General features: G+C 43.8%; 1 protein-coding gene across 1 annotated transcript; it reads right to left on the bottom strand.

The window, feature by feature from the left end:
• Nucleotides 1–22,159: 22,159 nt before the first annotated feature.
• Nucleotides 22,160–62,055, bottom strand: LOC134077624 (complement C1q tumor necrosis factor-related protein 1-like). The gene is given in 6 exon segments (XM_062533325.1): nt 22,160–22,270; nt 59,452–59,574; nt 59,975–59,998; nt 60,000–60,125; nt 60,789–60,855; nt 62,033–62,055. Coding segments are annotated over 6 exon segments (474 nt in total).
• Nucleotides 62,056–72,089: the final 10,034 nt, after the last annotated feature.

Here is a 72,089-nt window from a genome sequence, read left to right as displayed (position 1 = left end):
TACATTAACATATAAACCCATCATGTATGGTATCAAATTAAAGCTCTTCTCATGCAGGAATCAGCTTTGACCATCAAAAAGATGAAAAAAAAAATAGTTCAGGTCCCTTCAGAGAACAAAATACCATTTGCAAAGTGACCTTTAAGGTCAGATTACGTTCCTTTTTGCCGCATAATAGCTGACGCTAAATCATGTCATATTTTGGTATTAAATTGAATAAATGATGGAACTGCCATTTAGCCTAATACAGTGATTCTTAACCACAGGGCCGCGGCCCAGACTTACGGTGATTCTTAACCAGAGGGCCGCAAGACATGTTCAGTGTTGCACCTGTTGGCCGCAAGGGCCGCGGTACTGGGTAGATTATCAAATGAAGACATCAGAGATATGTAATGCATGAGACTTAATTCCATTCACCTTGTGGGTATATCCGTATCGAGGATATACTGCAAATGCTGCTAGCTACGTTAGCACATTGTCGTTATACCTATGCACTCACAAGAATCCTTACAAAACTGCTGGGATTTTGACACTACACATTTCACTAAAGGGGAGACTTGCCCAACGTGTTAGAATGAATGGATGGCCAGAAGTTCATCGCCAGAAAGCTACCATTAAGTGAATCCAGCCATGTCTAAAAACAAATACCGTTAACGTAACGTAATGAAATTGCACTTGTGAAATGTCTACCAATAAATACAAAAACGTGCGCTTTTTGGATGTGAATGATGAATATTAAATGGGCCCCGGGCCACTTTCTACTATAACAAATTGGGCCTCAAGGTTGAAAAGGTTAAGAACCCCTGGCCTAATACATACAGGAATACAATCATTCAATAGTAATTCATTTTATTGTGAATATTATAGCAAGTCTGATGTACCCTTGTTAGTTAGCATGTTAGTTATAATTTCCCTTGAATCTGTCACTGAATTTGACAGCAATGTTGTGAGGTACTTCCCAGGTAGTTAAGCACATTAATTATGACTGTCCTTGCCCCCCCCCCCCCCCCCCCAGAATTACAGAAAACAATATTTTTCATCCTATCATTTTTTTAATGCTTGAAGACACCAAACGGGGTAAAGACAGCTGTCTTCTCTCTATCCTGGTCACCCATAGCCACTTGAAAGTAACCCATGTCAGGTCCAAAGTGGGGAACAGCTGTGCCTTGCCCAGTGCATGAAGCGCCTCCTCTATCCGTGGAAGTGGGTATGCATCTTTGCACATGACCATGTTCAGCTTTCTGTAGTCACAGCAAAAGCGCTCACTCCCGTCTTTTTTTCGCACAATGACCACTGGCGATGCCCAGGGGCTGCTACTCTCTTTGCCCCACTATGTCCTGTACATGTCGCTTGAACTTTTGATCGGGTGGGTGTCACCAGTTTATATGTTATGTCATGTGTCACTGTAGTTGTGTAGCCATAGTCATTGTCGTGGCTTGAGAAGACATCCCCGTAGCTTTTCAACAGTGCACTAAGCTTTACATGCTGTGCCGTGTTAAGCTCTCCTGCAGCTACCTGTACTGGAAGAGGCATACATTGGTGTCCATCTTCGGTAGCCTGAACACTGTTCAACATGCAATACCCCATCCATTTCATCAAACCCCACCACCTCTTTTGGACAGATCCTCTGTGACTTGGACACCACAGCTACCCTGGCCCTGGATAGTAGTTTTATGGCCTTCTCACAGGTATTCATAACCCCGACAGGGACTTTTCCACCTGCTGCCTTTCCGAGTATGTTGGCAACCAGAAGCCCCTTCTGGATGCTGATCTTTGGAGTGGCTTCCACCAGGAATGGCATTCCACTGTTGGAGGCACCAGCCTTCAATCACCTTCTTACTGTGTGGTGGGATGGTGATCACTTCTCTGCCAGCCACCTTGACAAACCCAATTTTGCCATCTGAATCCAAGAATTCCACCTCATTCTTTACCCTAGCCAACACACGACGGACACTTGCCTCTGGTGGAGCAGCCTTTTCATCCTCATTGCATCCACACCCAGCAGAGAGGTCACTAGATCTTTGATGATGTTCATCCCCATAATGCCAGGGAGCCCATTTTTACATCTTTACAACATCCAGATGGGTGTCTCTCAGTATGAAGATGCACCGCCACTAAAGAGTGGTTCCAAAACACTCAACATCTGCTTCAAGACAACCAAGGACCGGCATGTTCAGTCCATAGGCTCCACCCAATGGGTGGACTTTAGCTGTTCCTCCCCAAAGTGTTCTCTAAAGTGAGACTCTTTGATGGTGGTGACCTCAAACCCGGTGTCCCAAAGGCAGCTTGTCTTCACTCCAGAGATCATCAGGTCAACCGTCCAGCAGTGACCAAATGCATTTTGTTTCAGAAACTGGTCGACTTCAGTGTCAACACAGTCTGCCAGCCCACTCCTGATCATTGATTAACCAGGGGGCCTTGGTTCGCTCTCTGGTGGAGTATTCTGTGCACTGTCTGCCTCTCCTGGAGCATGTCTTTGCCGGGTGACTTGGCCATGACTGTTGACTGGTGTGACCGGACTCTCCACATGTGTAGCAGATGTACTGCCCTTCCTGGTCTCTTAATGGCTCTCTCTTTGGGTCACGAGGTGGTCGTCTGCTTCAGGGATCCATTGCAAAGGTGATGAGCAGTGTGCAAATAAAAATTCGACTTTCAGTGGAGGATACTGATGACAGCGAGGGAGAAATGTCTGATTGAATGAATGTTCTTTGGAGGAGACATTTGATGTTTGTGATGTGTACAAAGCCAGCCTGGCAACAATGTTCTTGCTATAGTTGCTTTCAGAAATCTGTGATAAAGTACTACTTTGTTGTCTATTTGATTAATTGGTGAGGGTTGATACAATTTGTTGCTCAGCCTACCATTTCAGACTTGTGACCGTACCAGATTTTACAGTTATTATGTTCTCTGGAGAGATCATTTTTAGTATTTTTTAAATTGACATCATTGATTTGTGTTTGAGAAGAGCTTTCATTTGATACCATACATGATGGGTTTTATACAGTAATGTGAGTCTAGTTCTTTTTTTATTATGTCATTAAAACTTTTTTTTTTCATCTTTTTGATGGTCAAAGCTGATTCCTGCATGAGAAGAGCTTTAATTTGATACCATACATGATGGGTTTACATGTTAATGTATATTTAGACGACTTTCTATGATCAAAAAGGGGTGTGGCAGATGATGTCATTTTAAGGAAAATGCTCAAGGGTGCCGGAGCGGCACCCGTCAGATTCTGAGTCTACACCCCCTAAACTATCAGATTATGCAAAAAAATTGCATTAGTACCTTATGTCACACCTATCCTGGGGTTCTACCTGACTAGTAGCCTATGGCTCTGCTACTGCCTAATTCTCCTGTGATTTCAGTTAGCATAATAATGTTAATGTCACATTACGAATTTTTAAGTCGTATATATTTCAGGCAGAGCCCAAAAGAAAAGCACAGGTTTAATAGATGGTTAATGAAAATAGGTCTTCTTAGAAAATCAATGAAGTGTCCTTCCTGCAATCATCTGATGAAGCTGAAGAACCCATATGGAAAAAAGGATTCGATATGGTAAGCACCCGAGTAGAACCCTTATCGGCCTTCTGTTGATACAAAATTAGCCCACATTGAACATTTAAATATTTCCTGTGGGATGATTTATCGATCATTCACCAATCATTCAATCTGTCAATATATTTTACATACATAAATCATATATGGGAGTATTATTAATTTGTATGTAATTTAATCATCAGGATATGTCGAGATTCATGTCACAGAGGAACAACAGTATCCAAATCTATCCGAAGTGGCTCAATGTTTGAGAACTCTCATCTTGATCTGCAAACATGGATGCACTTCATCTACAGGTGAGTACTTTTAGACTATAAAACAGATTATTGTGTTAGATTAGTAGGCCTAGTTCGAAAGATGATGCGATCAGATCTGTTGTTGCTAATAGCCTATGCGGATCTAATGACTATGTTAACCTTTCATCTGTCTTGCTTCGAGATCAATCCTTTATTATATCAAGTTGTTTACCGTTATGTATGTTCATTTTGAATTGTATTATGTGTGCAACGTTATTAACAAAGTTAGTGGTAAAGAAAATTAGCATCAATGTTAGTAACCAAGTAGCAGTACATTCATTCCTTATCCTCTGCTGCCATCTTGTGGGCGTTATTTAATTAGACAGTTCTCCTTTTTAGCAGCAAGGGCTACTTCGTAGTCCTGACACCAGGGTGCGAGTTAGGGGGGAGCAGGGGGAGCCATGGCTCCCCTAGTGGCCACCTGAGCTCCCCTGGAAACATGGTTTGTGAAATTTTGGGGGAGCTCTAAAATATTAATGATTACCAAATAAATTATATTTTGACCATGGTTTTCCCTCAAAGGTGTAAAATCAGATAAATAAAATTGTATTTTGAGTTCATGATTCATGAAAAAAGTGCCTGCTTTCGCGCTTGAAACGTGGGGACGCTGCCCGCAGCTCCACCCACTACCCACTCACACAAGCTTGTTCACACTAGCACTGTAGTCGAATGTCTAAAAGAAAAAAATGCGTCTCTCCAGGCAGGGAGAGGGTTGTGTTGTGCCCTGTATTGTAAAGGCTTTGCCATAATTTGTTCATGGTTGCAGCCGCTGGCTGCTCTTATTTCGTGTGTTTGGCTCTGTGTACAGGATATCCCATGTGGTTGTGAAACAATGTAAGTTGTTGAGTAGCCTAATTCTAAGTTGATTCAATTAAACAGTCAGAAGACACATTATTGGTGGTCCGTGGATTATTTACTATCAAGTTCACTGAAGTTTGCGTAGCCCATTCGGGAAATCTGTTGACGTGATCCATCAGGGTGTTTCGTCTAAATATGGCTATATAGCTGTTAGACCTATCGCACCCGTGTGCAACGAATTTTCTCTTTATAATAGGCCTATGCCTATGCTGTTGTAGGATCGGCATTTAAACGTTGCCCCCCCCCCCCCCCCCCCCCCCCCAAAAAAAAACCCCGCCCCGCCCCCCGGCTCCCCCGGAGACCGTGGTATAACTCGCACACTGCCTGACACCATATTTTATTTCCTTTATAGAAACCACACACACATACATACACACATACATGGAGGAACATTTGACCACAACATCCGTTACATTGAAAATGTTGGGATGTTTTTTAGCCTCACTTCCATGCATTACTCTACAATGACATAACCCAAATAGTAGATGGTTGTAGATGGTTAATGAGGTCACCCATTCACAATACTGTCAATACAATATGTATTTTAATTATTTTGGAACTGCAACTCTTGTAATACAACAACTTCTAATGCAAATTGTTTTCAGTGATCGTATGGAGGTTAATGTCAATATATTACACACTGCTTTAAATATTAATCTAATTTTGCTGATCTACTACAGATTTTCCCAAGGGCTTCGTTTGAGACAAGTGGACATGCTGCAGGAAGGGATAACTAGGAGTTCTGCATCTCTGACTAAACTTGCAGACAAACTGCAAGGGGTTTGCAAGTCTGCCATGAAGAGAATGAGACAACGAGACCAACAGACTGTTGGAAGAAGAGGAGAAATTGTTCTTATTGATGAAAGCAAGTTTGGGCATAAACGAAAGGTATTGCTATCATTTAGCTTGTAAGTTTAACCTGTATAGGCTATACTACAGTATGTATTGTATGTAAAATATGTAAATGTTAACCCAATGCACTTGTCTGCATTGTGTGCTCAACAAATTTTGGCATTATGGAGTCAGTGTCAATTCATTAGTCTGGCACGAATGACTGGTTAGGATTTAGGATCAACAGCTTAAAATATAAGCATCTGGAATTTGTTATTTTCTCTCCTTTATGGTGACAGTAATGTATTTTCTGAATATGTGAATTGCAGTACAACAGAGGGCGAACAAGCAACAGAGCTTCCTGGGTGTTTGGGATGCTTGCCATTAAGGATAATAGGAGGAAGCCAATTTTGAAGATTGTACGTCGCCGGTCAGCTGATCATCTCATGCCCCATATCAAGAGACATGTTCGCTGTGGAAGCTTGATCATTTCAGATGGCTGGAGGTCATACCGCCATCTTCGAGATGAGGGTTACGATCACCTCACCGTCAACCACAAGGAATGTTTTGTTGACCCCATTACTGGTGCACACACGCAAAATGTTGAGAGACTTTGGGGTGTGTGCAAGTCAACAATATGGAGACTGAGAGGAAACCGCACAGAAAATCTATTGCGAGATCACTTGGATGTGATTGAATGGACATACTGGCGTGGAAATCGTCATAGAAATGGACCACTCGGAATGCTCTTACATGACCTTAAGAAGCAATATCCTGTGTGAAATTAAGTACTCCATGCAATATGTGTTTGTACATAGATATAGATAGAGCAATGGACAAGGAAATTAACATATACCATTTACTTCCCTGTACATAACTCTAGGTCTACGTAGGTTGTACCAAATGGTTCTTGGCTGTAAAGAAAGTGTGTGTGTGTGTGTGTGTATGTGTGTGTGTGTGTGTGTGTGTGTGTGTGTGACATGTATGTAGTACTCAGAACTCAGAAAACATTTTGAGTTTTACTAAAAAAAATTCTAGGCTAGGTTGTGTGTGTTTGTGTTGTTTACAGATTAAAAATGCCTAATGCCAGATTAGGGAAGAAATGTACCTTTAACATTGTTATCAGCGGTGTCAGCTACCCCTTAATTTTTTGCTTCACTTCTTGTTCATAAACTGTAAATCACTGTACATCACTGTAAAGACAGTATTTGTGTGTGTGTGTGTGTGTGAAAGAGAGAGAGAGTGAAATGTATGTGCGTGAGTGTGTGTGTTGTTCACAGATTCAATACACCTTAAGCTATATTAAGACATAGGTTTACCTTTAACATTCTTTTGTTATCCTCTGACGTGTCAGGTGCCTCTTTATTTTTTGTATAAGTAAAAGTTCTTGGAAAATGTCAACAGTGTGTTAAAAAAATTGAATAAAGAACTGCTTTGGACTATTGGTGTTTTATTGTTTAATACTACTTTGTAAACTACTCATTAATTAAGTATGAAAAGCACTCCACTTTAGAACAGGGAGCATATTCTCACTTATACTGGATTAATTCATATGTAATTAGGCAGTAACAGTTGTAGGTCTGCATTGCATTCCACAAGAACAGACCATGCTATATTTAAGCAATATAGCACGAGTGGGAGTGGGTTGTTGCTGGATATTCCCACGGGTGTTGTTCGGCCGTAGCCTCGAGGCCGGAGGCCGAGTGGCGCAGGCAACAACACCCGTGGGAATATCCAGCAACAACCCACGACCACGAGTGCTATATTGCTTTTATACAACAATTCTACCACTTGTTTTTTTGCGCCAATTTCCCATTATAATGTAAACGTTTTAAATCGCTAAAACTGTCTTGTTTGTAGAACTACTTCTCTCCGCCACAAATTTCTATTACTTGCAGGACAAACTGCCGTTACTAGTTCTAAATGGATGGTTGCTATGGCCAAAGGCCAGTCGTTAGTTCTAAAAGCACGTTGCTATGGCCAAAAGCCAGTCGTTAGTTCTATCTCTCCCGTTGTCAAGCAATGTAGGCTAATAAACGTTAGCTCGCATTGCGTCTGGTTAGGACATGCTTTTAGCTTTGAAACATCACTATTTTACTTAGCCTACATGCCATCCAACTAGCTAATATCCACCTCCGTCATATTCAATGTTCTGAGCGTCTGTATTTCAGCTTGGATGCAACGTGACAGTTCGTTTTACACTTCACAATTTGACATTGTATCGCGGAGTGATTTATTATTAGCTGTGAAAAGTCCGAGTGGATTATCGTGGGATATTTCAACTCATGGAACGTCTCTCGGCCAATCAGAAACAAAGAAACAGCTTCATAGAACCCAATTGTTGTATAATATACAACAATTGGGTTCTAAGAAGCTGTTTCTTTGTTTCTGATTGGCCGAGAGACGTTCCATGAGTTGAAATATCCCACGATAATCCACTCGGACTTTTCACAGCTAATAATAAATCACTCCGCGATACAATGTCAAGTTGTGAAGTGTAAAACGAACTGTCACGTTGCATCCCCGCTGAAATACAGACGCTCAGAACGTAGAATATGACGGAGGTGGATATTAGCTAGTTGGATGGCATGTAGGCTAAGTAAAATAGTGATGTTTCAAAGCTAAAAGCATGTCCTAACCAGACGCAATGCGAGCTAACGTTTATTAGGCTACATTGCTTGACAACGGGAGAGATAGAACTAACGACTGGCTTTTGGCCATAGCAACGTGCTTTTAGAACTAACGACTGGCCTTTGGCCATAGCAACCATCCATTTAGAACTAGTAACGGCAGTTTGTCCTGCAAGTAATAGAAATTTGTGGCGGAGAGAAGTAGTTCTACAAACAAGACAGTTTTAGCGATTTAAACGTATAGATTATAATGGGAAATTAGCGCAAAAAACAAGTGGTAGAATTGTTGTATAAAAGCAATATAGCACTCGTGGTCGTGGGTTGTTGCTGGATATTCCCACGGGTGTTGTTGCCTGCGCCACTCGGCCTCCGGCCTCGAGGCTACGGCCGAACAACACCCGTGGGAATATCCAGCAACAACCCACTCCCACTCGTGCTATATTGCTTAAGTAAACTACTCATCAATTAAGTATGAAAAGCACTCCACTTTAGAACAGGGAGCATATTCTCACTTGCACTGGATACATTCATATGTAATTAGGCAGTATTAACAGTTGTAGGTCTGCATTGCATTCCACAAGAACAGACCATGTTATTTGGGTGTTGTTAATGGAGAATGGCTGTTCTTTTGCAACTGCTACATAATAAGACCAGAACTATGCATTGCCTGTTATGATGATAATTTGTGTCCTATTGCCTCTTAATTAACCAGTAATAATCAGTAGTTATGAAGTAATATCTGCTTAAATCTCAATTACTGGTCTGTTAAGGGTGGAATATGGTCATGCCTTGTAAATGATTAATTAACGAGTGATAGCTGCTTATTAAGGGATAATACCTTACTAACAGTCATGTTAGTTACTGGCTAATTAATGATGAATATGGGTGTGTTAATTTAAAGTGTTACCAACTATTTTGTTACAAAATACAAATACTGGCTTAGAAAATGTAACAAAATAAATGCAAAATACTGTGAAAAATGTATTTAATTAAAATACAAGTAATTAGTCATTAGAAAATACAAAAATACCCCCACAATAATCATGGTATACCAACTTTTAAAATAAACTACAAGAAATCCTATTTTTTTTTTTATTGGCTGACAGAGATTTAAATTCTTTACTTTGGGCTGAAGTAGCCTGGTCCTACCATACTCTCGTACATTCATAATGTACAGAGAGTCTGGCCACTTTCCATTGCCAAGCATGAATTTCCTTGAATGCGGATACTTTATTGTTTAAAACAATTGGATCTGCTCAGAGCCACTCAGATCTGCCATAACCAATCGCTATACGTTTGGTCGCGAGGAGACATGCTCAAACTAGCGACCTCAACGTCATCGTTCTCAGCTACTCCCTCTGTTCGCTGATTGGACCTGCACATTTTTGTTTTGAGAAAACCTGTAAATATACCGCAGGCCCAGACTACGTAGTTAAGTGAAATGCAAACTGAACGGAAGTACGTAGGAAGGCGGAGCCAGGCTACCTATGAAGTAGATCTAGTAAAAATTTTTAATCAGCATCCCATATCAATATAAACGATGATTGAACTGACAACAAGCAGGCTTTGCAACAGTGGAATCAACTGTGATGAAGCAAACTATCCCCATGATTTTCCGTGTTCAATGAAAGTTGTACGACAGATTGAACAGGTTAGCCTTTTTAAATTGAACAGCATTTCCCTTTTTGTTCTATAAATGCATGCCTTTGCCTTCATACATGACTGGCAACACCGGGGACAAATAAAGTAACATCCTCTAAGGTGTCTCAATAAACAGAATTAATTAACTGGGTGGTGAAAACTCGAGACTGTTTCGCATCGGGGAGGTTTTTGCCTCAGTTTCCTCCATTATTTCTGCAGATCAGGATGCCTTGGTTGATCCCTTACATAAATCCTCATGTCAAAGGTTATGGTCATGGGGTTCATGTCATGTTCTCCCTCAGTGTCTTATCTGTATCGTTTTCAATCTTGTTGCACTTGACACACCTGACAATTCAAGCTCCTGAAGTCAACTTTCAGACATGATCTTAGGAGATGATGATGACAACAGAAAAGACACATCTAATGCTTTTAAGTTGTCTATATGGTGACATGAAATCAAGGCTGGTTCTAGCCTGCTACATCTGGGTGGGCTGGAATAAAATAGCAAAGCAGTCAAATTGGATCAAAATGGAAATAAACACATACACATGTTGAGATGGGTGCTCAGGCCTATGTGTTTCAGAGCTAGACAATAATGAGGTTGAATTTACAGAATGTTTCAAAGTACAGAGTGTGCTTAAAGATTGTAGCGGTGTGGTCTTCATCAATTTAAAGCTTTTTAAAGTATTACACAGTTATGTACCAGCCAGCTATCATTCCACTCAATGCCATCTCATCTACATCCAAGCTGGGCTTGAGCCCAAGAGACATCACCGGTCACCCTCCCTATTCTTACTGAGTAACTCCTAGGCAACAAGAAACCAAAGTACAAAAAACAAAGTACAAAACCAGCTTCACCAAGATTCTGACCTTTGGCTCCCAGACTATGATAAGCATAGCATATTGTCATGATTATAGGTAAGAGGCTATATTTAACTGAGTGAAGAATTTTTGGCTAATTTGAGGGAGAAAATGACCGATTTTTGTTAAGTATTTAAGTATTTGAAATACTCTAAATACAGTACAATCCCTCAAAATATTTTGTTACGTACAAATAACATTTGATTTTTTCCAATCTTGCAAAATACAATTTACAAAATACTCTAAAGTAATTAAATACGGTCCGTGTATGCTTCGTTCATTTGATATTCAATTGAGAATCAAAAATCAAAAAATACAAAAATGACTTGTTATTTCATTATGTGTTTATGAATGTGATACGAAGAAGCAATTAACACTTCATTTTTCAGACTTTCGATTTCGTGGTCAGATCAAAAGTAGAACATTTGGAAAAAATGACTTAGGGACAAAATTGATTTTGATATTTATTTTTCCGATTGCTGTGACCCCGGAAATTATTTATTGACTTCCAATTGCCAGCTGCTGCTTCTGTCAGACCAGTCCGAATATAACTTTACCATACACAATTTAACCTAAAGACTATGGTTAGGCTATAGGCTATTTAAACGTCCCCTCAGCTGACAATCTAGGTTTTTCTAATTTGAATTGTTTGCTCTGCTTGTGAATGAAGTTGTGGTCCACTTTTTGCTAAAATAGCCCATAGCCTATATTTCACATGTCTTTCGTCCGAGTGGTTGTAGTGTAGTGATGGCACAGAAAACTCCTGCAGCTGTTGTGAGCAACGCGAGCATGCGCAAAGAAACCAGTAGTTGGGGAAAAGCAGACATAAACATAACACCGGGGCAATGCTACTGCGGACTTAAACTGCCACCTCGTGGCGATAAGTTGTAATACAACTCAATGTGCATGAATTAAGTGGCCACTTCTAGGGAATTCCAATGTGCAAAAGAACCGCACTCACTAGTTCGTTATCTTTTTATTCTTTATTGTAGCACCATGCCTAAAAAAACAACGCGTTTCGGCGTCAAGCCGTCAGTGTGTCAACCCACTGTAGCCTACTTCCATGCAATAACATGACCTGATAGCCTAGGCTACTACAGACTAATCATTAGGCTACTTCTATAATCATGGAGCAACGATTTGGGCGAATGCAATGTTCAAGAAAACAGGCACGAGAAGGGAGATGATTTTCTGAAGATTCAACAATGACACTGAGTTGCGCAAAGTCGCGCAGATTCTGGTTTGCCAGACAATATTTTCTCTCGCTAAAATTGCCAAAAGTCGCTAAAGCTAGCAACAAATAAGTCACTAAATTGGCAACACTGAGTACTGAAAGACCAAGAAAGTGACTTTGAATTGACTTCCAGGTCACAGCAATCGGAAAAAAATAAATATCAAAATCAGTTAGCCCTGAGTCCGTTTTTTAAATGTTCTACTTTTGATCTGACCACGAAATCAAAAGTCTGACAAACAAAGCGTTATTTTCTACTTCGTATCACATTCATAAACAAATAATGAAATAACAAGTCATTTTTTTGACTTTTTGATTTTTGGTTCTCAATTGAATATCAAATGAACGAAGCATACACGGACCAAATACGTATTTAAAATACATATAATTGAAATACTGCCCATGTCTGGGTACGGGTCCACTTATTGTGTGTGTACGGATCTGCAATACGGTTCCGCCTCTTGTGTGTGGTACGGGTCCGCTTATTGTGTGTGGTATGGATCTGCAATACGGTTCCAATATTATGACTTTAGGCAGACATTCACAACATTCCCAACTGGTCACCAATATAAAAACTTTGCAGAAGAATTAAGGATACTGCTTATCACAATTGTATGACTTTATGAACTCCATGGTTTAGATATAAAATAACCTAGACATTCTCTGATCATTTTAATTATATTTTGTGTAGGCTACTTTGTAGAGGTTTGCTCCCCAGCATGCATTGCAAGTCAGTTGCTTTGTTTACAGGCTATATTAGTTTTGAATTTTGAAACAATGTGCTTGGGACATTTTAGCTTGTAGTCCTAGACTAACCTACTCCGCTGATGTTTTGAACAATACAATTACCATTGACCTAGTAGGCCTAATTTATTAGGGGAAAAAGACACCGTAGTCGTGAAAGTATTAGACCTAACCCGGTACAAATATCCAGCTAACTATTGACAAAGGTAATCTTCCGGACGTGATCATCACACTATAAGTCACAACTTCAGGTAAAACAAATAATTAACTACGTGATGGTAAATGTAACTCTAAATGAGTGATGTTGGAGAAGTCCTAACTAGAAATGATGAAAAGATTTATGATTTTAAAATGCACATCTGGGTATTAGACTTGCGGGGGGTATGGGGGTCCTCCCCCAGAATTTTTTTAATTTTTAAGATGCAATTTCCTGTATTATAGTCCATTTATAGCATGACCTGCTGGACATTGGCAAATCCTACATTTCTTCCAATTCATGTACATTTTAAGTGTCACTAACATTTTAGATCATGTCTACGTCGAGTTGCTAAAATTGATGCCAGTTCAGAGTAACATTATCACTTAAATATACTAAATATCTCTCAGATCTGAAATAGTGAACCAGACATCAATTTTAATGCATTCAACGATGACTTGTTATAATTACCAATCTAGGCAAGTTAAATGGAACCAACAAAAAAAGTTTTTTTTTTTGCTTTCACTCTGGAATTCTACCACCATACAGTAGCCTAGAACAGAAACTTTAATTGCCACACAACAATGTTGGTGGGATACTTTGTAGCTCAGTCTCAGTCTTACGTTCTACCTACACGTTCTACAAAAGCGTATTCTTTGTGCCTAGGCTACCTGCACAGCGGAATAATAATTATAAAGATAAACAGATGCTCAGACGTCTCTTCAGCCACCTCGTGACATTGTCTATTTGCAGAACCGCACACTACAAAACTATTCTTTCGTGTGAGTGAGGATGCATTCATACATCACTCTCAATAAGATGACCTAAAAAGTTTGACAACATTGTGTTAGCTCGCCATGAGCCGCTACGGTAGCCTATCCTTTCCAATTACATTATGGCAAGTTTGTTCAGAAACAGCTGGAGTGAACACCTAGCTCTTGCTAGCAGGCTAGGTACCTTCACTTTAGCAAACAAGGGAGACTGGGCGTTTCAGGTTTGAGTATAAATGTACTCTTTCTAATTCATCAACTTTTTGTCCTCTTAATAAAGCCGACGTCCCTTAGATCAAACTTTGCTTGTCGCTTGGCCATGATCAGGGCTGCCAAGTGTCACGCTTTGAGCGTGACAGTGTTTGTGAGTGTGTAATGGGACACACGAAGCAGAAGTCACTGTTTCAAATCAGCACGGGATTTAATGGCGTCCTGCACACATGAGTACATCAACTGAAGTGCCCAACTAATGGTTACGCGAGCCACACCAATCTCCCCTTTTTTAAATAAAAGTTTCTTTTAAACTTTACTTGTACTTAAGTAAACATTTCAACATTACAGAATGGAGATCCTGTATTAAACATAACCTAAATGTTCCCCATTTCACTGATGGGCTACTATGCCTGGCCATCAAGGCAACATTAACATGTCACTGGTGAATACATTTTGTTTGTGCCAGCCATAACGAATGGCTCAAGGAGCGAGTCAGACACTGGCAGAGGTGTCTTAAGTCGGCGTGCCATGAGCCGCTGCGCTGGACTGCTATCCATGCCTACAGTAGGCGTGTTTCTCCAAAGCAGGATTGCTCTCCACGGGTCATCACCTGCTCGCTTAGCACGCTTACAGATGTTTTTTGCAATCTTCACTGCCGATTTGGCCTTGCCGTTCGCCTTTGGGTGACGCGGGGAAGAAGTAACGTGCTCAAAACCCCAGTCTCGGGCAAACTGACGGAAAAGGCCACTATCAAACTGTGAGCCACAGTCTGTGATTACGCGATCAGGTTGTCCATACCTGGCAAATTGGGCCTTGCATCTTCTGATGGTAGTTTCAGCAGACAGGTCAAGAAGATGTCCTATTTCCCAGAAGTCTGAGTAGTGGTCCACGATGAGTAAGAAATCTTTCCCTGCAAAGTTAAACAGATCCATGCTTACAATCTGCCAGGGGCGCTTTGGGAGGGGATGTGACATCATTGTCTCTTTTTGCTGGTCATGTGCGTACTCATTGCATATGGCACACTGGCCTTCAAGGTCCTTGATCTCCCCTTGCATGTTAGGCCAGAAGAGTGTTTGGCGCGCCTGTCTGTAACAGGCCTCTGCTCCTATTTGGCTCCAGTGAATACGTCTCAGCATTTCAGGACGAAGCTGCTTAGGGATGATGACCCAGTCACTTTTGAAGAGGACCCCATTCTGCACGCTTACTTCGTCCCTGAAGGCCCAGTATTCTCTGATGGCAATAGGAGTCTGTCCTCTCTGGTCTGGCCAGCCCCCCAATACAACTGACATGAGGGCCTGAAGGTGTTCGTCAGTCTCTGTATACTGTTTGATCTGGGCCAAGCGCTGACTGGTGACATCGAGGTAATCAGCTTGATTCACCTGTTCAGCTTCCAACTGCTCCTGCTGTCCTATCAGGCATACAGAATGCCGTATGTAGGGCAGGTCTTGAAGTCGCTTTGGGGCACTGAGGAGCGGCTTGTTAAAGATGGCAATGAGCGGTTTGTGGTCAGTTTCTGCTATCACATCACATCTTCCATAGAGGTAGTAATGAAAACGCTGACAGGCAAAGACTATGCTAATGTAGGGGAGTGGGATATATGACCAATGTAAAACTATTATTATGAGGTGCCTTTGGGTTTATATATTTTTAAGGCGAGACACTACAGGTGAATAGGGGAAAAATTTAAACTTAAAGATATCTTCATGAAACTTTACCAGTTGAATACTCACATAAATAGGAGAAAAAAATGTATTGCAAGTTTTCTTTAATTTAATGTTTAAATATGCTAATTAGGCTATATCTCATTAAACGTGCCCAAAGGAGTGCAATGATTTCCGACCAGTGGCTTTGACGTCCATTCTGATGAAATCACTGGAACGAATCATTTGTCCCTTGCTCTCCAGGTCAGTACAGGGCAAACTGGACCAATATCAGTTTGCCTACAAGTGTGGCCGCAATACCGAAGATGCCGTTGCTACTCTCACACACCTTGTTCTAAAACATCTTGACTCACCAAACAAACCATATGCCAGAGCACTGTTTATCGACTACTCCTCTGCTTTCAACACCATCAGACCGGATTTACTTCTCTCAAAAATGCAGCAGTTGGACATTAATCCATACCTCATCCATTGGTACCACTCTTTCCTAATCGGTAGGCAACAGCTGGTCAGAGTAAACAACACAGTCTCCCCTCTGGTCACAACAAGCAGCGGAGCACCACAAGGATGTGTGAGCTCACCACTGCTCTTTACAATATACACCAACGACTGCACCATCAATACCCCTGGACAGTATCTCATCAAATTTTCTGACGATACGGTACTGGTGGCGCTGATGACAGAGGAGATGCAGCCTGACCTCTACTATGAGAGTGCGAGGAGAGTGGTCCAATGGGCTGAACAGAATGCCCTCACTCTGAATGCCATGAAAACAGAGGAGGTCATTTTTGGCACAGTTCAACACACACCCGCACCAGTTACAATTCAGGACAGACCCATAACACAGTCAGCATCCTTCAAATATCTAGGGGTATATGTGGATAGTGTCTTCTCTTGGTCACAGCATGTAGACTTCATTTGCAATAAAGTTCAACAGAGAATATACTTTCTGAGAAGATTAAGATCTTTTGGAGCCAGCAATGACATCCTACATCAATTCTTCACATCTACAATACAAAGCGTATGGGGGGGGGGGCAGTTTGGTTCTGTGGCCTCTCAGTCCAGTTAAAGAACAGGGTACTTAAACTTTTGAACATTTGCTCAAAGTTGGTGGGCCACACTTTGGAGGGGAATTTCTTGGACAGCTGCACTAAACACACTCTCAGGATGGCTGACAAGATTGCTCTGGACCCCTCACACGTGTTACATCAGGAGTATGAGCTCCTCCCATCTGGAAGACGTTTTAGAATGCCTAGCTGCCGGAGAAACAAATACAAAAACTCTTTTCTCCCTCATTCTATATCACTGCTCAACCATAGAAAAATAAAATAGGCCAGACCCCAGAGACATTAATGGATTAACTCATTGGACTGTAAATCGCCCTGACTGTCTAAGGACTCTCTAATTGTATGTTTGTATGTGCTGTTTTTCAATGTGTGCTGTTTTTTAATGGCTTCTTGTATGGATTGTGGAAAGGTGAAATGCAAGACAAATTTCTGTGCAAACAGACATTAAAGTTTTATCTTATCTTATCTTATCTTATCTTAAATATGCGCTAATTTGCATATATTTTGATGCGAAGGATCTGACCATTGGAAAAAGCCAGGTTGAAAATTATTTTTTTGTTGTGTTAATATATCAAATAAAAAAACATTTACAGAGGGGATTATGAATATCTTCCTTTGTTTTTCAGAAAATCAGAAAATACTGCCAATTGGCTTAAAAAGTGGATTTTCGCCCTATTTTTAGGCATAAAAAGTCATGTAAATCATGCCAAGAATACTATATCAACAAATCCCTCTGTAAATATCTTCCAAATATAGTTAGGAATAAGACTGGAAAGTTTGGTGTATGTAGGTGCTGCAGAAGTGGAGATCCTTTGCATGGCGTGTGGGGAAAAACTCGTTTTGAGAAAACAGCCTTGAAACACAGCCAATGAAATGCGTTCTCAGCTTAGACTCGTCTTTGAACTTTCGCGATTGGTTGCTAATACAAAGGAAATGCCCATATTTGGATTGCATAGCGTCATGCAGGAGAAATAGGGCTTTCAAACGAAGTCACACACGATATGATTTGGATCACGTTCGCGGGAGTACATGACACTTTAGCATGGGAACTTTTGAGAAAATGTGGAGAAATACATAGGCGCGAGCACACAAAAGTTCGTGAAATAAACACCTAAATGTGCAAATCGGACTTTGTTGTTGTAGTAGGGTGGTAGAATACATGCTAAGGTAGCAAACTAGCACAAAATCTCGAAATTGACTGATGCTAAAAAATCCAATGTTTTCACCTGCCGTGTCTCGCCTTAAAGAATAAAGTGTAATTGCCATTAATTAGACTAAATAGCTGCATCTTTCTAGAACAAGAGCTTCCTCGCGTCGCATCAGCGTCTTGGATCACTCATAGCCCTTTTAAACAAACAGCGGATGGCAGGCGGGTGCGGTTCTGAAAAAAACATAAAAAACGTAGGTGCGGATGGATGGCGGACGGATGATGAGTTGTATGATGCGGTTGCGGATAGAATAATAGTCCATCCGCGCATCTCTAGTGGACGCACATCGACCACGGGAACCGAAGAGACCTCACCTTATAGCAACGCTCTCAATCTCACATGTACAGGAAAGTAACCCGCCTTTGCATGTGTGTATGTGTGTGCACGTAGTGGCCTGTTGGTAAAGTGGTTATTTTGGCTAAGCACCTTCCCTCCTGTCCTCGCCAGTCGAGGACAAACTCCACTGCCTTCCTGAGCCGAGCGACCAACCTAACCGGAACTTCGCAACGTACACGAGCAACCAGATCGGAAAAGACCTTATATCAACGGGCTGGACTTCACATCTGAGACGAGTGATCAACCTGAAACTTCTCAACGCACGCTAACCACGAGAACTGAAAGGACCTTATATCAACGCTCTCAACACACACGTTACAGGAAAGTAGCCCTGCCTTCTCTGTGTGCGTGTGTGTTTCATTTGTGTTTGCGAAGTTGTGTATTAGCGACTAAGCACTGTCCCTCCTTTCTAGCTAGCCGGAACGAGCTCGGCCTCTTCCCCGAGACGAGCGGCCCAGGCAGCGGAGCCACCACCGACAACGTTCCCCGACGTTCACGGTCAATTACGGACTTAAAGAGACAGCGTTGTGACGGATCGCTTGCTCCGGACTATTCCCAAGGACAGCACGTCAAGGCCGGGTTGGGCCATCAGTAGTACTGGATAATAATACACTGCTTTTAAACTTAGCTAAAAAATCATTGTGTTTGCAACCTATAGCCTAGCTAAATTGTGATTGCCACCTGCTGATACAAAGTTAGCCACACCAGGCTACCACAGACTGTTTTGGATTTAGTTCACGTGTGTGACTGTGTGCAGTGTTATATTTTATGTGTGCTGTGCCTTTGAGTATTTCCACATTAGCATGTCATAGTGTAGATTCAAGTGGGTGGTAGCCAAATCCATATCGGTGGGTTGTCGTCATAATCTTGCTGCTCTAGGTGTTAATTACACATAATTACTGTTAGTTGCCAGTAGAGGGGGATATTTTCTTATGCTTTAATATCAGGGCTCTAATGGTGTCTATATACCTCGTGGGGTCATTAAGTAGTGTTCGTACAGCCTAGTGACATTTATCTTGCTCTTTTTGATCACTATGTTTGCTGTGCTTTCATATGAGTAGTTTATTGAGTGCTTTTGGTACTATTGTGTGAATACTGTATGGACACTTACTACTTCCCTTACTGGGTATGTTGGGCAACCCCTAGTGGCGCCACACGTGTAGACTGAGCTCAACGCCTAGAACACACCCCCTCTAGTCAGGCTCCCCCTTAGTAAACTCCGCCTCTCCAACACCTTGTAAAGGTGTAATTGCCCCTCTCCCCTGTATCAAAGTGCTATATAATGTGCCTGACCCGAGCCATTTATTGTATGATATTTTAAAGTGATTGTTTAATAAAATTGTATTTTTATACCACGTCATTGTGTTGTGGTGTGTTTCGAGGGAATACTAGCCGTTAACCTGCTCCCGTTACACTAAGGCACTCCTTTTCGATCTGTGCATAATTATGCTCTGCTGGTGTTAGCGCCCGGGAAGCGAATGCCACCGGCTGTCCATCTTGCAAGAGACAGCATCCTAAACCATTTTGGCTTGCATCACTTTGCACTGTGACTGGCTTGCTGACATCATAATATTTCAGGACTGGTGCTGCTGACACTAAGCGCTTGATTTCTGCGACTGCGGCATCATGTTTTGGAAGCCAGTGCCATTGTACTTCCTTGTCTAGAAGCCTGCGCAAAGGTTCACACACCTCAGACAGCTGCGGCATGAACTTGGAAAGGTACGTGATGAACCCTATGAATCTCTGGACACCTTTGGCATCCACTGGCACTGGCATGGCCTGAACTGCCCTGACCTTCTCAGGGTCTGGTCTGAGGCCCTCTGCTGACAGCACATGTCCATGGAAACGCACCTCCTTCACTTTAAATTGCAGCTTCTTCAAGCTGAGCCTGAGACGCACTTCTCTGCAGCGCTCCATAAGTGCAAGTAGCTTGGTGTCATGGTCCCTGACAGCCTCGTCTTCTGAGTCGCCACAGCCAACAATCAAGATGTCATCTGCAATTGGCTCCACTCCACTCAGGCCAGCGAGGAGCTCATGCTGTTTCCTTTGATAGACTTCCGGAGCCACTGAAACTCCGAAAGGAAGCTTGAGCCAGCGTTTGCGTCCCCATGGTGTCCAGAATGTTGTTAACAAGCTGCTTTCGTTGTCAAGCTTACATTGCAAGAAAGCCTCACGAGCGTCCACTAGCGAGAATATGCGGGCTTTATAGAGGACGTCGTCTAGCGTAGGCATGATGTAGTGTGATCTCTTGAGTGCTTTATTCAGTGGTTTTGGATCAATGCAAATTCAAATTTTATCAGGCTTCTTAATGATTACCATATTACTAATCCAATCTGTGGGCTCTGACACAGAGGTTAAGTGACCCTCGCGCTCATGTCTATCCAGTTCTGCTTTTACAGCTGTTTTGAGGGCTATTGGGACATTGCGTGGTGGGCACTGAACTGGTGTGACTGACTCATTGAAGTCAAAGTGGACTTCACCAGGTAATGACTCAATGGGTGAGGTGAAGACATCTTCATACCTGCTGGTGAGCTGCTGCCTCGTGAGAGATCCTGGAACAATGCATTCCACCTTATGGAGCTCCTCAGGTATGGTGAAGTGCATCAGACCCAGGTGTTCACATGTTGAGCCTGACAGCAATGGATATTGGTTTGTCTCCACAATCTCAAAGTCTAATGGGTAAGTCTGTCCTTTTATTGAGCTAAAGATCGCCCTTTCCAGCATTTACACATGTGAAAGTCTGTTGACCAGTAAATATTATTTTGATCGACATAAAAAAAACAAACTATTATTAAATTTGAGGGACGAGAAAAAACGATGTTTCCTACCTTTCTCCATATGGCTGTGTGCAGCGTGTTTCACGTATCTGCTCTTTCATGAGCCAATCACGATGTGTTTGACATAAACATAGGCATGTAAAATCCACGTTGCTTCCGCGTTTTGACTGTGGTTGATGCCCAACCACCAGGACTGCGTGATACCTCAGTCAAGTAAGAGATGAAATCGTTTAGCTTACTGCAACATGAGAAATCAAGTAGTGTGAAACTAGCGACAGTAAAGAAAATTCCAATATGGCCGCCATTCGGAACTGAACTCATAACTCCATTTTCTTCGTTTGTCTTCTTCTCTGTGATCTGATCTATCATTCACTGAGCAGCGCCAGCGCCACACACCAGTGGCAGCAGGCTGTAGTGTTTGAACGTTGTTGCATTAGTTCTGCTTTTGACGTTGTCATATAAAATCGTAATAAATACATAATTGTTTTATTTGGTAAGCACAGGGTAGCCACGGGGGTGGCCAGTGACACAGCTACATGGGGCACGGGCCACCCTAGGCTTCAGTGTAGAACAGCCACGTTGAGGGACCATTCACTAAATGCACACATAAATACATTTATTATAGCCCCCCATGGATGAAATTCCACAAAACTTGGCATACTCCAAGAGGGTGTCAGCTTAATCATACACATGAAATTTGGTGCAGTTCATAGCATCTCATCTGAAGATAGGGGCAATTAAAGCAATATTACATTACATTTTCAATTTTTACCATGGGGGTGCAAATCACAAATGACTGGTTATAAGCTAAGTTGATCCGAGCCACCATACCATAAAAATGTTGTCATCCTCGGTGCCACGGTTCAGGTAGTTATGTAGGAAAAACTGTAATTGTTGGGCTTCGGGCGGGGGCAGCGCGGGGGGGGGGAGTGACCCCCGGGGACGAAACAAAATTTTTCCGTACAAGTCTACTGGGGCTACATGCCCACCAAGTTTCATGTGCCCCTGTGTTACGGTGTCCCGGGAATCGTTGACCAAAAAATGACGAAAAAAAAAAAATAAAAAACTTTGACAACAACTATATGACCGCTTCGCTAGCTATGCTAGCGGCGGTCATAATAAACAGTACAGAATACAGAGAAATAAAGTTATGATTTGAAAAACTCAAACACGTCATTGAACCGTAAGGCAGTGATGCGTATTATGCACAGTGTAAATGGCAGCTGACATCACATGGGCGAAGGCAGCCTATTGGCCGTGTCCATGGTGACGGGTGGGTCCTATCCTTCACTCTGTGCCTTGATGAGGTGTCCGCTGAAGGTGATGTAGGTGTGGAAGTCATCGCTGAAGACGGCGTTCTCGCGCTCGCCCTTGTAGAGGCGCACCCACACCTGGTCATCACGTGCTCACCCTTGTAGAGGCGCACCCACACCTGGTCATCACGCGCACCCACACCTGGTCATCACACGCTCGCCCTTGTAGAGGTGCACCCACACCTGGTCATCACACGCTAACCTTGTAGAGGCGCACCCACACCTGGTCATCACGTGCCAGCTGCAGCAGCAGGCTCTGGCTCTGCATGATGGACCGGTCACTCGGCTGGGCGTACAAGATGGCCGCCTCCTGCTCATTCTTTATCAGGTGCAGGTACGTCTCCTTCGTGATACAGGTGTCAAAGTCATCGCTGAAGGTGATTCAGGTGTCAAAGTGTTAAGGGTAGATGAGTTGAGACGGGTTGAGTAATAGGTGGAACACTCTCAGGAGGACTCAGGAGGATTTGGTTAAGATTGGGTTTTTTATTTTCCCCAAAATAAGGCCCGTAGGCTGTATAATAGTCAAATAATAACAAAAGCAATGATGACAAAGGTAAATAAAAGAAAAGAAAAACTGTTTCAATAAAGAAAATAAATTGACATAATAGTAAAAAAAATTAATAAATTTGTCTAGACAATAATTCCAAATGACTGTAGACTAGCCAATGCTACTAACCCGCATGAGAGCTACAAGACAATATGTCTCACTATCACTTGCTCTCCCGAACCACTGAATCAGGTTGGCTTAAGTTAGGCCCATGTGTGCCCCTACAATTGGGTCATACCATTGTACTCAACAATACAGGGGAAGCTCAAGTGACATAACAATAAAGAAGCTAAATACAGCTATGAATCATTCAATTTACAGCCCATAAATATCACATTTACAAAACCGGGGTTCATTTCCGGTGAACCCGGAAGTCGCATCACTGATAAGCAGGAATTCAGACCAGGAAATCCCTTTCACAACAATCTGACGACGAGACGCTGAATGCCGGTGAGACAAACATTATGCTCTTTTACTTACAAAGCTATAAGGTATTGAACTTAAATAAACACAACATTGATGTGACAAAACATGTTTGATGAGTGCTTATTGTAACGAAAAAGACAATGAATGTTAAGTGAATGATAACGTGAAGACAATGTTTTGATGGTAAAGGTGATTCTAAACGGTAAAGAGTTGTAATGGTTTATAGTAAGCCAGGCTAATTCACCGTTGTGTAGGATGTTTTAGACGTCTATAAAACAGCAACGGGAATTACAGAAATTGTGTGATGAATGACAATTACATAGTAGTAAACTGCGTGACACATATACAACAAACAAACAGACAGACGTTAGCGCTCAGTCATTAGCTTGTAAGCAGCATTGCTGAGGTGACGGTAGCTATGTGCCCCGTCACACACCCCCCCCCCTTAAGAGGGAGCGTCCATATCATGACGCGAGAGAAAGTCCGCAACAACATTGTCCTTGCCAGCCTTGTATCTCACAGTGAACCTGTAAGGCTGAAGCGATAGGTGCCAACGGGTAATGCGGGAATTAAAGTCTCTCATACGGTGTAGCCACTGCAGGGCCCGATGGTCAGTCTCAAGGACAAAGTCTTTGCCCACCAAATAGTACTTTAGTGTGTCCAGAGCCCACTTAATGGCGAGACACTCTTTCTCAATGGTTGAGTAGCGTGTCTCACGGGGGAACAACTTACGGCTCACATATTGCACAGGTCTTTTGTCCTCCCCCTCACCCTGCAGCAACACCGCCCCCAAGCCTAGGCCTGAGGCGTCTGTCTGCACAGTAAAGGGCAGGGAGAAATCGGGGCTCTGGAGCACCGGTTCAAAGCACATACACTCCTTCAAGTCCTGGAATGCGGCCTCACACTCAACAGTCCAAACCAATTTATTGGGGCTGTTCTTACGAGTGAGGTCTGTGAGAGGAGCAGCTCGGCTGGAGAAATTGGGGACAAACCGCCTATACCAGCCGACCAACCCCAGGAACGATCTCACCCCCTTCTTGGTAGAGGGAGGCTGCGCGTCACGGATGGCATCCACCTTGCTAATCTGGGGTCGAATGGTGCCACTACCCAAGATGTAGCCCAGGTAGCACACCTCAGAGCTAGCAAGTTGGCATTTGCTGCTGTTCACCACCAGGCCAGCTCGATGGATCCTCTGGAAGACGTCGCGGAGATGGTGGAGATGCTCCGCCCAGGAGGAGCTATGGATAATCACATCATCAATGTAGGCGGCGGCATAATCCTCCGCCCCTCAGGACCTCATCCATAAGACGCTGAAAGGACGCTGCGGCGCCATGGAGTCCTAAAGGCATAACTCGGAACTGGAAAAGGCCCGATGCAGCTCGGAAGGCAGTCAATTCCTGTGCACGGGGAGAAAGTGGCACCTGCCAATAGCCCTTGCACAGGTCCAAGGTGCTGAGGAATTTTGCCTTACCTAGGCGCTCCACCATCTCATCCACGCGGGGCATGGGATAGGCATCAAATGCCGAGATGCTGTTCAATTTAGAAAAGTCAACACAGAAGCGGAGCCCTCCATCCTTCTTCGGAACGAGGACGACTGGACTGCACCACTCACTGTGCGAAGGCTCAATTACCCCCATTTCCAACATGGACTGTACCTCTTGCTTCAGTGCGTTGATCAGGCGCGCTGGAACTCTGGTACTGGTATGTCGGATGGGGCCTGGAGATGTGAGCTGGATGTCATGGGTGACGATGTTTGTCCGTCCCGGCTGGTCTCGAAACAGGCCTCTGGGGATGATGCTCTTTAGGTCCTCCTGCTGTTGAGATGACAGGTGGGAGACAGATGGGCAGAGGGACTCACTGCCAGCAGTAGGAAAATACTGCTCAGCTAGTTCCTCCTCCTGATCCACAGTCCTCGCCCACAGCTGATTCTGGACGGAAGGTGGACGATCCATCCACTGTTTCAGCAGGTTGACATGGAAGAGCTGTTTTGGGCGTTGCCTGTCTGGCGTGGCAATTTCATAGGTCACTTCACTGGCCTTGCGAAGTACCTCATAAGGGCCTTGCCATTTTGCCAACAGGCTGCTTTCTGACGATGGTAGCAGCAGCAGCACTCTCTGCCCAGGTGTGAAGGAACGGCTGCGTGAGGTCTTGTCGTACCATGTCTTCTGTCGTGTCTGTGCTTTGGCCAGATGGTCGTGGGCCATGGAGCTCAGCTGGTCCAGCTTCTCCCTCATCCGCAGGACATAGCTCGCGACGTTCACCGGTTGGCCAGGAGATTCCCCCTCCCAGCTCTCCCGGAGAATGTCGAGCGGGCCTCTCACCTCCCGCCTGTACAAGAGCTCGTAGGGGGAGAAGCCAGTAGACGCCTGCGGAACCTCTCTGTGGGCAAACAGCAGAAAGGGGAGCCACTGGTCCCAGTCGGCTCCGGAGTCAGACACGAATTTCTGCAGCATGGTCTTCAAGGTTTGGTTAAACCTTTCCACCATGCCGTCTGTCTGTTGTTGGTAGGGCGTGGTCTTAACCCTTATGTTGTCCTGAAATCTTACCGACATTCTCTATCCTTGGGGTCAATTTGACCCCAGCTAAATAAATCCTCAGAAAATGATTATAATTCATAATGTTACCCAGTTTTTTCGTGACAGGTACTTTAACAAGAGTGTAATAACCACCATCAATAGCCCTACAAAACAATCTCACCCCCCCACACCCCTTTATGAGCCCAGCATGCCTGTTATGTGCTTATAGCGAAATATACAAATCATCATAAAATCTCACTGACTGACACAAAATTTGAAAGAACCATGTTTTTACTGTTTTTATGGCTTCATATACCGTTTTAGTACATATTTGGTTTATCTGTAACATAAGATTTTATTTGGTAAAAATGAGTTTAATCATTATTAAAACATCACATAATAGTTCTTCAAGTACTAATGAACTTACAAAAACCTCAGAAAAGAACATTTGAATAATCGTTTTCATATCTGTACACAAGCACATTCACATAACACTTGCAATAGCAATGCATGAACGTCATCAGCAAAACATCAAACAACAGTTTTCCAACTACTAAAAACTTACAAAATCTGTAAAACACTAACAATAGCATTGCATAAGAATTTCTGACACAAAATTACATACAGTAGTCACTGAAATGATGAGTCAATGCATTACTCCAGACATGACGTGCAGACAATGCATGCATGCTGCTTGCAGACAAATGTCTTGCATTTCACACAAGTGTTGCTGATCTTGGAGTCATTTCTGTTGGGACAGACCTGGCACCTAGCACGTTTCTTCCCTGTTTGACCCACTGGAGGAGTTGAGGCCTCTGATTGGATGTCCTTGACAACAGCAGCAGCAGCTGCTGATGCTTTTGGAAGGTGCCGTCGTCGTTCTATCTGCGGTCTCACCAATGCATGACCCAGCTCATCCAAGAAGATCCTCCTTTTGTTCAGTTTTGCACCATTCCAGTCAGGGTTAATTTCACGCCATAGCACAAAGCCATTATAGGCACTCACATTGATGATGTTGAAGAAAATGACAAGGGGCCAACGGGCATTCTTGCGCCGGCAGCTGTATGTGGCTGTGACCTTGTCCAGGTTATCAACGCCTCCTTTAGTCGCATTGTAGTCCAGGATCATTTGTGGCTTTTTGTCTTCCCGGGTGCTCAGGACAGCATCTTTGTACATATAGTGCTCATCAGAACAACTATTGTCCTTTTCTTGGGGCAATAGGAGACAAGAGTGGCTTTGTCAGTGAAGGCAAACTTTGAGGATGCTACCTCCCTTTTCTCTTTTGCAACCAGCTCAGGAGGAAGCTCTGGCTTATTTTTCCTCACTGTCCCCAACATGGTAACCTTCCTTTTCAGCAGTTCTTCACCCAGGGCATATGACGTAAAGAAATTGTCACATGCAATGTTATGACCACTCAGTCCTTTAGCCATGTCAAGTACCACCCTCTTGCCCTGATTTTTTTCAGGAGCGCCACCTTGGGATTTGCCTGTATAGACCTGCATATTCCAGGCGTAACTGGACTCGGCATCCAAATTTTTATGCCATATTTTGCCGGTTTGCTCGGAATGTATTGTCTGAAGGGACACCGACCACAAAATGCAACCAGACATTCATCCACAGTCACGTTTGGGCCTGGATTGTAAAGCAAAGGTAGCTGCTGAACCCACTTGTCCCACACATCACGTATTGCTGCCAGTTTGTCAAGCTCTCGCCGGCCCTGCCTTGTTTCTCTGTTATCAAAGCGTATGACACGAGACAAAACATGAAAAGATTTCAGAGGCATGGTGGCTGGAAATATTGCCCTTCCAGTGTCAGCACCCCAAAGGCTTTCGGTTGCTTCACCTTTTGACTTATACACTCCTGCCAAAATGAGCAACCCAATCTAAGCTTTGCAAGTGGGTCAAATCCAAGACTTCCCAACTGTCACCATACACACGGCTTCCCTCTAAGTTTGTCATTTGTAGTATAATGTTTTGGATTGCTGGAGTTATGAAGAGCTCAAATGTTGATTTTATGTCTTGCACACGGCTAACAGCATATCTGGTGGGCCCCGGAATCATTCTGATGACATTAGCAGCACTAAGTCTACCCTGTTGTACAGGTGGGGAGACAGACCATGTCAACGTTTTATTTTTGGAAAGTAGTGTCATTGCTTGTGGTTGAGAGACTATAGGAGGGACAGGAGCAATTGAAGGGACAGGAGCAATTGGAGAGACATGGAGGAACAGGAGGGTCGATCTCCTCCTCATCCTCATCCTCATCCTCGTCCTTATCCTCCTTCTCAGAACCAGGGTGATAATCAAGGTCATCCTCATTATGAACCTCTATATGATCCTCTGTCTCAGACACATCTTCCTCTATGTCACTTTCATCAAGGACTTGTGTCAAAACCTCAGTGACAGAAAACCTTTTCCTAGTATTCATTATCAAAGAGCACTCGGAGAGAGAAAGCACACAGAGCAGCTAAGAAATGGTTTGGGCCTATTTCACAAAACCAGAGTAAGTAGATCCAAGATAAGTGACGACACACGCGGTTGACCAAGCCTGGTCAAAAGTAAACATGCTAAATACGTTTCACTAATGCTGAGCGCAGATGAGTTGAGGGGGCTAGGTCAAGACAGGTGTAAGTTATTCGGTATGTGTGCGCGTTCTGGTTTCTCCCCCAAATAACTCACGGTGGGAATACAAAAGACGCGAAAAATAGCTTCTTGCACACAAAGTGAACAACCGCTTTTGATATAGACTAACAACGAGGTAAAGTTGTACTTTTTTGGATGGGAATCATGAGTATTTCTGTTACATAGCGGGAGTAGGTGTGGCAGATCAACTGAATGCAAATTTACGTATTCACCCACGTGTGAGAGCTTCCTTGTCTCAGCACGCAACGTCATTAAGAAAGCTCTTTGCCACCGCAAAGATGCACAAAGTATGTCCTATATTATCAAACCAAGTCAAGGCTATGTTCATCCAGGATAACCCAGTAAGCCTGTCTAAATCCCCTATCTTGGTTTTGTGAAATACCCCCCCGGTTTTTGTGTGTTTGCCCAACCCCCAGGTTGTGTGAACCATACTTTCCCGCACGAATGTGTGGGAAATATGAAAGTTCTCGTGAGAATGTTGCAATGTTGCTTGCCCTTCTCCCCTTCCCCAGGCTGTGTGGACTGTCAGTGGCTCTTGTACTACCACAGTTAGGATTATGTTATGTCAGAGCCAGCTTTTTTGTAGTTTGTAGTTTGTGAACAATTGAACAATCCAAATGCATCAAATTATATCATCATAATAATCAGAATATTATTGACCCCAAGGACAACATAAGGGTTAATACCCCTGATCCCTAACAGAGAGTAAACCTGTCGGAGTGTCTTGCCAGTAAAATTGGTTCCCTGATCTGTCAAGACCTCTTTGGGGATGCCCACCCGGGAAAATAACTGAAGCAGACAATTGGCTACCTGCCTAGCTTTAATATTTCTGAGGGGAAAAGCCTCGGGGTATCGTGTTGCGTAGTCGCCAACGACCAGGATATAACGGTGACCAGCCCTACTTCTTTCCAGGGGTCCAACTACATCCATGGCGATGCGGCTAAATGGGATGTCAATAATGGGGAGACTAATCAGAGGATGCATCGGACCCTGACTTTTCCCACTGGCAGACAACTGGATGGCACACAAGACTTGAGAACGAAAGACTGACTGCTCCCAGAGTCAACTAGCGCTTGCACCGTCTTTCCTCCTAACTTCACTGGAACAGTTACATCCGCAGGAGTGAACAGGGAGTGCTTACTAGGGCCAGGAAGGTAACACAGTCTATTGTGAACAGTCTTAACAGGGCAATTAGGCTTAACACTAGAAGCGCCGCGCCCCTCTGACCCACTTATACCTAGAAGCGCCGCGCCCCGGTCATTTGACCGCTTTGACGACCTACTAGAAGCGCCGTGCTGTTGTGAACTACTTAAAGCGCGGCGAGGCGGTCAAAAGACCGCTGAGTCCTTAGACTGGGAGGCTGTTACTTACACATAATGACAGCTAGATGGCGCTTCGTGCACGAATCAAATCGTTTGAATACATTTGTCAGACTGTGTTGTCTGTGGTTGTTTCATTATGACATAGGTCTACAGCACGTTTGAGTTATCTGTCCATTTATTTGTGTTGATTTGTGTTGTTTGAGGTAAAAACTCTGGAGGAGTTCTTGAACAAAGATTGAGCAAACTTGACTTTCAACTTTCATAGTATTTCATTTTTTATATTTCGTTTTTACATTTTGTATGCTAGCCTACTTAGAAATGTTGGCTATTTTAAAACGGAGGCATACGCGTTCTGTGATTAGGAGCCTGACCCGACGGGAGGGGAAGGATGAAAAATGTCGACCCAACACCGGTGTTGTTGGATCTCGAGATCCGTAACCCGCAGTTCGGGTTTGGGCAGATAATCTAAGCTCTAAAATGAATGGATGGCTAGTTCTAATTCACTCCCCAAATTCACTTCTATTCATTTAATAGGTCTATGTTCGCGCCGCGGAAAATGATCGGACCGAACAAAGAGCCTAACCTAGTCTGGTTTCAATTACACAGTAGCCAGGATTTCATGCCGCATTTTACAGGCTACCGCGGCTACTTTCTAAGACAATGTTCATTCATTTAGGGAGAAGCATCTAGGGTCTAGCTACCTCGGAGGGAGGGAGATAGAGAGAGCAGAAATGCTGAGCAGGCATATGCGCGAGAAGTAGGCCTAGGCTAATTAAAAATGATGAGTGAAAAAGATATTCTCCGTTTTGCGAATGTGTAGGCTATGTTTCGATGTCTGCTGAAAAACAGCTATAGGCCTATTGTGAATTCGTGATTTTGAATTGAGACACACATCCACGATGCGAAGGGCCAGAGACGTAGCCCACTGGTTAGAGCTTCAGCCTCGGAGCCCAAGAGTTGCTGGTTCGATTCCCGACCTATGTAGGTTATGGCAGAAGTACTTTTGAGCAAGGCATCAATAAAGTATTCTATTCTTTTCTATTCACACAACTAGCCTACACGCATGCTGGCGAATTCGAACATTCTAAAACGCGCATATACGATGAAACATGATTGCGCATTCTTCCACCAGTTGCATGTAAACAACAAACAGCCAGCTTACAGCCATGCAGGAGGCAGAGTGGGGGTGGGGAGGCATTTGTCAATGCCACAGTGATGTCTGTAGCCTAAGATCTTATCCACACGTAGCGAAACGACCCCCACCCCCCCAGTGAACTGGTTAGACGTGTATGGGGGAGGGGGAATGATCGGTTTCAAATAGGCTGTTTGCAATGGACACTGTGTTATGTAGCCTAGCCCTAGCCTAAAGACCCCGAAGCCATTTGCTTTGAGAATAACGGCTGGCTTCATGGCTGATAATGGCTTAGTTGCCACTTCATGTCTACAGAACATGCAACTGAGTCCTGTGTAGCCTATCGTAGCAACGAGCACAATACTGATATGGTGTATCCAGTGGGAATCGTTTATAGGCTCGCGTTTATTTTTCGCGTGTGTCTCTGATATAATTATTTTTAGATGCAAAGTCTAACTGGCTTAGCCAAAGTTTGTCAGATGGCGACTTTGGCTTAGAAAATTATTGGCTGGCGAAATTATTTTTCGTTAATGGTAAACAAATTTCAGAGAGCTTGTTATTAAAAAACATTAACAAAAAATAATTGTACGTCGACGTTCAAAAACGGTCAATGAATTCAGTCACTGAGCTATAATATTAGACTATTGTCAGGAGGCGAACCCGGGCCTTCAGCGTCGTAGGCGGGGAAGATAACGCTGCGCCACTTGCTGATTCATTGTTCCTGCGACGAAACTTAGTAAGTCCAGCAAACAAGTAATGTCTCAGTCATGCTCTCAGCAAAATCTGGAGTATAAAAAAGGGCCGTGTTGGTGTTGCTCTTTACATCCACCAACGACAATGAGAGTGGTTGTGTGGCGATGTATTTTGACAGTTCAGTCACTTGTGCGAAGTCGTAGCCTACTCAGAAATGAAAGCCTACCTGTAAAGTTTGATTTCGTAGGCCTACTTGTAATTTTTGAATTCGTATTTTTTTCCCATCCGTATTCTGATGGATAAAATACACACAATATATTTTATGCACGACTGGACTCATTTGAGAACTCACACATATTTATTGTATGCACGACTACAGACAAATACGAACGTGCATCAAATCTATGACACGAATATATTGACAGCTATCTCACTCCATACAAATAGAAGATAAGATATACAACTATGAATGTACGTAGGCATACGCGCCCTACGTACATAAATAGGCTACGATGGACGAATTTCAGCTGAAAATATTGTTTACACATGTAGGCCTGCCTAATAGAACGTCGCAACGTTTTCAAAACAAACTCGCATTTTACCACTGTAAATCGCCTCCATAGACTATGCCATGTAAATGAAAAATAGTTATTAAAATAAATCACATGTATAATACATATCGCACATATATAAACTATATGTTTTATGGTAAAATATTATTCTCATGCCCGACTGTCAGGAAACCCTTGCGACATCTGCTGTGAGAAAAGAGAATAGCAGCCTGGACAAACATGGCCGAACGCGAGACAACATAGTGTTGTCACATAATGAGCGCAAAATAGCTCTAAACTAGCTTGTACCGGTGTGCTTTCGATCATGTAAAAATTCTGGGTGACAAAACAGGCGTATTTAGGAAAAGTCGTGAACGTAGGGTCCTGGAATTTAATCGAGTGAAAATATTTTTTTTTTTTTGTAATCGCTGCGGTCAAATGACCGCAGCCCGGCAGTTCTAGGTATATCTAGGTCAAACCCACACGGCGCTTCTAGGAATACGCGTCAGCGGTCAAATGACCGGCGCTTGGCGCTTCTAGTGTTAATGTGGCCAGACTGACCACAGCCATGGCATATGGGGACCTTGGACATACTAGCTGGAGGTAAACTAACAGGCTGCTCATTGGGACTAGGACTAATGGGGCTGTTGTAGGGCCTAAAAATGCGACCACCACCACCCACAGACCTACTGGCTGAAGTCTTCAGTGGATCCTGCTGGGCTGCATATGGAGGTCTTCTGCTTGCGTCCTGTGGGCCCAACTGGTATCCCCGTCTGGACGGTCTGGCGGCCATGAAAGTCTCCACCAATTCTGCAGCTTCGGCTGAGGAGCATGGGGTACGCTCCCTCACCCATACCTGCAGGTCGTGGTTGAGCATGCCCAGGAACTGCTCCAGGATGACCTGGTCACAGATCTGGTCCTTGTTCCTCGTCTCCAGTTCAAGCCACTTGTCCAGGAGGTCAAGCAAGGGCATAAGAGACAGAGCCCAAGCCTCAAAGGGCTACCGGCAGGCTGTTGCAAGTCTTTCGAATGTGGTAAGGTAATGTTCAATATCCTCATCTTCGTTATACACCGCCATTCTCGGAGGCTTCCACCCCGGCGGGTGATGAATGGATGGGTGATTGATGGGTGGGAGATTGAAGAGTGGACCCAGGCCGAAATCCGTGGAATCCAAGGAGCTGTGAAGCCTTGGCGCCGGAACATGTCCATCATCAGGCTGTGTTGTCGGTATGTCCAGAGGGGGACCTCGGAGAAGTGGGTCCTGGGCTGTAGAGGGGCGGGAGTTGGGCGGGTTGCCCTGCTGTAGGTCAGCCACCGGCTGTCGTGCTGGCTGCACAGGAGCCTGTCCATCTCTCACCACTCTCTGCAGTTGCTGGAACTGATGCTCTATTGCCTTCCACCTCTGGTCTTGCCGCTGTGTCTCTGCGACCCACTGGTCCTGCTGACGCCGCTGCGACTCTGCCATCGTCTTTACGATGCGCTCAACGCGATCCATGCGATCATCCACTATTAGCGTAGAAGGTCTGGAGCCTGCAGATCTTGGCCTTGCTCCTAGGTCTTTCGACGGGCCTCCTCCAGGGGGTGCTGAATCTCCTCTCACCTCCATACTCACTGAGAGCTGCTCGTGGCCACTGGTTTCCCTTTTTCGCTGCCACCAAATGTTAAGGGTAGATGAGTTGAGACGGGTTGAGCAATAGGTGGAACACTCTCAGGAGGACTCAGGAGGATTTGGTTAAGATTGGGTTTTTTATTTTCCCCAAAATAAGGCCCGTAGGCTATATCAGTGGTTTTCAAAGTGGGGGCCGCCAGGGGGCGCTAGGGGGGCCGCAGCAAGTTGGATGAAAATATATTGTACAAGCAAAAAAAAAAAAAAACATAAAATATTTCTATTATTGTATGTATTGATATGAAATACCATTATAATAATTTGTTGTACACCGTTTAGGGTTGTAACGATTACAGTGTAAAGGTAAACCATGATAAAAATGTTGACATTAACAATTACTTTTCAAACCCTATAATTATTATCGCGGTTGATAACCACGGTCTGGAAACCGTGTGTTAAATTGCGTCCAGCGTCATCTGAGCCTGCTTTTAATATAGGCCTGTTAGGCTACTATGAAGCAAAATTGGTACCCTACTGATTCTGTTGTCTAATTTGATGGATTTAACCACGATTCGGATTTAGGCTACACCTTTTAACACTAGAAGCGCCAAGCGCCGGTCATTTGACCGCTGACGCGTATTCCTAGAAGCGCCGTGGGGGTTTGACCTAGATATATCTAGAACTGCCGGGCTGCGGTCATTTGACCGCAGTGATTACAAAAAAAAACAAAACTTTTCACTCGATTAAATTCCAGGACCCTACGTTCACGACTTTTCCTAAATACGCGTGTTTTGTCACCCAGAATTTTTACATGATCAAAAGCACACCGGTACAAGCTAGTTTAGAGCTATTTTGCGCTCACTTATGTGACAACACTATGTTGTCTCGCGTTCGGCCATTTTTGTCCAGGCTGCTATTCTCTTTTCTCACAGCAGATGTCGCAAGGATTTCCTGTCAGTCGGGCATGAGAATAATATTTTACCATAAACATATCGTTTATATATGTGCAATATGTATTATATATGTGCTTTATTTTAATAACTATTTTTCATTTACATGGCATAGTCTATGGAGGCGATTTACAGTGGTAAAATTCGAGTTTGTTTTGAAAACGTTGCGACAGGCCTACATGTGTAAAACATATTTTCGTCGTAGCCTATTTATGTACGTAGGGCGAGTATGCCTACGTACATTCATAGTTGTATATCTTATCTTCTATTTGTATGCTATCTTTTAAAGCTCAGACTAATGTATAAGCATTTTCTTACATATTTGCTGGACTGACTGAGTTACTTCAAGTCAAATACCTATCCTAACGCAATTTTTGTATAATGTCATGTGGCGCAGCGTTAACACTCCTGCCTGCAACGCCGGAGACCTGTGTTCACATCCTGGCAGGAGCGAAATACAGAATCTTATATCGATTTAATTTACTGACCGTTTTTCAACGTCGATGAACAATTATTTTTTGTTAATGGTTTTTAAGAACAACCTATCTGAAATAAACGGATGAATCACAATATGTTTAGGCCTACCATTAACGAAAAATAATTTCGCCAGCCAATCATTTTCTGCCGCCATCTGACAAACTTTGACTAAGCCAGTTAGACTTTTTGCATCTAAAAATAATTATATCATAGTGACACGCGAAAAAATAAACGATAGCTTAGAAACTAGGCCTGCATGAGATTTTCCCACTGGACACACCACATCAGTATTGTGCTCGTTGCTACGATACACAGGACTCACAGTGAGTTGACGACCAATGAAAATGACATGGGGAAAAGAAGGAAACAAAGTAGCCTGATTTTGATCTTACCTTAGGCCTACATACTTTCCTAATTCCTACGTTACTCAGACTTTTGTTAAATCGTCAGGGCCCGGTTGCACAAACACCAAAACCAAAGATTGATGATATGAACCAAATATTCTGGAACAGATGGATTTACAGCATTGAACGTGATAGGCTATTAGGCTTTCCAGAGATTGCTGCGCGTTCACAACGCAATGAACGCATGCAGTCTACATTGAAGTGAAACGTGCAGAACGTTGTCCAAAACAATACAATAACATTGTATGTTGATATCTAATACAATATACACATCTGTAGACATGAAGTGGCAACTAAAGCCATTATCAGTCATGAAAACTGTGGCGGCTGCATTAAGGTTTTGGCTGAGCCAGCTAGCCAGCCAAAACCTCATCAGCCAGCCGTTCTCAAAGCAAATGGCTTCGGGGTCTATACATAACACTATCCATTGCAGCCTATTTGAAACCGATCACCCCCCCTCCCCCATACACTCGTCTAGGCTAGGCTACAGATATCACCGAGGCATTGAGGACAATTAACTGCCTCCCCACCCCCACCCCATCTATCTGTCCCTGCATAGGCCTACTAGTCTGTAGGCTGACTGTTTAGGCAACTCGTGGAAGAATGCGCAATGTTTCATCGCATATGCGCGTTTCAGAATGTTCGAATTCGCCAGCGTGCGTGTAGTTATGTGAATAGAAAAGAATAGCATATAGCCTACTTTATTGATGCCTTGTTCAAAAGGACTTCCATCATGAATAGGTTGGGAATCGAACCAACAACCCTTGGGACCTCAAGCCAAAGCTCTAACCAGTGAGCCACAGCTTTGCTTGTCAGGCACGTGAAAATGTGTGTCTGAATGCTAAATCTCGAATTCACATAGAAGTTAGCTTAAATTGTAGAAACAATTAGGCCTATAGCTTTTTTTCAGCAGACACCGCAAACATAGCCTATACACATTCGCAAAACGGAGAATATCATTCAATCATTATTTTAAATTATGCTACTTCTCACGCCTATGCCTGCTCAGCATAGCTCTCTCTATCTCCCTCCCTCCGAGGTAGCTAGCCTAGACCCTATAAGATGCTTCTCCCTAAATGAATGAAAGTTGTTTTAGAAAGTAGCCACGGTAGCCTGTAAAATGCGGCATGAAATCCTGGCTACTGTGTAATTGAAACCAGACTGTTAGGCTCTTTGTTCCAGGTGACCAGGTCCGATCATTTTCGGCGGCGCGAACATATAGGCTACCTATTAAATGAATAGAAGTGAATTTGGGGAGTGAATTAGAACTAGCCACATTCACTTTTAGAGCATTTTAGTTGAAAGTCAAGTTTGCTTAAGGTTTGTTCAAGAACTCTTCCAAAGTTTTTACCTCAAACAACACAAATCAACACAAATACATGAACAGATAACTCAAACGTGCTGTATGTCCTAATGAAACAAACAACCACAGATTATCAACAACACGGTCTGACACGAATGACACATGGCTTAGTGCAAACTGAACTGGCTAATAGTGTTACGTATTAAGTAGCTATCTTCACGGTGCATGTCCATTATTGCGGCGCGTTGACGCTTGCAGACGCCTAGACCCTCTCTTCGTCGCCGCTTGTGGTCGTGTAGTAGGCTAAAGCAGTTTATTACATCGAAATACACAATGCCAGCACACATAGGCAACTAAAGTGAAGATAGCTACTTAATACGTAACACTATTAGCCAGTGCAAGTAATTTTAACATATTTTGTTGAAATACTCACAAATGTCATTGCCATGTTCCTCCAAAGCACCTTTCTGTCTTGGTTCAAGTCGCCAACAATGTCATTTTGATAGGGTGCAGTGGCAAACTTGTTCTAAACTTAATGGCTTAGCCGCTATATAACTTATATATTTTCATTAAACCGAGACGATTAGCAGGCGGAACAAATATTTCTAGCAGGCTATGGTTCCGGACCGGAGGACTAGAGCAAAGGAGAACACTTGTTTACCAAAGACGTACTTTCATTGGCTAGCTGCCTCGCGTTTACCGCTTTCATTTGCATAAAGTTCAGCAGAGCCCAACTTCTTGACGCATCGCCTCTGTTCAAATGACCGCGGCGCCTTCCCAAGGTGCTTTGCGGAAGCGTTAACTACGCCGTGCCGCTCTCCATAGGAAATGAATGGGCTATGTGCGGCGCGGTGGCTTTTGCCGCGATAATGGACACGTAACGTAAGTGGGTCAGAACGGCGCGGCGCTTCTAGTGTTAAAAGGCGGAACATTTTCACCGCAAACGTGCGCTGTGGCTGTCATATAGCCACTCGGCGTCTTTTTATGTACATATGTACATTCATATTAAATCCATTCTAACGTTATCAGGAGAATAGGTAACGTTTTATTCTGAGCACTGGTTGTCACTCATTGGATACATAAAACAGATACCAAACTCAAAGTCATGATAGAAGCACCCAACCAATTAATGACCAAGGAAAAAGTGAACGGGACAACACACAATACCATGCTACTCCTAAGTCATAGATTTTAACATTGCAAGACACTTATCTTTTCTATGACACCAGAAATATTTTCTTTACCTGGTTCGTTTTTGAACATTCATTTTATGTAATGAAAACATATATCCTTGAACTATGCGTGACTACTTTCCAAAAACTGAATGAAACCTAATTACGTTCACGAACTTTTTAAAGTGACAGGCACTCAATTCGGTTTATGTGGAACAATCAACGTTCGAACCGGAAAACGGACCTCAGAACTTCCGCTTTTCACTTCCGTACATTGCAACGCTAGTTACCTGCAGCGGTAGGAGATCTCCTCTGAAGTAACTGTGAAATTTGGCTAATTATAGTACAATTCAGATTTTTGACTAAAACGTTCCTATATTTGTCTTCATTAAAATGTCACGAATATTAATAAATCAAAACCGGCAACGTCCCCACAGCAGTTTTTATGCTGAGATGCTGTGTCTGGGGAAAGTTTCCACCCGTTCCCATGATGGGGCCTTGAGTCTGCCAAATCGATATGCGTCCGAAACATTATGCGTGATCATTTCGTGATATGAAGACACTCCACGGTCTGCAGTCGGCATTTTATGTCGGGAGATATAACTGAAGGGGGCGACGCTGTTTGAAAACCGTGTTGTTCGCCTGAAAACAACTTCAGCCTGTCGGTCGCTCGGCAAAGCGTATGGCAGAGGACACAGCGGCAAGGGGAGGACGAGGAGCTGATCGATGCCTGCGTGTCTTTGAGGTGTCATGACTTCAGTTTTGGATCTGGCATGCGAGAAAAAATTCAGCACAGCAGCAGGCCATCAGCTACAGAAGCGACTGGAGGAGTTGTCGTTACTAGAAAGTTTCAAGAGCTCCGATGAGGACATTTATACCAGGTAGGAAAAAAGTTATACATTTAGGCTGCTTCAGTTCTGAGTCAATTCTGCTCCTCCTTCTGTGTGTGCTTTTTATGTTAGCCTACACTTGTTTATTATTTGGCTGCCAATGTCTAATTTCAGACAAAGGCAGACATTATTTGTTGACTGTTTAAAAAAACATATTCACGTTATATGAGGGCAGTGATGGGCAAGTTACCAGCTGCTCTATATTAAATGAAGCTTATCAGTCAGCACAAATAGAGACAAATACGTCTCCGAGACGCCTGGAAAAGATCTGAACAGCTTAATTACATCGCGTTCCATTTAGAATGTCTTATTTTGATCTTACAAACAGCGGCGGCATCTCACTGAGAATGTGTGTCGTAGTTCTAGAACTTTATCATATTTAATACCTTTATAAGATCTTTGTAAGACGTTAGGGAGATGGATGTCCTATTATGACGTATTGATGAGCATCTGGGATACGGCTGCTAAACGCTGTTTGAAGAACTTAGCAAGACGTATCAGATACGTCTGCCAGATGAGCAAACGCTCTCTAGAATACATCTGCAAGACGCCTTCCAGACCTTTCGGACACATCTGCAAGACGCCTTGCAGACGTTCTTGTGCTTACACAAAAGCTACCTAAAGACTAAATGTTGAAGTTACATACATTTCACTAAAGTAGTTAGTTACATCAGAAGATACTTTTTAATTTCCAAACCAATAAAGTAAACCAGCTTCATGACAAGTAAGTGTATGGCAATAAAATAGCCAACATAACTCAGCATAAAATAAGTAACTTAATTGCCTTGATGTACACATGCTATAACACATGTTCAGTTCAAAAACAATATCCAAAATCAATTTGAGAAAAACAGGCTGCACGTAGTAGTGACAGGAAGGTAAAGCATACTGAGAGGAGTGTGCATATGTGGCCTACTGAGAAAGTCTGCATAGGCTATGTGGTCCAAAGTAGATTTGCCCATTTCTTAAGTTTGCAGGATAAACTGCAAGCTAACTCTTTACTGTAACTCAAGCTCTTAACTCTAACACTTCTAAGTACTTTATTGTTTCGACAGCCAATTTCATAGACGTTGCTTAACAAAACCACACAATAGACTACTACCAACATCTTTGCCAACACAATTCCGTTGCTTCATCTCTGTCATGGAAAATGTGTTTGTCTTTCAAAATTATAAAGAATATAGCTTAAATGATTGATGTATGGTAGGTCAGAAGGAAGCGTTGAGCTCCACAAATGCACCACATGAAAAAAAAACCGCTAAGCTATTGAAAAGCTATCTGCTTCAGAAAATCTACCACCAAGCTACTGAAAAAATGTAGTTAAGCTAGTGTCTTCGCTACAAGTAGTGAAGCTACTGCCCCTCACTATATCTTGGTCCTAGCCCAGATATTAAGCAATAGAGAATTGCTTAATATCTGCACATTGTGTTTGGTCATTGTTTGGTCATACTGATAAGTTAGATACCATACCATTTAGTGACCACCAATTTATGCAGAAAAGCAAATAATACCAAGGGGTTCACAAACTTCCAACTGTAAACCGCTTCTCAAAGAAGATGCTGATACTGAAGCACAAATGTAATGCATGTGACATCATGCAGTACTTCATGGGAGACATTTTGAAAAGTTGATTGCAATTGTGCTGCTTATGCTGTATGGGTACAATCCAACGTGGTCTTACAATGCAATTTGATCTTTTTCACAGACTTGCCAGCTCCCGCCATTTTCATGCATTTTGCCTCCAGATTGAACCTGTTACTAGGAGAATTGTCCGTTTTGGACAGTCAGCGACATCCACAATTCTGGATATGACTGTTGACCCACTGCGTAGACCAGTAGGAATCTGATTGTCTGTGTTTTTATGTTGTGAAAATAAAAGAAAATGACAAGAATTTGAAAATTGAATTGAATGTGTTCGGATGTACTGTAGTGCTATGCTGTTACAAACACTTTTGTCTTGTACAATGTCCGTGGTTCCCACTCTTAAGTCAAATGTAAAATTCCATGACATTTCCTTGACAAAACCCCTGAATTTCCATTTGTTAAGTTACTACACTATAGTGTCACGGGTAGCATTCACACCAGGGAAAACGGGTGGGGGGGAACTAAAACAACACACGGGGCTTCCATAGGGACGGGTTTTAGGGTGGAACATAACAAACACACGGAACATAACAAGATGGCAGCTTCACAAGGTGATTGCTTAATCATTACACACAGGTGTGCAGCGGGAAGTTGGGGCTTGGTGATTGGCACACAGGGTGTAGATTGGTGTTCTTTAGGCCGCCGCTTGCAGTCGAGGTTATGCGTGGCTCGGGGGAAGTCGTGGCAGACAGCGGGCGTTTGCAACAAGGCCGCCGGACCGACGTGAAGATCCCGGTGGGAGACGCGACGGGAACTGCTCGCCTCGCCACCAGCTAGCCCTGAAGCCGGGTTGCCTTGATACCGAAGCACCATCGGATGCCAGAGGGGTGGAATCGTCCACCCCTCGCAAAGCTAAGTAACCTGCTCTCTGCTATGCAGCGACTGTTCCTGTGATGTGAATCTGGCCACAGCTGAGTCTACTTCCTCAACTGCATTAACGTTATCTATCAGCTGCTTGTTCGACTAGTCTGCTACAGTCTGCTACTGTCTTCCGATTGAGTGCTGCCGCTCCTGAACTGTAAACACTGGATCTAGCGACGTCATAAAGACTGTTTACCCAGAGACTAACGTGACGTTGCTAACGGCGGCGCTGACTGTCCGTGGTGGCCATTGGACTAATGTCTCTGTTTTATTGAAGATGCTCCTTGTCCCTGTCCTTTACATTGTTATGTGCTGGCACCACGAGTGTTGCCAGCGAGGACTATTCACTACTCCCACCTCAGTGCTGAACCAGCTAGCTGCATCCTGTAGCCACCCGCTAACTCCATCCCCTTTAGCTCCCTCTATGGCCCTTCTGCAGCAGCTGTAACACCGTGACTGACATATGTGGCCTCAGCCACTCTTTCTCATAGCCGAGCCTAATGGCCATAACAGCCTAGTGGTGTGGGGTGCAGTGTTTTGAGAGTGCTGTGCTGTGTTAAGTAACCAACGGGGCGGACTGTCCCCCTTACTTCCATTGAACTGTTTTCTGTTATAACACTGAGTGCTGTGCTGTGATAAGTGTTCAAACAGCGTGACTGTTGTTCATTATTGTGTGTAGTGGACTGTTTGCTTCCTGTTATTCCCTGGGCCTGGCTGTACAAAGAGGGTGTGGCCGCGTATGGTAATTCGCCTCTGTCTTACTGTCTGAACAGCTGCCACAGTCTGCGGAGCCGCTGAGTGGAGAGACTGGGCCTACCACCGCCAGCAGGAGGGACCGCCACTGGAGGAGCCCTTGCCAACCACCCTGGGCCCTGTTTGGTGGGACTGCTCGTTGCACAGGACATTGAGGGGGGGGGTTGCTCTTAGGACAAAAGACTTTTAAATACTCTTCTCCATTTATTAAATAAAAGACATTTTGTACTGTACCACTTGACCCTTGGCATTATTGCAGAGTACAGCGTTCTCCCCACTGACAGAGGTCTTTTTAGCTAGGGGGCATCAGCGCCCCCTACCTGTGACATTTGGCGTAGTCGGCAGGATTCTGCAGTGGGTTGAGACACTGTACTCTCCAATATGTCGGAGGAAGAAGCACCCGCTCCCCGGCCCCAAGTAATGATGCCGTTTTTTATGGGGGCTCCTTGGACACAGAGATTTGGGGGGCGAGGCTCAGAGCTGAATCTTAAAGAATGGCAGGCTCAAATTAAGTATCTGATTGAGGTCCAGGGGCTCCGAGAACCTCAACAATTACAGTTTATCCTTGGTTCATTAGAGGGGGAGGCTAAGAGGGAGATACTGGCCCTAGAGGGGGCAAACCGTGATACTGCAGAGAAAATGTTCAATCGTCTGACCGTATTGTATGGAGATAATACACCTATAGCTGCTCTAAGGGCACAATTTTTCAATTGTCGACAAAGCCCTAAGCAATCCGTTCGGTTGTTTGCTTTACAAATACTTGAGATGTTTTCCAGGTTGAAGAGGAGAGGCAGTGCAGGCCTGGGAGATGATGACACCCTTGCCCGAGACCAGTTTGTAATGGGGCTGCGCGATGGCCATACCCGCCAAGCATTGAAAGCACAGCTACGGAGAGATCCAAACATGACATTTGAAGCTGTAAGAAAAGAGGCTTTAGAGTTGGAAGAGGATCAGTCAGAACAGGGCGAACAGCAGGGCTGCATGAATGTCAGAAGCTCCGAAGACTCAACCGTCGCGGCCGCTGCAGCTGCCGCTCCTGTGAAGGACTGGAAGCAAGAACTACGGATGGAAATAATGAAGGACGTCCAAGAGCAGCTTACGGTGATGTCCAAGGCCATCCGGGAGGAGCTACGCGCTAGCCGTCCTACTACATCTCGGCCCCCTCGTGAACGCTCTCAGCCAGAAGGGACATGGGAGGGGCGTTGGCCATCCAATCGACCTGCTAGACCGAGGTTCCAGTGGGACGACCAAGGGCGCCCCATCTGCAACAAATGTGGCGAAGCTGGCCACGTCAGCCGTCAGTGCCCCCCGAGACGAGCGTCACAAGGGGATTTTTAATGCCTTCGGCCACAGTGGGTCAAGTGACCGGAAACCCTTTAAGTGACCCCTCCGTTTCCCCTCGAGACCTCTTAGTTGGCCAATGCCCCCTGGTGGAGGTAAAGGCAAATGACAAGACCATACGTTGCCTGGTAGACACTGGTTCACAGGTCACCATGTTCTCTGAGACTTTGTGTAAAGAACTGTTCTCTGACCAACAGCCCCAGGGCCCTTATGGACCCTGGTTGTCTCTGCGTGGTGCAAATGGCTTGGATATTCCATATATAGGCTACTTAGTGCTAGACTTTCAAGTGAAGGATGTGCTTGTACCAGCTAGGGGGGTGGTGGTCGTTCGAGATAATTGTTTGGGGTCACATAGGGCTCTGTTAGGAATGAATGTGATAGCTGCTTGTTGGGAACAACTCTTCCAGCACCAGAAGACGGCCCCCACCGCGACTTCCAGGGCTACAGTGGAGAAAGGATGGGAACAGATCTTTGCCGACTGCCAGAGGATATATGCAGCTGCCACACAGCAAGAAAGGTCAGATACTGCCCGGGTGGCCTGCCGATTTGCCATCACGATCCCTGCACATAGCGAAGCACTCGTGTGGGCCAAACTCCCAGCCCAAACAAGGTTGGCCGACTCCTGTGTAATGGTGGAGCCACACGCGGAATGCTCAGGGGTGGAAGTAGCCCGGGGCCTCGCCACAGCGCACAGGGGTCGAGTCCCAGTGCGGGTCAGAAACCTCCAAGCACGCCCGGTCCTTCTCCATCGGCACCTCAAGTTAGCCCGCGTCACCACTGTGGATGCTTCGCGGGTGAGAGAGGGCCCTGATGTCCGCTTCACAGAGGTGAGTCCGGGGGTAATCGAGGTGGGAGTTGTCCAGGCAGGGGCTGACCCTGACCAGCCTGGGGAGGGGGTACCTGAACATTTGCTGTGTGAGTCGTTGCAGGGGGATGGTCTTGACGCCAACCAGCAGCTGCAGTTGCAGCGATTTCTGACCAGATGGCAGCATGTGTTTTCTACACACGACGAGGATTACGGCTGTACAGACCTTGTGACTCATCAGATTCCAACGGGTGAGGCAGCGCCACTCCGCGAGAGGTACAGGCCCGTGCCACCGACTCTCTACAAGGAAATCCGGACTCTGTTACAAGGTATGCTCGAAAGCGGGGTTATCCGGGAGAGCAGTAGCCCCTGGGCAGCACCAGTAGTACTTGTCCAAAAAAAGAGTGGAGCCTGGAGATTCTGTGTGGACTACCGCAAGCTTAATAATGTGACGAGAAAAGATGCCTTTCCGCTGCCTAGGATAGAAGATTCTCTAACCAGCTTGACTCAGGCAGCCTGGTACTCGACATTAGATCTGGCGAGCGGGTACTGGCAGGTCCGAGTAGACGAGAAGGACCGTGAGAACTGCCTTCGCCACCCCGTTTGGATTGTTTGAGTGGGACCGTATGCCTTTTGGGCTTTGCAACGCCCCCGCAACGTTCCAGAGGTTGATGCAGCGGTGTCTGGGGGGGCAATTATCTGAGTCCACATTGGTGTATTTGGATGATGTAATTCTTTTCTCTGTGGATTTTACAGCACACCTGCAACATCTAGAAGAGGTGTTTCGAGCACTCCAGCGTTACGGCCTGAAGCTACGCCCCGAAAAGTGCCATCTCTTCGGGAAGGAAGTCAAGTTCTTGGGCCATTGCGTCAGCAAGGAAGGAGTCGCCCCAGACCCCGACAAGGTCGCCGCTGTACAGGACTGGCCTCCACCTAAAACAGTCAGGCAAGTGAGATCTTTTCTGGGATTCGCGGGTTATTATAGGCGTTTTATAAAAGGCTTCTCTAAAATCGCTAAACCTCTTAACGAGTTGCTGGTGGGAACCGGACGCCCACAGAGACGGGGGTCACCTCCAATTCAGTGGACTGCTGACTGTGCTGCTGCATTTGAGAGACTTAAACAAGAGCTGCTCCAAGCACCAATACTGGCTTATGCTGATTATACCCAGCCCTTTACAGTGTACACTGATGCAAGCAATAGCGGCTTAGGGGCAGTATTGGCCCAACAGCAAGGGGGAGTGGAACGCGTCATTGCTTATGCTAGCAGAAGCCTCCACCCAGCCGAGAGGAATGATGCCAATTACAGCTCCTTCAAGCTGGAGCTCCTGGCAATGAAGTGGGCTGTAAGCGAAAAATTCAAAGATTATCTGTGGGGGGCAAAGGTAGTTGTAGTCACTGATAATAACCCACTTGTCCATTTAAAGACTGCTAAATTGGGGGCTGTAGAACAAAGGTGGGTGGCACAGCTTGCCAATTTTGATTACCAGCTACAGTATAGGCCAGGTAAAGAGCACATAAACGCTGATGCCCTTTCCAGACTTCCTGTGCTAGATAACACCCCCCCAAGCGGCCAGTCACCCCTGTTGGAAGAACTGATGGTGGGCACAGTCGAAGCCCCGGGCGCAACCAGCGAGACCCCCCCTGCTTGTTGGGGATGGAATCCCGAGCATTGGCACAGACTGCAGGCGGAAGACGAAGACCTAATAGTGACCCGAGCCCACCTAGAGAAGGGAGCACTACCACCCTCTTTAGAGCGGAAGGCCAAGTCACGGTTAGTGCAACAACTATTAGGCCAATGGAGCCGCCTAGTTATGAGGGAAGGTGTTGTCTGTCGGGTAGTACACGATCCCCTGACCCACGAACTGAACCATCAAATAGTCGTCCCCCAGAACCAGGTCCAACCATTGCTGGAGGCCTACCATGACCAGTCAGGCCACCAGGGGCAAGCACGAACATTGTCGCTACTGAGGAGAGGCTTTTATTGGCCGAATATGGAGGCAGCAGTGTGCCACTTTGTACAGGGGTGCTCCCGCTGCACACTGCGTAAAACCAAACAGGACATTAGGGCCCCTCTAGTCCCTCTAGAACCTAAGGCCCCCCTTCATATGCTGGCCACAGACTTCCTTACTCTTAGTCGCCCCACGGACCGGTTTCAGAATATTCTGGTCATTACGGATTTGTTCACCAAATTTGCCTGGGCCATCCCTACGGTTGATCAGACGGCCCTGACAACTGCAAGAGCCCTGTGGAATGCAGTTATGCAGCCCTTTGGCTGCCCCGAGGTCCTCCATTCCGATCAGGGGGCAAATTTTGAGTCTACCCTGATCCATGAACTATGCCAGTTGTACGTTGTATGTGCAGTTTAATCAGACCTTGTTGAACCTTCTGGGGACCTTGGAGTCCGAACAGCAGAACAGGTGGGTGGAACACCTTCCGTCCCTGCTCCATGCCTACAATAACTCTGTCCATGCCACCACAGGTTATGCGCCCAGTTACCTGATGTTTGGGAGACACACACGGTTGCCGGTAGACTTACTCCTAGGGACGACCCCATCGGAGGGGGTGGGCAGCATATCCGAGTGGGTGAGTCAACATCACGAGCGGCTTCGATATGCATACAGTAAAGCCTCTGAGAACGTAGGTGCTGCTGCTCAGAAGAATAGGCGCCTCTATGATCGGACGGCCCGGGAAGCCCCGCTGTTACCTGGAGAACGAGTCTTGGTCTGGGACAACCGGCGGCGGGGAAAAGGGAAATTAAGTGACCGATGGGAGTCCCAGCCCTATGTCGTGGTGAGCCAACGCCAAGATGACCTGCCGGTCTATGTCGTGAGGCCCGAAGGAAAGCCAGGGCCTGAGAGGGTGTTACACCGAAATCTGTTGCGGCCATGCCCACATTATCCCCAAACTACAACAGAGGGTACAGAGAAACAAGGGAATCCCTCGTTACCCTTAATGGGATGGACATGGGCCCAGGTAGACTTAAACCAACCTGGACGGGGTTTGTCTGGGTCAGACCCCGTCCCTGGACCCCGGCGTTCCCAGAGGGAGACGCAGGGTAGGCCACCCGACAGGTATGGAGATTGGGGTCACACCTAGTTCTCGGGACTAGAACTAATCTAGTGGGGGAGGGTGTCACGGGTAGCATTCACACCAGGGAAAACGGGTAGGGGGGAACTAAAACAACACACGGGGCTTCCATAGGGACGGGTTTTAGGGTGGAACATAACAAACACACGGAACATAACAAGATGGCAGCTTCACAAGGTGATTGCTTAATCATTACACACAGGTGTGCAGCGGGAAGTTGGGGCTTGGTGATTGGCACACAGGGTGTAGATTGGTGTTCTTTAGGCCGCCGCTTGCAGTCGAGGTTATGCGTGGCTCGGGGGAAGTCGTGGCAGACAGCGGGCGTTTGCAACAAGGCCGCCGGACCGACGTGACGATCCCGGTGGGAGACGCGACGGGGACTGCTCGCCTCGCCACCAGCTAGCCCTGAAGCCGGGTTGCCTTGATACCGAAGCACCATCAGATGCCAGAGGGGTGGAATCGTCCACCCCTCGCAAAGCTAAGTAACCTGCTCTCTGCTATGCAGCGACTGTTCCTGTGATGTGAATCTGGCCACAGCTGAGTCTACTTCCTCAACTGCATTAACGTTATCTATCAGCTGCTTGTTCGACTAGTCTGCTACAGTCTGCTACTGTCTTCCGATTGAGTGCTGCCGCTCCTGAACTGTAAACACTGGATCTAGCGACGTCATAAAGACTGTTTACCCAAAGACTAACGTGACGTTGCTAACGGCGGCGCTGACTGTCCGTGGTGGCCATTGGACTAATGTCTCTGTTTTATTGAAGATGCTCCTTGTCCCTGTCCTTTACATTGTTATGTGCTGGCACCACGAGTGTTGCCAGCGAGGACTATTCACTACTCCCACCTCAGTGCTGAACCAGCTAGCTGCATCCTGTAGCCACCCGCTAACTCCATCCCCTTTAGCTCCCTCTATGGCCCTTCTGCAGCAGCTGTAACACCGTGACTGACATATGTGGCCTCAGCCACTCTTTCTCATAGCCGAGCCTAATGGCCATAACAGCCTAGTGGTGTGGGGTGCAGTGTTTTGAGAGTGCTGTGCTGTGTTAAGTAACCAACGGGGCGGACTGTCCCCCTTACTTCCATTGAACTGTTTTCTGTTATAACACTGAGTGCTGTGCTGTGATAAGTGTTCAAACAGCGTGACTGTTGTTCATTATTGTGTGTAGTGGACTGTTTGCTTCCTGTTATTCCCTGGGCCTGGCTGTACAAAGAGGGTGTGGCCGCGTATGGTAATTCGCCTCTGTCTTACTGTCTGAACAGCTGCCACAGTCTGCGGAGCCGCTGAGTGGAGAGACTGGGCCTACCACTGCCAGCAGGAGGGACCGCCACTGGAGGAGCCCTTTCCAACCACCCTGGGCCCTGTTTGGTGGGACTGCTCGTTGCACAGGACATTGAGGGGGGAACCCAGAAATAGTTGAGAAAATGCTCCTTTCAATTTCAAATGATGCATCTCCTGGAATTGATAACCTTGATGGAAAGTTTTTAAAAATGGCAGCAGGACTACTCTGTGAACCAATATGCCATATTTTTAACAGATGTATACTTAGTGGCACTTTTCCAGTGCTATGGAAAGAGTCTAAAATTATACCCTTGCCAAAAGATGCCAGGGCAGATTTCACTGGATCTAACTGCAGGCCTATCAGTCTACTCCCTGCTCTATCTAAAATTTTTGAGAAAATAATTTTTAATCAAATTTTGAATTATTTCAGTCAAAATGATCTACTAACAATTGATCAGCATGCTTACAGACCAGGCCACTCTACAAATACAGCATTAGTACATATGACAGATTTATGGTTAACACACATGGATGAGGGAAAATTAGTCGGTGCGGTGCTCCTAGATTTCACAGCAGCTTTTGATGTTATTGACCACAATATCTTGATTTCAAAACTTGAAAAGTATGGTTTCTCACCCTTAGCAATTGCTTGGCTGAGAAGCTATCTCTCCTGTAGAAGTCAGCGGGTATTGTTCAATGGAAGTATGTCAGACAGAAATACAGTATCTTGTGGTGTTCCACAGGGTAGCTGCTTGGGACCTCTTTTATTCTCAATTTTCATTAATGACTTACCATCTGCTGTTGGAAATGCTAATGTGGTGATGTATGCCGACGACTCTACCTTATTTACCTCCTCACACACTGTAGTTGAGCTAGAAGAACATCTAAACACTGAGCTACAAAACATAATTAGATGGGTGAAAATGAACAAATTAATGCTGAACATATCTAAGACCAAATGTATTGTTTTTGGTAAACGGAACGCTCTTGCTAAAGCCAACACATTGAATTTATCTATTGACGACATACCTATAGAGCAGGTTACTAAAACTAAACTGCTGGGAGTGAAGTTGGATAATTTACTTTCTTGGTCCGATCAAATTGATGATATTGTCACAAAAATGGGGAAAGGTATTGCAATGGCAAGAAAATGTGCAACATATGTTTCATCCTCCATAATGATTGATGTCATTAGGTCAATTGTTTTGTCACATTTGGACTACTGCCCTGTTGTTTGGTCAAGTGCTGCTGGCAAAAATATTAGAAAACTTCAGGTTGCGCAGAATAGAGCAGCCAGACTTGCTCTGCATTGCTCATTCCGTACAAATGTCTTTGAGATGCACAAAAAGTTATCATGGCTAACTGTTGAAACAAAATCTAGGTACCATCTTTTGAGATTTATGCATAACTCAGTTTGGAAGAAAACACCTCAGTTCTTTTCCAACTGGCTGATACTAGCAGGTGATTGCCATAGGTATAGAACTAGACAAGTGACAAATGGGTTTTTGGGTGTCCCAGCACCATGCACTAACTGTATGATAAGAACTGTACTCTACAGGGGCTCTATCATGTGGAATAGGCTCCCGTTGGACATTAAAAACATTGAGAACTGTGTTAGATACAAGAAGTCACTTAAGCAACATTTTCTTAAGTTAGAGTCAGGCATATAAGCTCTTGTGTGAATGCTTGATCTTGTCCAGTTGCGATTATGGTGTTGGCTAGACTGTTTGTGTTTTTAATAATAATGGAATGTAAACGCAATGTAACATTTTAATATTTGTAATGTTGAAATGATGATGATTTTACTACAGGACCCCAGGGAGACTAGCGACCCCTTTGTGGGGAAGCTAATGGGGATCCTAATAAAGAATAAGAATAAGGGGGGGGGGGGTTGCTCTTAGGACAAAAGACTTTTAAATACTCTTCTCCATTTATTAAATAAAAGACATTTTGTACTGTACCACTTGACCCTTGGCATTATTGCAGAGTACAGCGTTCTCCCCACTGACAGAGGTCTTTTTAGCTAGGGGGCATCAGCGCCCCCTACCTGTGACACTATATTGCCAAAAGTATTCGCTCACCTGTCTTGACACTCATCTCTATTTTACCAACACACAACATGCCTCAAGTGCGTGTCACTAGGTCAGTCTCTATGGCCCTCCACCCAGTGCCCTCATGCAATAATGGCTTTGGGCAGAGATCCTTCATATACACTGCTACCAGAGTCTGGAATGACATTCCTCAACACATTAGAGAATTACAATCCATCACACAATTCAAAAAAACACTATAAACTACTACTCCTCAATACATAGACTTGCAAACACTGACCTCTAAACTACTGTCTTTGTTAAGTCTGATGTCTATGTTTGCCTTTTGTTGTATGTAAATGTGATGTATGATGAAACAAACAGTAAAGTTAATAACCAAATGTACACCATATACACAAATTCTGAGTGGAAATATTTGTATTAATGTATTTTGGCAAGTGAATTTGAAACTGCTACAACAAAATTCAGTAATGAGCTGTTTGAAAGAGCAGTGTGATTACACACTGCTCTGCCAGCTTTGCACGAACACTGTCTGGAGGTCATGACGACAGGTTCTGAATCACGAAGCACTATCTGTGTAGAAAACACAAAGAGACCATTGGACAAACATTCACACTGATGTATCCTTTGCAGTGAAGTTTGTTACTTAAACAGTAGTCTGAACAGACCACTAAATAAAAAATGGGTCTAGTAAGGTTGCTGGAGCAAGTTTGTTGACAAGGGGGTTCCTACAAATCTACTAGCCTACAATAACTGCAACAGACTGCGAAATTGAACAGAATACCCAAACCCATCCCTAAACATTAGCCTACTCTCCAGTTGTGTGGTTTTTCATTCTTCTGCATGACCTGTGTGAAGTTTGCACCCCATATGTTGAAAATATGAATACAAGTGTTTTGATTCGTTTGTGCACGATTGTGCAGGCAAAATAAACATTTGTGCACAAACGGTTTTAAGGATATTAAATGTAACTTCGTGATCACTCGCCAGCAATAACGCTAGTAACACAAGAAACAGTGCACAAATGTTCACACGAGTTTCAGCATGGACTTGTGACGAGCTGCTTCAACGTGTTTGTTTGAGACTGGTGGACATGATACAGCATTCCTTCATTCACTCAACAATATTTTAGCAATATGAAACACCAGCATAAACACACAGGATATCGCAGTCTTCATTTGATTGTTTTAATCGTCTGCGAGCAAAAATACAAGGCTGATAGTCTAGTTAGCAAACGCCATTAGCAAAAGCTATTTTGTACATGCAGCCTTAAAACAGTGCTTTACAGCTCTTTTGAGTCACGGTGAAATGTCATTTTTGGTACATAGCTAATTTAGGTACACCTATGGAGTGGGTTCATGCGTTTCTTTATGAATCCGCCGTCATAATTTGTATAGAAATATAGGTAACACACGTCTATAGTATAGCAGAGATAATATTAGGTAACACACGTAAAAGGGCGGATAGGAGAAAACGTTAGTTACATAGGCTCCATACCTTCATAATTATGAATAAACTCGGAAATGTATACAATAAAGTACAATATATTTTTTAAAAAGTACCCGGAGCTATGGACGTCCGTTTTGGCAATACGATATACATCTGAAATTGTTATTAATGATAGCTCATGTAAACACCGGCTGCACAAGGTAGCATAACACGCTGTGTTAACGAACGACCGGAAATAGATCGTTATGTTTTATAGAACCCGGAAGAAAGTTCGACATAAACCCTATTAGACCTACACACCACCCCTGTGGTATCATTAAGCATTATCGCACGAGTGGGAGTGGTGTTGTTGGCCAATATCGCCACGGCTGTGGTTCGCCGCAGGCACGAAGCCGAAGGCTGAGTGCCGTAGGTAACTACAGCCGTGGCGATATTGGCCAACAACACCACGACCACGAGTGCGATAATGCTTTTATACAACAGTTCTATTGCCAACAAATAAAAGATACCCGAGTGCATTTTTAGGAAGGATAATTATTATTTGCCATCGTTTTATTTAGCCCAGTTCCTCCGCTATGCGAAGTAGGCCTAGCTCAGAACGCTTGTGGTTGCTATGCAACTGCTAAGTCAAAGAATATGGAATGCCGTCTCTAGTTAGCCTCGCGAGCCATCCACGTACTTCCGGCCAAGGATTGCCTCCACTACGAGTCTGGCCGTGCTCCTCTGTGGAGCATTCTGCTCGGTAGAATTGTAACAGAACGCCCCCCTCCAGAAAGCAGCCAATAAACGAAGAGACGGGTTGGTGGGGGCGAAAGGGGGAGGGCGCTCGTGACGATGACGTTAAACGCCTGCGCTATGTTGTTATGAGTAACTATCGCCGATTGGGTGAGAGCTGTCCAATCAATTCAAACCAGAACTGGGCGTTACTTCCCGCTTCCTGCAAGCGCTTCAGAGCAAAGAAATTCCAGACCATAATACGAAATGAAATGGTAGTATTATGGGATGGTTAGGACCAGGCTAGTCTCTAGTTAAATCAAAGCGAAGAATCAACGTCGCGGAGTGATTATTAGCTGTGAAGAGTCACCAGTGGTGATATCGGTTAATATCACCACTGATAGAACGCGTCTCGTCCAATCAGATATTGCTAAATCGTTCGACCGGACCTAACTGTTGTATAATTAAAGACAAGTGCAATCAATGTGAAGTACTCAAATTACTGAATATTTTTAGCTTTAAGTAATTATGCAGATCTTAAAATACTATAATGTTAACAAAATATATAAAGTTTCGGAGTGATTATTTGCACCCGGGTGTAAATAGTGGAATTTACTTATAGTGGAATTTATTTGCACCCAAACCTGAAATGCGTGCTATCCAACATAGCGGGACCATCTTGGCAGGAGATGGCCTACCTAAATCTAACAAGTTAGGATTATTAAAACTATATTTGAGATGGGAAAGTGGTGCTAAATTTCTACAAACTTTATTCAGTGAACGGGTAAAGCCGTCCGTTTGCAAGCAAAATCAAGAAATACAATCTTCTAGTTTTGTTTACCGTTACCTAGCAACCCCAACAAGTGAGTCAATAATTAGTATTCTCACATTCAATGGGGCGTAGTACAGCGGATAAGTGATCGGATATCATGCTTGAGGTGTTGGGTTTGAATCACAGATGAATGTTTTTTTTTTGATGACTTCTTTTTTCTTAGATGACGTTACCTCGCGGCAAATAAGAGTTTGTGCTTTTTGAACCTGTCAAAGATTGACTGGTTCTATTTCAGTTATGAGTACAGTTAAGTAGAAGTAGGCTTCAGTAGGCCTAGTTGTTAGTAGAAAGGTTGTGTTTTGACTTTGAGCCCCCAACGCTGCCTGGAAGGAACTTAGGCATGGGTTAAGGTTAGGGTTAAGGTTAGGTTAAGGTTAGGTTAAGGTTAGGGTTAAGGTTAGGAGTAGGATTAAGTGCTTTTAAGTCAACAGTGGCAGCGGTGCCTGGAAGAGAACTCAGAAAACAACTCTAAAAGTAGCTTGTCTTTGATGAAGCTACCACATGACCACTCATTAGCCTAATATTTGTATAATCACTTCCAAGTAACCCAGACATGGCAAAACAGCTAAAAACTGTTCAAAACTAAATTAGGCCTAGCCTACTGTAGAGCTGGTAAATACACAGGCCTATTGACAGAGAACATGGATGTTAGACATCGGGTGTAAATAGTATTGTTGATTATTACACTATTTACACCCGGGTGTAAATAGTAATGTTGATTATTACACTATTTACACCCGGGTGTAAATAGTAATGTTGATTATTACACTATTTACACCCGGGTGTAAATAGTAATGTTGATTATTTGCACCCGGGTGTAAATAGTAATGTTTATTATTTACACCCGGGTGCAAATAGTCTCTGCCATAAAGTTTATGAATTCAAAATATGAAATAGAAACCAGACAAGCCATTTTCTGTGTGTGTGGAGGGTTGAACAGAGACTGCTGTGCATGATCTGTATCCCACTTAAGGCAATAAGGTTTTGCCTATATATTTTTGTAATGTAATAAACACTGTCACACTTTTTTTAAAACTATTTCAGCTTGTGTGTGCCTATCAGTGCTTTTTTAACATATGAACACATATTTTTTTTTCAAATACCGTGAAACGTCTAAAACCATTGCATCCCTAAATAGTGCAAAGCCTACATAATAAATAGATTTCTACCTATATAGGCCTATTTTATTAACTTATTTCTACATTTGCCGTATCGTTGATGGGTTAAATACAACATCATGCAAAAGGGGGGCCTTGGCCACAATCTAGTGGTATTTGGGGGGCCTTGTCATGGGAAAGTTTGGGAACCCCTGGGCTATATAATAGTCAAATAATAACAAAAGCAATGATGACAAAGGTAAATAAAAGAAAAGAAAAACTGTTTCAATAAAGAAAATAAATTGACATAATAGTCAAAAAATGTAATAAATTTGTCTAGACAATAATTCCAAATGACTGTAGACTAGCCAATGCTACTAACCCGCATGAGAGCTACAAGACAATATGTCTCACTATCACTCGCTCCCGAACCACTGAATCAGGTTGGCTTAAGTTAGGCCCATGTGTGCCCCTACAATTGGGTCATACCATTGTACTCAACAATACAGGGGAAGCTCAAGTGACATAACAATAAAGAAGCTAAATACAGCTATGAAGACATTACAAAATATCTAAAAACATTAATGACAATATTTAAACACTGGCACTATAAGAATGCATAACATTCATTCAATTTACAGCCCATAAATATCACATTTACAAAACGGTGAACCCGGAAGTCGCATCACTGATAAGCAGGAATTCAGACCAGGAAATCCCTTTCACAACAATCTGGCGACGAGACGCTGAATGCCGGTGAGACAAACGTTATGCTCTTTTACTTACAAAGCTATAAGGTATTGAACTTAACACTAGAAGCGCCAAGTGCCGGTCATTTGACCGCTGACGCGTATTCCTAGAAGCGCCGTGTGGGTTTGACCTAGATATACCTAGAACTGCCGGGCTGCGGTCATTTGACCGCAGCGATTACAAAAAAAAAATATATATTTTCACTCGATTAAATTCCAGGATCCTACGTTCACGACTTTTCCTAAATACGCGTGTTTTGTCACCCAGAATTTTTACATGATCGAAAGCACACCGGTACAAGCTAGTTTAGAGCTATTTTGCGCTCATTATGTGACAACACTATGTTGTCTCGCGTTCGGCCATGTTTGTCCAGGCTGCTATTCTCTTTTCTCACAGCAGATGTCGCAAGGGTTTCCTGACAGTCGGGCATGAGAATAATATTTTACCATAAAACATATAGTTTATATATGTGCAATATGTATTATACATGTGATTTATTTTAATAACTATTTTTAATTTACATGGCATAGTCTATGGAGGCGATTTACAGTGGTAAAATGCGAGTTTGTTTTGAAAACGTTGCGACGTTCTATTAGGCAGGCCTACATGTGTGAACAATATTGTCAGCTGAAATTCGTCCGTCGTAGCCTATTTATGTACGTAGGGCGCGTATGCCTACGTACATTCATAGTTGTATATCTTATCTTCTATTTGTATGGAGTGAGATAGCTGTCAATATATTCGTGTCATAGATTTGATGCACGTTCGTATTTGTCTGTAGTCGTGCATAAAATATGAGTCCAGTCGTGCATAAAATATATTGTGTGTAGCCTATTTTATCCATCAGAATACGGATGGGAAAAAAATACGAATTCAAAAATTACAAGTACGAAATCAAACTTTACAGGTAGGCTTTCATTTATGAGTAGGCTACGACTTCGCACAAGTGACTGAACTGTGAAAATACGTCATCGCCACACAACCACTCTCATTGTCGTTGGTGGATGTAAAGAGCAACACCAGCACGGCCCTCTTTTATACTCCAGATTTTGCTGAGAGCATGACTGAGACATTACTTGTTTGCTGGACTGACTGAGTTTCGTCGCAGGAAAAGTAAAAGGGCAAGTGGTGCAGCGTTATCTTCCCCGACTGCGACGCTGAAGGCCCGGGCTCACATCCTGGCCGGGGCGTAATCTTATAGCTCATTGACTGAATTCATTGACCGTTTTTGAACGTCGACGTACAATTATTTTTTGTTAATGTTTTTTAATAACAAGCTCTCTGAAATTTGTTTACCATTAACGAAAAATAATTTCGCCAGCCAATAATTCTCTAAGCCAAATTGAGCCGCCATCTGACAAACTTTGGCTAAGCCAGTTAGACTTTGCATCTAAAAATAATTATATCAGAGACACACGCGAAAAATAAACGCGAGCCTATAAACGATTCCCACTGGATACACCATATCAGTATTGTGCTCGTTGCTACGATAGGCTACACAGGACTCAGTTGCATGTTCTGTAGACATGAAGTGGCAACTAAAGCCATTATCAGCCATGAAGCCAGCCGTTATTCTCAAAGCAAATGGCTTCGGGGTCTATAGGCTACATAACACAGTGTCCATTGCAAACATAGCCTATTTGAAACCGATCATTCCCCCTCCCCCATACACGTCTAACCTGTTCACTGGGGGGGGTCGTTTTGCTACATGTGGATATGATCTTAGGCTACAGACATCACTGTGGCATTGACAAATGCCTCCCCACCCCCACTTTGCCTCCTGCATGGCTGTAAGCTGGCTGTTTGTTGTTTACATGCAACTGGTGGAAGAATGCGCAATCATGTTTCATCGTATATGCGCGTTTTAGAATGTTCGAATTCGCCAGCACGCGTGTAGGCTAGTTGTGTGAATAGAAAAGAATAGAATATACTTTATTGATGCCTTGCTCAAAAGTACTGCTGCCATAGCCTACCCAGGTCAGGGATCGAACCAGCAACTCTTTGGCGTAAAGGCTGAAGCTCTAACCAGTGGGCTACGGCTCTGTCCCTCAGCATCGTGGATGTGTGTCTCAATTCCAAATCACGAATTCACAATAGGCCTATAGCTGTTTTTCAGCAGACATCGAAACATAGCCTACACATTCGCAAAACGGAGAATATCTTTTTCACTCATCATTTTTAATTAGCCTACTTCTCGCGCCTATGCCTGCTCAGCATTTCTGCTCTCTCTATCTCCCTCCCTCCGAGGTAGCTAGACCCTAGATGCTTCTCCCTAAATGAATGAACATTGTCTTAGAAAGTAGCCGCGGTAGCCTGTAAAATGCGGCATGAAATCCTGGCTACTGTGTAATTGAAACCATAGGTTAGGCTCTTTGTTCGGTCCGATCATTTTTGGCGGCGTGAACATAGACCTATTAAATGAATAGAAGTGAATTTGGGGAGTGAATTAGAACTAGCCATCCATTCATTTTAGAGCTTAGATTATCTGCCCAAACCCGAACTGCGGGTTACGGATCTCGAGATCCAACAACACCGGTGTTGGGTCGACATTTTTCATCCTTCCCCTCCCGTCGGGTCAGGCTCCTAATCACAGAACGCGTATGCCTCCGTTTTAAAATAGCCAACATTTATAAGTAGGCTAGCATACAAAATGTAAAAACGAAATATAAAAAATGAAATACTATGAAAAAGTTGAAAGTCAAGTTTGCTCAAGGTTTGTTCAAGAACTCCTCCAGAGTTTTTACCTCAAACAACACAAATCAACACAAATAAATGAACAGATAACTCAAACGTGCTGTAGACCTATGTCATAATGAAACAACCACAGACAACACAGTCTGACAAATGTATTCAAACGATTTGATTCGTGCACGAAGCGCCATCTAGCTGTCATTATGTGTAAGTAGCAGCCTCCCAGTCTAAGGACTCAGCGGTCTTTTGACCGCCTCGCCGCGCTTTAAGTAGTTCACAACAGCACGGCGCTTCTAGCAGGTCGTCAAAGCGGTCAAATGACCGGGGCGCGACGCTTCTAGGTATAAGTGGGTCAGAGGGGCGCGGCGCTTCTAGTGTTAAATAAACACAACATTGATGTGACAAAACATGTTTGATGAGTGCTTATTGTAACGAAAAAGACAATGAATGTTAAGTGAATGATGACGTGAAGACAATGTTTTGATGGTAAAGGTGATTCTAAACGGTAAAGAGTTGTAATGGTTTATAGTAAGCCAGGCTAATTCACCGTTGTGTAGGATGTTTTAGACGTCTATAAAACAGCAACGGGAATTACAGAAATTGTGTGATGAATGACAATTACATAGTAGTAAACTGCGTGACACATATACAACAAACAAACAGACAGACGTTAGCGCTCAGTCATTAGCTTGTAAGCAGCATTGCTGCGGTGACGGTAGCTATGCGCCCCATCACACAAAGTCATCGCTGAAGGTGATGCAGGTGTCAAAGTCATCGCTGAAGGTGATGCAGGCGTCAAAGTCATCGCTGAAGGTGATGCAGGTGTCAAAGTCATCGCTGAAGGTGATGCAGGTGTCAAAGTCATCGCTGAAGGTGATGCAGGTGTGGAAGTCATCGCTGAAGGTGATGCAGGTGTGGAAGTCATCTCTGAAGGTGATGCAGGTGTCAAAGTCATCGCTGAAGGTGATGCAGGTGTCAAAGTCATCGCTGAAGGTGATGCAGGTGTCAAAGTCATCGCTGAAGGTGATGCAGGTGTGGAAGTCATCGCTGAAGACGGCGTTCTCGCGCTCGCCCTTGTAGAGGCGCACCCACACCTGGTCATCACGCGCTAACCTTGTAGAGGCGCACCCACACCTGGTCATCACGCGCTAACCTTGTAGAGACGCACCCACACCTGGTCATCACGCGCACCCACACCTGGTCATCACGCGCTAACCTTGTAGAGGTGCACCCACACCTGGTCATCACGCGCTAACCTTGTAGAGGCGCACCCACACCTGGTCATCACGTGCCAGCTGCAGCAGCAGGCTCTGGCTCTGCATGATGGACCGGTCACTCGGCTGGGCGTACAAGATGGCCGCCTCCTGCTCATTCTTCATCAGGTGCAGGTACGTCTCCTTCTGCACACCAGGAGAGAGAGAGGGAGGGGGAGAGGGAGAGAGAGAGGGAGAGAGAGAGCGAGAGAAAGAGGTAAATTGGTGGAAAATGAAAAGCTTCCAATGTTACAATGCTTTATGCTGCTTATGTTTTTTGTTTCTTATATAAGATTGATTGTGATTATAATGACTCGGTAGCAGTTATAGTTCCCTCAGCCATTATGACACTGTATGTTATGAATATGTGACAGATCCTAATGATTGAACTGATAATGCAATATAGACATCTGTCTGTGTAAAGGCCTAGAAGAATACTCACCTGCTTATAACAGAACTAGACGCAGTCTGAGCTGATTCTGTACTTAGAACAGAACTACAATGGAGCTCACCTGGTTCTGCACCTAGAACAGAAGTGTAAGCGTACCTGGTTCCAGGTGTGCACGTTGAGGAGTGCACAAGTAGACTCCGGGCACGTAGCAGAAGAACTTTCCGGTGAACATGTTGAAGTGGTTGTAGAGGTTGACGAGCTCCGTGTCAAAGACCAGCGTCTGGTAGTAGTGGCTGCTGTGCAGGGCCTGGCAGGGCTCACACTCACACATACAATAATTCATTCATCATTAAATGTAATGTATATGTGATGTAATGAGAGGCATATTTTATCAAACTATTTAGATGGTCAATCAAACAAACACGTACGTACAGAGTGTCTTTCAAATGTAACTTTGTTGCTTCGGTGCATGCTCAAGACTGCCAGCTGGAAATTATATGAAGGAGATATAAATTACATAGATAAGGGAGTATGTGTGTGTGTGTGTGTGTGTGTGAGGAGCAGAACTGCATAGATAAGGGAGAGCGTGTGTGTGTGTGTGTGTGTGTGTGTGTGTGTGTGTGAAAGAGCAGAACTATATTGCTGCAGTCCAGAGTTCAATCCAGAGCACATCACTGACTGCTTATTGTCACTGAGCGCCATTTTGAGGAGGAATGACACTGTAAGGTGAGTTATTCATGATTGTTTTATTTGTTATGTCAATATCGATGGCGACCGTCTATGTTACATATATGAACACATGTCATATGGACATGGACTATTCCTACTTATTGAGCCTGATAATAAGGTAGTGTGTGATAGTTCTGGAGACGTGAATGAATACGTATTATACAATGCCTGAACAAAACCGGCATAAACTTTTAACTTTAGCTTTTAATTTTATAAAAGTGTGCTTGGTATTGGGGGGTACGATGCTGCCCTTGATACCCTTCACCCCATGGGGGCCAGTGGGGCCAACTTGCCCACCCTTACCAGACCTACAGTAGGAAATAGGCGAACATGCAAAACAATCAATATTTATACAGAATGTTTTGCTGAATCCAGCCTCATGTATTTTGTAGTCAAAATTAATTCATCAACATCATTTTCACCACTTTTGTCAGTGTTCTGTTTTGTTTCATGTTGGACACCTCATACATTTAGTGATATAACACCCTGATTAGTCATGTTACAGTATATTCACATAGTTGGTATTGCTGGATTCAGCACCACCTTTCCAACAAGCCATCATCATATGTGTTTGTATGATAATCCCTAGCAAAGCAACTACAAAGTAATTGAAAACATTCTGTATATATAAAGATTTTGCATGTTCGCCTATTTTAGGTATGTGTTTGAGTCTCTGTTTATTTCATACATCAAGATATCTGCATCCAGTGTTGTCTAGTACTGTAGGTTAAGCAACTTCCTGACTAAAAACATGACACATTTTCAAATCTCTCAGATCTTGTGTGATTGATCTGCATGACTTTTTATGCCTTAAGTCCCTTACGGACAGGCTATATTTTAGTCCTTTATATGGTTGTGGTGTGTATAACAATACTTTTTAATTTAACCATCTTAGCAGTCAAATATTTTAGCCAAGAATCCACTTCATATGGGAGACCTTAGAGATGAGGAAAAACATTGTTGGGTTTGTTCTACCTCCAGTAGGGGTATATAGAAAATGTGGGGGCATTGTCACTAGTCTAAGGGAGAACTCGCGCGCACACACACACACACACACACACACACACACACACACACACACACACACACACGTCCATTAATACCAATGATCCGACACACACACACACACACACACATACAATAGTTCCTGATCATTTAATGTAATGTATATGTGATCTAATGAGAGGCATATTTTATGAAACAGCTTAGATGGTCAGTTTGGACCTTTTATCAGATTTAGCAGAGACTACTGTATGGTAGAATGTGCTTTTGCAATCAAACAAACACGTACGCACAGAGTGTCTCTCAAATGTAACTTTGGTGCTTCGGTGCATGCTCAAGGCTACCAGCTGGAAATTGTATGGAGGAGTAGAACTACATAGATAAGGAAGTGTGTGTGTGTGTGTGTGTGTGTGTGTGTGTGTGTGTGTGTGAGCAGAACTACATTGCTGTAGTCCAGAGTTCAATCCAGAGCACATCACTGACTGCTTATTGTCACTGAGCGCCATTTTGAGGATGAATGACACTGTAAGGTGAGCTATTCATGATTGTTTTATTTGTTATGTCAATATGGATGGCGACCGTCTATGTTGTGAACAAATGTCATATGGACATGGACTATTCCTACTTATTGAGCCTGATAATGAGGTAGTGTGTGATAGTTTTTGCAACGTGAATGAATACGTATTATACAATGCCTGAACAAAACCGGCATAAACTTTTAACTTTATAAAAGTGTGCTTGGTATTTCATGATCATGCCAGCATATAATGGACTTCTCTTGGTCTATCTACTAGTTTATTGTCACAAATAAAGCCCAACAAACTTGTTTGAAACCGAAAGTTGACACACGTGGTAGGGAACTTTTTACCTCAGGAGATTGATTGCATAAACATAACCTGAGGGTGTAACCCTTCAGACAATGGCCCAATCCCAATGTCAGCCCTAAAGACTAAGAACTAAAGACTGAGTGAGTGAGTGTGTGAGGCCACATAGGCTCAGATAGGTATTTGGGATTGGGACAGCACTTCATGAGATCACATGTACCTTGGCGATGTTTACTAACAAAGACGTTACTAACATTTGCACCATGCACGTGTGTCGTGCGTGCTGTTGTTTACCTTCATTTCCGGATTTTTCTATGATCTCCGCGGTTAACGTCACAACACTTTGAACTGTGGGTAATTCCCTTAGGTTAAGTCTGCATCGATGCAGACTCACGGAAAGGGCTCGGTAAGTCTGTACTCAAACCCTCCCGCCCGTTGTAATTCGACATTGGGACAGCCCTAAACCCTTACGAATTTCGCGAGAACGCGCACCAAAGTCCGTGAGTTCGTGAGTCCGGACATTGGGATTGGGCCCATATAGCCTATGGTTTATATAGTTGAGTATGTTTTCCCTTCATGGTACAAAATGAAATGTATTATGTGTACACACATCCAGAAAATCCCAATCATTTTGATGGTTGACTTGGTGGTCTAACAGTTACAGTGAGAATTAGTTTATTTCTTGTTTCTTGTTTTTCTTAACCTCTGGGACCAAGGCTACAAAAAAATACCCCATAAGACTAGCGTGTGTGTGTGGGAGGGCATAGTTTGAATCACGGGGTGTACTGGGGGGTATGATGCTGCCCTTCATACCCTTCACCCCGTGGCGGCCAGAGGGACCAACATGCCCCCCCTTACCAGACCTAGGAAAAAAGGCGAACATGCAAAACAATCTATATTTATACAGAAATGTTTTGCTGAATCCAGCCTCATGTATTCTACTTTGCAGTAACAACATTCTTTTCACTACTTTTGTCAGTGTTCTGTTTTCTTTCATTTAGAACAACTCATATAGAACAACTCATACATAAATTTAGTGCATCCTGATTAGTCATGTTATATTCACATAGTTGGTATTGCTGGATTCAGCACCACCTTTCCAACAAGCCATTATACTGTATGTGTTCCTATGATAATCCCTAGCAAAGCACTACAAAGTTTTGCATGTTCGCCTATTTTAGGTATGTACGGAGCCCGAGAGGGCTCACGGCAATATGTTTTGGGGAAGGAAGAGAACGTGCGCTCACTTTGCAAAATCGAGCTCTCATTTTATTAAATTGTGCACTCGTTTAAGTAGAGCGTGCTCTCGTTTCATTACATCATGCGCCCGTTTTCCTTAAACGTGCACTCACAGTACTACATCGTGGTCTCGCTAATCTAAAATGTGAACTCGTTTTAGTTTTTCTTAAAATGGGCGCACGATTAGATAAAAACGTGAGCATGATTTGTATAAAACGTGCATTCGTTTTCATTAAATCATGCCCTCGTTTTATAAAATCGAGCCCTTGAATTACAAAATGCTCTCATTTTATTAAATCGAGCTCTCAATTAAAGCAAATCGAGAGCTCGTTCTTTAAAAAAAAACGTGCCCATGATTTATGGCTTATAATGTGCGTAAGAACATGGTGAGCACTATCCAATTTGCTGTTACAGTTGTGACAAGTAGGCCTTGGGTCAATTTGAGGCATTGTGAAAGACATGGATCTAGGGTTTACCATGGGTTAGGTATGTCACACAAAGAAATACTGGCAACTTTAGAAACTCAGCATGGTTGTAAGTGCAAGTAGAACGTCCCGAGAAGAAGACAGGCTACTTCTCGGACCCAATTTCGTATGGCACATAGACTCATACGATACATTGAGCCCATATGGAATCTGCTAACGGGTGCATAGACGGCTTCAGCAGGAAAATGATGTGGCTCAGAGCTGCACTTACAAATAGTGACCCTCGTGTAATTGGTGGCTACTATGCAGAGGCCATGGAGAGGTTTGGTGGCTAACCGACACTGATGCGCACGGACATGGGGGCAGAGGATGTGGTTCATCATGATATGCAGTAGGCTACTTAATGCAACATGATGAAGATAGCAGAGCGGGCAAATCAAGCTGTTTGACCGGGAGAAGTAGTGCAAATCAAAGAATAGAGAGTTGGTGGAATGTGATGAGGAAAGAGGACATTGAGCACTACATCCAGATGTTTGGCGAACTTAAAGACGAGGGTTTATTCGCTGGTGACTTTCTGGACAAGGCACTCATCCAGCTGTGTTTCAGAGCGTTCGCATTCTGCGCATACAAAAACTACTATTAGCGCTGTCAGGAACACGCCACCCCCAGGCAGTGCTTGAAGTGGGAAAAAATAAGTGCAGGAACTCTAATTTTCTGACATTTGACATTTGTGCGGTGAAAAAAAAAATCAAGTCTTTAGGATGTGTTGGTTGAAAAACGTTTTTTATTTAATAATTTTTTCAAGCACTAACCTATAGGCCTAGGTTACTTTTTTCTAATTAACAAATGGAATATGGAAAACCATTAAAACAACACGAACCAGATCAGTGCAGTATAGCCACTTGTAGGCCTAACAATAGACTGGGCTAATAAGGGCCCTAGAACCAGAAACCTTTGGGCTAAAGGCCCAGATGAAGAAAACTGTGAAATAGGCTGTAGGCCTACTTTACATTGATTTAATTAACAATAACTGGCCAAGAACAGAGATTAGGTCAAAAGTCAGAACAAGTGGGTAAGTGTGACTGTGTCACTTTCTATTGCTATTTTGGGTCCTGAAATGGCATTTCAAGCATCTGCCATGGCTATATGACAAACAGGGGTCTGAATACAACTTCTGATATGAAAAATAAATTATTTTGAAGTGGGGGATATGGAGAGGTATGAAAAAATGCAGAAATTTGATGTGATTTCCAAAAAGGATTTCTCGTGATTATAGCTAATTACACAGAGGCATTCTATACGCCGTTGGAATCAGTAGGATCTCTTGTTCATTTTGATATGTAGTTTGCCATAGGGCAGTAACGAAATCGTCAGATATTTCACAGAGACGAATGGGTATGACGCAGAACTGAATGTGCCATTCATTTTTGTAGGTAACTGTAATTTTCAACGCTAATTATCTCGCGAACCGTTCATCACAGAAACTAGCGGCTAGTACCATTGGAAAGGTCAGGTTCTGCAGTTTCATATGATATGCATGTTATTTCTGTGCGATTTTCCCACGCAGCAATAAGACCGAGAAGAATGGGTGCGGCCGCGGCCGCATGGTGCGTCTCTCGAAGAGGGAAGAGAGGGTCTGCCGGCGGCCCGATGGTAATCTTCTCGCGGCCCGGTAGATTGAGAAACACTGTGATAGGGCACTGTTGTGGCTCGTGGGTAATGTAGTCTTTCATCGGTCTTGTGATATTGTCTATTCACGGGCCACTGTGACTGTCACTGCGTCGGATCAGTTTCAGTAAGTACCGGAACGCTGAAAAAAGTGGCGGAACCCAAAAGACGAAAATACAGAAGTTCCGGAACTGCGTTCCGCTGCGTTCCGGCCCACTTCAAGCACTGCCCCCAGGTGAAATTGGGTCACTCCCTGCAGTCCCTAGAGTTGGATGAGTGAGCCAAAGCGTTTTGTAGCCAACCCAGCCACTGTCCTAATCTAGAAACGCCCCGTTAGCCTTATCTTAGCATAGTCGCTGTATTCCAAAGTGTCCGGTTAGCATGTCGTTGCAAAAGTGAATCAAATAACTCAAGATTTTTTATAAGTATTTCTGGTAACCTGTACATTCACATCGAGTGCAAATACCAATGCAAATTCACACGAAGGTATTTACTAGACCAATTTAGATGTGGAACTATTTTTACAGCTGCCAGGCGCAAACACACCACCAGCATCTGAAAACCCTCAACTTCCGTCAATACACTAGCGTGACTACAAAGTTTTCTGCTACTAGGCAGTGACAGGTGGGCTTTTTCTAAGACACCACGCAGCACCGCAGCTTCAATACACCATAACTATAACCAAGTTGCAGTAAGAGAAGAAGTTGCAGTAAGGTTGTTAGTTACATTAAAATTAGTTTCACATCTATTGAGGAAAATGATTATTTGCTGCGCTGCGATAACTGCTTTGAAGGGCTGCGATAACAAGCAGAAGACTACACGAACATAATGTTTCACAGAATTCCAAAACCATTGGAACAAAGAAATCTTTGGCTTGCTGGCCTCGGCATTCCTGCAAAAACACCAGTGGATAAAATCAATCGATATTGTGTTTGCAATGAGCATAATTCTAACCGGAGGACTACGAATAGAAAATGCAGTAGCCTATGCTACGAGAAAGATGCTGTTACATCTGAAGGATACAGCCGTCCCATACATTTTCAGTACAGAGGCAGAACAGTGTTCATCATCCGTGCCTGTAAGTAGTCTATAATTTCTATCCTTCTGTAGCGCCGAGGCTATCGCCCCCCTGTTGGACTGCTCCGTTTCCCCTGTGACTCCTGTTTTCCCCGGCCTGTGCGCGCGCGTGTGTGTGTCTGTGTCTCCCTCTCCCTCCTGTGTCATAGAATGTGTCAATCAGTTCTGATGATTGGGGGGAATATTTAGGGGATCAGATAGGTTAGTTATTGATAGGGGAGGGATTAGAATAAGGGGTTCTAGACGTTTACTAAGTTTTATCCGAGTTGAAGTGAATTACGTGCGAGTGAGTTGTGTAGAGTGATTGACACCTCCTGCTGCCCTCAATGTGCTAGTCTGTACAATTTATTAGCAAGAATAAATTACCGGAGTTTGAAACGACATCCCCTGTCTCCTAACCTCTCCTCGGCGCTACACTTCCTTAGGTTATACACAAGATAGATATCTATGGCTTTGGTTATACATTGCTAACGTATTGACGGAAGTTGAGGGTTTTCAGATGCTGGTGGTGTCTCTGCGCCTGGCAGCTGTGCTTTGACAGTGCTATGCCAGAAAATAGTTCCACATCTAAATTGGTCTAGTAAATACCTTCGTGTGAATTTGCATTGGTATTTGCACTCGATGTGAATGTACAGGTTACCAGAAATACTTATAAAAAATCTTGAGTTATTTGATTCACTTTTGCAACGACATGCTAACCGGACACTTTGGAATACAGCGACTATGCTAAGATAAGGCTAACGGGGCGTTTCTAGATTAGGACAGTGGCTGGGTCGGCTACAAAACGCTTTGGCTCACTCATCCAACTCTAGGGACTGCAGGGAGTGACCCAATTTCACCTGGGGGTGGCGTGTTCCTTTAGATCTGGCCCGACTCATACGATAAATTGAGCCCATATGGAATCTACACAAACGGGTGCATAGATGGCTTCATCAGGGAAATTATGTGGCTCAGAGCTGCATTTACAAATAGTGTCCCTCGTGTTAGGAGCTACAGAGGCCATAGAGACGATTGGTGGTTATCCGACACTGATGCGCAAGGACATGCGGACAGAGTATCGCGATATGCAAGGGCACTTATAGGCAAAATGATGAAGATATGATTTGAAGAAATTATAACTCATGTTCTGAAACACAGCTGGATGAGTGCCTTGTCTAGGAAGTCACCAGCGAATAAACCCTCGTTTTTAAGTTCGCCAAACATCTGGATGTATAGTGCTCAATGTCCTTTCTCCTCATCACACCCCACCAACTCTGTATTCTTTGATTTGCACTAGCCTACTTCTCCCGTCAAACAGCTTGATCGGCCCGCTCTGCTATCTTCATCATTTTGCATTAAGTACACTTGCATATCGCAAAGAACCACATTCTCTGTCCCCATGTCCGTGCGCGTCAGTGTCGTGTAGCCACCAACTATATAACACGAGGGTCACTATTTGTAAGTGCAGCTCTGAGCCACATCACTTTCCTGCTGAAGCCGTCTATGCACCCGTTAGCAGATTCCATATGGGCTCAATGTATCGTATGAGTCTATGTGCCATACGAAACTGGGTCCGAGAAGTAGCCTGTCTTCTTCTCAGGCGTCGCCGGCGGCGACACTGGAATCCTTAAGGGTGGTGTTCACTAAGAATGATGCGCACAGCTCTCTTCTCACCCGCAAGCCATTCTCTAGACATTTTTGTGCATCCAATGATACCTATGAAACTTCCCGGGACCTTGGAGTTGGCCCAAAATAAAATCAATAACGGGACCTAAGTCATCATAGCCACGGCAGCGAAGACCGCTTGTTCGCAACGTATTCACTTACAACCATGCTGAGTTACTAAAGTTGCCAGTATAGTCTATTTCTTTGTGTGACTGTACATAACCCATGGTAAACCCTTAGTAGATCCATGTCTTTCACAATGTCTCAAACTGACCCAAGGCCTACTTGTCACAACTGTAACAGCAAATTGGATAGTGCTCATCATGTCCTAACTTGCACGTTATAAGCTATAAATCATGGGCACGTATTTTTAAAGAATGAGCTCTCGATTTGTTTTAATTGAGAGCTCGATTTTGTAATTCGAGGGCTCGATTTTATAAAACGAGGGCATGATTTAATGAAAACGAGTGCACGTTTTATACAAATCATGCTCACGTTTTTATCTAATCGTGCGCCCATTTTAAGTAAAACTAAAACGAGTGCACATTTTAGATTAACGAGACCACGATGTAGTACAAGCGCACGTTTAAGGAAAAGGGGCGCATGATGTAATGAAACGAGAGCACGTTCTACTTAAAGGAGTACACGATTTAATAAAATGAGAGCTCGAATTTGCAAAGTGAGCGCACGTTCTCCTCCTTCCCCAAAAAATATTGCCGTGAGCCCTCTCGGGCTCCGTAGGTATGTGTTTATAAGTCTCTATTTATTTCATACGTCAAGATATTGGCATCCAGTCTTTTCTAGGCACAGTGACATTGTGACTACAAATATGATACATTTCAAAGCTCTCAGAGCTTGTGTGATCGATCTGCATTACTTTTTATGCCTTAAGTCCCATACTGACAGGCTATTATTTTAGTCCTTTATTTGGTTTTGGTGTTTATAACAAATTTAACGATCTTAGTGTAACAGGGTGGTCAGGGCAACCACCCCAAATCTGTGGCCTGACTACGCCACCCTGGGGCCTAGCGCCTCAGGGAACCTTTAAGAGATTGGGACCTTTACTATACAGAGCGTCACAGGTTCGATTAAGCATAACGAGACATGAATTCCTTAAATTAACGATTTATTGAACACAAAAGACAGACATTCAACAGAGGCAGACAGAGCTTGCCTGAGGGGGCAGGCTAATATCAATGGTGACAAGTTCATACCAAACACAGCAATTCTACAGTATGAAAGTGTTGAGCAGCAGTGCAGCTCTCCACAGCAAGCAACTCTCAGTACACACACGTGCAATTACTCTGGTTCTCCAGCAGGTGACTAGGCCCCCCCCCCCATATTAACACTCTGCCTGCTCACAAAAGAAAGACAATGGACAAAGACAATCAAACCAAAAGTCACAGACAAAATAGTAAATCAAATATCAAACAAAACTAAAGGAAGACAAGACAGCAGCCTGACCAACTGTAGCAGTCCGGAGAGGCAGGCAACATCACCCCTGCCGTGGTCCGGACAGGCAGGGCACCCAGCTACAGTACATAAAACGATAAACGATAAACATTAACCACAATGACAAAACTAATACAAACAGAAACACTTGAAAAGATGGCATACCTAGTGGAAGGCTCTGGTGTGCTCGCACACACCTTCTCGCAGCAGAGCCTACACTGTTGCTAACCATCCAAGCTCTTAAATAGGCTGCAGAGCCAGTTAACCAATTAAGGGTCATTGCCCCGCCCCTCGTTAGCAAGGCAGGCCAGAGGGAAGACACAGGGCCAACAGTCAGTCTACCCTACTACATTAGCAGTAAAATATTTTTAGTCAAGAATCCATTTCATATGGACTGCCTGGTTCTACCTCCGGTAAGGGTATCTAAAAAATAGCCTAAGGGAGAATTCACACAGACACACACGTCCATTAATACCAATGATCCGACACACACACACACACACAAACACACTCACACATAAAATAATTCCTGATCATTTAATGGAATTAAATGTACTATATAAGTGATGTCATGAGATGCATTTTTATCAAACAGCTTAGATGGTCAGTTTGGACCTTATATCAGATTATACTATATGGTACAATCAAATCAAACAAACACATATGTACAAAGTGTCTCTCAAATGTAACTTTGGTGCTTCCGTGCATGCTCAAGGCTGCCAGCTGGAAATTATATAAATTAGAACTACATAGATAAGGAAGTGTGTGTGTGTGTGTGCGCGTGTGTGAGAGAGAAAGAGAGAGAGACAGACCTGCAAACTTGTTGTTTTTCGGCGACAATCGCCGTTTTCTTGATCAATTGGGTCATTCACGTCACGTGAATCGCGCAGAACCAGAGTTTTTATTTGGTGGGGGGGCCAGGCTGCCCTTAATCTGTATGCAATGCAGGCTAGAATTGCAAAACATTATTGGCTAATTCTTGTAATTGACACTTCTCTGGGCTAATATGGTTATGGTTATGGTTGGTTATGGTTATGGTTATTTAGCAGACGCCTTTGTCCAAAGGTTCCACAGTTCTAACCAGGTTGATTAGCTAACTTAGCTAATGATTTCTAGCAGTTATGCTAAAAATGCTAACTATGCTAGCAATGCTAACTATGGTTACAATATTAACTTAAACTAACAATGCTAACCAGGTTGATTAGCTAACTTAACTGATGATTTCTAGCAATAATGCTAAAAATGCTACCTATGCTAACAATGCTAAAATTGCTAACAATGCTAACCAGGTTGATTAGCTAACTTAGTTGATGATTTTTTGCAGTTATGCTAAAAATGCTAACTATGCTAACAATGCTAATTATGCTAACCATGCTAACTAGCTAACTTGCTAGTGAGGACTTTTATTTTGAAACATTTGTTGCTAGGGTATCCATGGTGGCCACTATCAGGAAACAAGAAGTTACTGCAGTATAATCATGTTGGTTGCTATGGAAACGGTCATAAATGCTTAATTTTAATGGTTGCTATGTTGGTTGCTAGGTACATGGAGGTCTCATGTAGTTGACTGGAGGCATAGTTGATGATAACTGACAGTGGAAATGGTTGAACAGTTAAATAGTTGAGTAGTTTCAATGGTTAAATGATTTAATAGTGTGTTATTGCAGTGAGGACTTTTATTTTGAAACAGTTGTGGACAGAGGAAACAGTTTAACAGGATGTAGTCTTCAAAGAGATTGAATGCCTGAGAAAATGACAGTTGGTGCCCAGGTGGCCGGCCACCTGGCGTAAGATTCTAATTGCTGCCATGATGTCATAATGGGTAATGTTAAGTCTATGGGGAAATAGCTCAATGTTAAATCTATGGGGAAATCGTTTTTTAATTAATAGTTTAAAAAGTATAAAAGTTACAAAGTTGAAAAGTCATAGCACACATGTCCTAAGTAAGACCTACGTAACACAGTTTGAATGAAGTTTCTACGTTAAACGGTTCAAGCTGATTTGCGTGCGTTAGAAGAATAACTAGAAATGCAATTCCAAGGAATTACCAGTGCATGAAAATGCAGCAATAGATAGATAATGTAGATATGGTTACTAAGGTGTAGCTAGGGTAAACATGGTGGTTGCATAGTTTACAGAGAGTTGATAGTGTGAAGGTAGACTGTTTAAAGATGAAACATTCCAGTTCTAACTTAACTAATGATTTCTATT

This window comes from Sardina pilchardus, chromosome 3 (genome assembly GCF_963854185.1).
Source record: "Sardina pilchardus chromosome 3, fSarPil1.1, whole genome shotgun sequence".
Taxonomy (NCBI): Eukaryota; Metazoa; Chordata; class Actinopteri; order Clupeiformes; family Clupeidae; genus Sardina; species Sardina pilchardus.
This window is presented reverse-complemented; position numbering and strand designations above follow the sequence as displayed.